Raw genomic sequence first — 72089 nt, forward strand, 5'->3', positions numbered from 1 at the left:
AGGCTGTGATTTTTCTTTGGCTTGCCAGTTGTATGTGTTTAAAATATCATCTCTTTTATTCACCTTTGCCTTGCCTGTTTGGTGCCTTTCCTAATCCTCTTATTTCTGAAAAAGTAATTGGCATGGGCAATACTTTGAGGCACAGGAAGAAGCTTTGAGCTGTTTGTTCTCTTACTAAAACAAATGACACAGTGGAAAAACAACATCAAGACACGAAAGGGAAGGAGAGGAGGAGGATAAGAAGGAGGTGGCAGGCAAGGGCAAAGGGAAGCAGGGGAGGCTGAACGCCTGACGCTTGCCAGCTCCCTTGCTCCGGCCTTACCCTCCTGAAGCAGGGACCTGGGGACTTGCTCTGCTCCAGTTTTCTTCCATTTGCTGGCCTCTTGGCTCAGGATGTTTTGTCTTCTCTGTATTTCAAAGCTTTGTGGTAAATAATCAATTCAAACCAGCACCAAGTCTCTCCTTCTGTAATTCTGAAAACCCATTAAATTATATTGTTGGGGGAAAACAATAATTGTGCTAATCATGCTCTGTGCATGTGCATCTTAATTTCCCCAGAGATCTGAATATGAATTTTTACTAACATGTTAATTTTGTGTGTTAATCAGTAGCTGTAGGCCGAATGAATGGATTGACTATGTAAAACTGTTTGATATTGAAACAACTCCTTTTGACCCACTCAAATTGGCTCCATTCCCCTAAAGACGGTTAAAGTTAATTAAGCACTCAATAGGTTTATGGTGTTTAAATTAAAATATATCATTCCTCATTGTGTAGTCATCAAGCGAGGCCGTCTCCTTTCCCTTCCCCCGCGCCACCCCCCCCCGCCTGGTTAATGGCCTCACCACAGCGCCCCGCTCCGCGCCCCTCAGCGGAACGCGCAGCACGCCGCCAGGGGGCGCCGTAGTGCCGCGGTCGCTGCGCAGGGGCGGGGTCAGAGCTGCCGCGCCCCCGAAGGTGTAACACCCCTCCCCACCTTCCAACTGCACCCCTCCTTTTGCATTCAATTCCTCTCTGCAATTAAACCTCTGTGATGAAATGCTAGAGCCCTGGGATATATGTTTACTGAGACACAACTGAAATTATGCATGAAAAATATATAAAATAACACTTAACTCTTCCTTTTTAAAAGGTGCCTTGAAAGCTGTAACAATTGATGTGCTGGCTTTCCCTCTGGGCCCTTTGAAAGGGCTGGTGGTGGCTGGGGGTTGCGATTGCTGCTTTTCAGAAGCCATGACAGTTACGTTAAGATCTCTGAAAATAATTGTATAATAGGTAGAGTGCAAAAAAATGAGATAATGGTAATTCTCCAAGGAATACATGCTTTAAATTAAAAAGCCACAGTGCTGCTGATGTGAGCATTATAGTAATGCGTTTATGACACAATTCTCAAAGCTCTTTCTTCTTCCTTAAACTATTTACCTCACCCTTGCAAGTGAGGGATATGAGGTGCCCTGCCAAGGCCAGTACAGTGCACTTGGATTCCCTGTTTACTCAGAAAACAAAGAAAACAAAAATCCACAGTGCCTTTGGCAGGTTTAATTAGAAGCTAGGTGCTTGTAGCTAATTAGAACTGTTTTCATTAATACAAAAAAAAAAAAAAGGGGGGGGGTGTCGGTGTTAAAAAAAAACCCTGAAAAAAAAGCCAAACAAATCAAATTAAAAAAATAAAAAAGCAAACTCTAACCTCAAAACCTCCACAGCACCAAAGCAAACCCAAACAAACAAAAAACCCCAACAAACAAAGCATACACATCCTCAACATTTCAGCTGTAGTAACATGCTTGTATGCAAGAGCTTAGAGGCAGAGGCAGAATGTTATAGTTGTAGATACTTGACATTCTCTGAAACAGTCAAGCTTTTATAGTACACTTTTCATGAATAATCTGCCCTTTCTATGTGGGAGAAAAGACCATTTTGATTTTGGGAAGGCTTTATATGGCTGTGCCCTTGGTGTCTGAAGCCCTGGGCATCTGCAGCAGCAGCTGCATCTCAGGTGGGAATGAAGCAAGACTGCTCAGCCCTTCCTGCCCAGTTCACCACTGATGACAGCTCATCTTTTATACTTTGGTAAAGCTCAGGCTGCAAACCTTCTCCATGCCTGGCTTAACTGTTAGTGCTTCATGTTTAAGCAACAGAATTACACGTTGCTCTAACTGCCCTGTCATTGTTACAGAGAGGCTTGTCAAAAGCCACCCCATTTGTCAGATGCCCTTTGTAAACATAGAGGCTAAAAATGATTGTCTTCATGCTGTTCCTCCTTACCTAGAAAACATTTCTGCATTCTTCAAAAACTAGAAATGCTGTATGAAGGTAGAGGACTGATCTATCCTCTATCTAGGAGGCTAGAGAAATTATCAGCCGCTTAAATTCCCAAAGTAGCATGCCATCATAAAAGAAATTAATTGCCCTGAAGGGGAAGGAAGCATTGTCACTTGTGTCGGTCAAGTATAATCCTTGCTTTCAAAATACATATTGGCTGTGTAAGAACCCACATGTGTCTATATTTCATAAATGGTAAACATGGCAATGAAACCCTATAACATGCCTTTGTAACAATTCAGATTGATTTATCAGTCTGAGAGCCTCATGTTCTTCTCTTTACTTTTCCAAAACGACTAACATTGTACCTTTTGTGCATGTTGGTGTATGTGCACGAAACTCCTTAATCTTGGATGGCTTGCGTGTATATAATTTCATAAGATGAGCAGAGTGACATACTCTTGTCTGTCCCTAATTCTCTGCTCTGTGCAGAACTGTGGAGGGGAGCATTAAGAGAATGTCAAAGCCTGCTTTTGCGAGGCCACAGCTGACAAGTACCATCTTTGTTGCAGCATATTTCTACCATTCTGCAGTAAACTGATTCCTAATGTTTTTTAAATGTACTTCATGTTTCCCCACCCGTGCAAGCTAGGTCTGTTGAATCACTGCTGGGCAAATGAGCCAGAGGCAGAGCTATTGCAACTGCATCTTCCATGGTGAAAGCCAAGAGATGACTTCTTGCCTTCTGTACCCTTTTACAGAGAGCAGTCTGCTCCATTAAATGCTGGTGACAGGAGAGGAGGAGGTCTGTGAAATGTTACCTCCTGTTGCAAGTCTTTAGTTCACATTTACAGCTGTCACCACAAAAGGCAAATTACATTTTTACATGGTAAGCTTCCACAGTAGTGCTCAGAGGGCTGATAGGTGTGCTTTACAATTCTGGATGAGGTTAGACTGACTCTGCAGGAAGAACCTAGTGTAGTGGACAAACAAAGTGTTTTATTTCTTAGATATCTTCAGATATGATTGTATGTACAGTGGGGATTTTATCCAGCAGGGTAGCTGTGCAACTGATGCAAGTACCTGATAAACAGGGGTAAATATTACTGCAAAATGTGTCTTTCTTTTTTTTACCTTACTGTTGTACTGCTTGAAATCAGAACTAGAGCACCGGCACAGATGACAGTACACAGATGCTTTATTTCTCAAGGAGTTGGTGTTCTGCAGCTCTGCCCACCATAACCTAGCCATGAGGTCAAAAATCTTGCAGCATTTTTCTTTTCTTTCCTTCGTTTCTCTTCGATAGCACCAGCCCCATTACAGTTGTCCTGTGAGCCTATATTCAGTGTCAAGTTTTTCATGCAGCAAGAGTTCACCCAGATAGGAAATCAACTTTGCAGCAGCAAAATCTGCTTATCAAGTTAAATAAATGAAACTAGGGATTTCACTAATCTCTTGAGAGCAGCTTTGTAATGTAAATGAGTTTGATTGCCACTGATAGTTGTTTGCCAGAAGAGCTTGAGCATTTTGGAGATGGCATGTGAATACTCTTTGGAAGGTTCATTGGCTGCAGAATCATGCCTTTGCTGTTTTTCCCATGCTGAAGGACAGCCTTCTCGAGGATACCTGCATGTGCATGGAGACATGAGCAGCTGAGTGGGCTCTGACTGGCAGAAGTCAACATGGCTCAGCAGGGACACGAGTTGTTACCTGTTGTTTCTTGCCTGCAGCTAGTCCCCATGTGAGAACCTGACACATAACTGTTGGTTAGATGGTTTCAAAGAGAAACAATTGACTTAATAGCCTGATGAGCACTCTGGCCAGTGGGAATAGGAGAAAGCTATGTTTTTTCTTTTTCTTGTGTTTTGTTGTTTGGGTTTTTTTAATTATTATTAAATTATCTTGCATCATAGTATTTAAAAGGAAATGGACTATTCTGATTTTATTGAGTATAAGCATTTTTTTTCTCTCCTTCTTTAACTTTGTGTCTAACTTAATTAAAAGGCAGTGCAATGAAGAGTTGGAGTATCACATGCAGACTTAGCTCAGGCATAGTGTAGAAACCTCATTTGCAGAGCTTGCTCTAGAGTTGACTTGGATTTACTCAGCTAATCTGCCTCTTCCTAGTGTACATCCCTGTTAATAAGGCATATATATATTAAGTATGCGTGATACGCTGGTAGGGTCTTGTCTGCTTCAGAAATCAAACACGTAGAAATTGTGATAGCTCTATTTTTTTAATCATGTGTTAATTGCTACACAGAAAAAGAAGATTCCTTTTTTTTTTTTTTTTTTTCCCAACACATCATGCAAGATGTTTTCAGAGGGGTGCCAAGCATGTTCTCATTTCTATTCAGTTCTTGTGTGAAGGTATTCTAAACGAAAGCAATCAACATCACAGATGATACAAAAGTAGCCCTGTATTTTCTGCCTACTACAAGTGCACATATGGCCTTGAAAACATGTCATGATGCTTGCATACAGGTCTTTAACTAGTACTATTTCACCCAAGAAATGTCTGCAAACTTGGTTTGATGCATGAAATACTTTCCAGATTTGGACCATTCTGGGACCCTACTCTGTGTTTTCACACATTTGTCAAGGAACAATAATATATTTGATGGATGCTGGGTGTTAACACGTGTTGAGGGAAACTTTCCTCTAGCCAGAACATTTTGAATTCTGTTGTCATTATTCTGTTCCTTCTGGATTGATGTTAATTTCCTGTGATGCTGCTGGGGCTATAACTCAACTTTCAGTTCCTATGTAGCAAGTGAAGAAAACAACCTTGCTTATTTTGAAGTTGTGCTGCCATATCATTCCAGATGACCATGAACAATCCAAGCAATTCACCACTTGTTAACTTTTATTTTCCATCTTATTAGAATATTTGTTTAAAATGTTGAGAAAGAGCAGATGATAATTGGCAACCCCCAAGGGAAAGAGGGCATCTGTAATTCAACAACAGGTGATTTTTATTGTTTTTTTCTTGTGTTCTTGCATTGTGTAACCTGTCTCGGAGAACTTTTTATCCCATGGGGTTTGAACATGTTTCTGTTGGCTTCCTCATATCCTCTGGCATACTCTGCTCTGATAAAACACAACTTGTAATTTAGAGGAAAATTATGTAAATGAAGATGTAAAGTTCTTACCAGGGCATTGTAAACTTCAGTTTTAAAGGTCAATTTAAAGAAAACATAATCTGCTTAATGTTGTACTTTTGGCATGATTTTAAGTGGCAGAATGGGCAAGGGCGGCATATGTATGATGATGATATTTAGCAGATAACAGCAGCTTGATCTATGTTGAGTAAAAGTGGACAATAAATTCCTCGAACACTATTAGTTTCTGCTTTAAATTTGAATCTCAGTATAAGCTAATTTAGCATGGTGTGAAAGTAAGCAGTTTAGTACCTATTATATTACTTTATATACTGTTTCACACAAAGTATAGTCTAGAAAGAGCTATGGCCAGCAAGGAGCATGTGATACCTCTAGTCCTGTGGTAAAATGTGTTCTCTTAGTGTGATATCAATGAGGACTTTTTTGCTAGGAGTTTCATATTGTTGCTGAGGATCAAGCACTTTTGATATCCATGTAGAGGAGCAAAATGTGGTGTTGGTGCTGTGGCTGTCTCTTCCTTTTGCATCTCTACTTGTGGTACCCAAGCACTAATCTGTGTTGATGTACATTTGTTGTAAGTGTAAATGTTTTAACTTTACCATTATTTTTTTTAAGGCTGAGAAATTTCCTTGCTAGCATATTAAGGATTTTTTTGGTAGCTGGGATCCCCCTTAAAAGCTGTGTGAAACTGTAATTTTTTGGATTGAATTGCCTTGAAAGGTTGTTTCTAACACTACTCTTTGCTGCCTGCCATCTGCTCTAAGGGCCGTTTCTTTTTTCAGCTATGAAACGCAGCCAATTTGGCTGCCATTCCTCAGGGTGTTGGGAGAAAGAGCTTCTCCTCAGCTGTTGCTGAGGGGAATTCCCTGCAACTCCTTAATGTCCCAGAAAGGGGTGAAAGCAGAATGAAGCCTGACAACGGACATTGCCAGGCAGAATTGTGCTCAGTGAACTCTGCCCAGTTTGGGTCAGAAAGTCTGTCAGTTCTGGGCTGAGCTATGCAGCTGAAGAAGTTGATCTTGAGTGTGAGAGAGACACTTGGAGCTTTCTGTGTACTTCCCTTCCCCAGTTCTGGCAGAGCAGTTTGTGCGATACAGGGAAACCAGGACCCAAATTCTCAGTTTAGATTTGTATGCCTGGATCTATCTCTGGTCTTACCATTCTATGTGAATTCTTTCCGATCCACACCAAAAGTGACAGCAAGACCTTGTAAATGAAGTATTTTTCTTCTGACTTGCACTTTTCACTTAATCTGCTGTTCCTTTTTATTGCTGCATCTCAGTTGGAGGGTGTCTAGTCAGATATTCCCCCTGCTCTTTAATGGACTACATCATCGTACAGAAACTTGGAGGTGATAGCTTTCTGAACTGTCCCAAGTCTGTGTCTGTATCACTCACCCACACCTCCCCTCTTCTTAATTTACCACCTTTGAAAGGAAGACATACTTGTTTGAGTGCCAGGATATCTTTCCATGCTGCTGCTATTATCTCATCTTCAGTCACTGCTTGCATTCTTAAATGATGTCTAACTGGACAAGTTGTTTCCTAGTGTTTTATCTGGCTATCATTTCAACTCCAACATGGAAATTCAGTAAACAAACTTGATATCTGATGATCTAATAATCAGGGTCTGACTCAGAAGTGCTCTGCCCCCAGCCACTGTCTAGCCCGGAAGGAGGAAGGCAGGAACTGGTGCCAACACCATATATCCCAGATATATTCCCTTTGTATAATGTTATCATGATGGGAGCATGAAGGTCCTCTGCTTGAATACTAACAGATGCTAGCTGGAGTTCTGCTGACAGTACCTAATGTTATTTTACAAATACAAAAACTTTTGGTTTTTACCTGTGTCATAGTTGAACCCCAGCTGGCAACTAAGCACCACACAGCAGCTTGTGTTGGGATGGGGGAGACAATCAGAAGAGTGAAAGTGAGAAAATTTGTGGATTGAGATAAAGTCAGTTTAAGTGAAGAAAAAGCCATGCACAGTAACAAACCAAAACAAGGAATTCATTCCCCACTTCCCATGGGCAGGCAGATGTTCAGCCATCTCCACGAGAGCAGGGCTCCATCATGTTTAACTGTTACTTGGGAAGATAAATACCACCACTCCAAACATCCTCCCTCATCTTCCTTCTTCCCCAGCTCTATATGCTTAGCATGATGCTATATGGTCTGAGACATCCCTTGGGTAAGTATGAATACACGAGTCCAAAAGCAAATCATTATAGTGGTCCTGACTGACAAATAATAACGACATATCTGAAGAAATACATAGAATGTTTTATTAACACTAATCTCAGAAATTGATATGGGTATATATAAAATACATCATAATCATTAAAAAATATGTAATTATAATACAAAATTAAGTTCTAATGAAATCTCCTGAAAATAAACCAAAAGGAGTGGTGTTGCCAGGAAACAAGAAAAATGTTGTTTTATAAAAACCAGAATGTGCAACTGACCTTAATTCTATAACTTTACATGTAACAAAGTTAAAATTAGTTTCCATTGCACTGAAAAAAAAATAAGAGGAAGGGAGGAAAGCAGCAAAGTTTCCTAAAGTGGGTTTAGATTACTAGAGTAGTAAACCCAGTGTTTATTGCTCTGTGTTTGTATCACAAGGTGGAAGTAACATGCTTGTCATATGCTGTTTGTTTTGTAGTTTAGATTATTGCCCTTTTTCCCCCTTTGTTGGTTTTTGCATTAAATTAAGAAATAGTTTTATTGTGGAGATATTCTTGATGCTGATGCTCTGTTTCTTTCTGTGTATGTACATTAACTGCTGTAACAGGTCTGACAGGGTTGTTTGAATGCCACTGCAGTGATTAATACAAATGCTGCTGGGAGATTATTATAGCAAAGGCAGCACCAGCTCATAGAGACAAGTGCAGTAATACCATACGGAAATTCCCGAGCTTTCAGCTCAGACCAGCTACCAGCGCTCCTCAAGCAAATTGTATCACATCTTGCTGCTCTTATCTTCTTTACTTAAAGAAAATAATAGTTTGTCAGTATAGTGTAAGACAGCTGCAGATGATAACCTCTATAAGCCTTTAAATGGAAGAGACTATTATTGTTGAACAGTTTTCTTACTATTGTGCACATCTACATTAAGTATTATTTGCTGAAAAAATTCCACATGACTTGAGAAGTTACACTTATTGTCTGTTGCAAGAATTAGACTAGTATTGTTTTAGCATTAGGCTGACATTAATAACCTGGAGTGTGGCTTGTAGATGGGAGCTACTGCAGACAGCGTGTAAATATGGAGTAGTGGAAATAGAGCAATCCCACTATGATCAGGCAATAACCAGTGAGAACTGGAGAACACTAGATCCTGAATAGTACATCCAATATTCTGCCCATATGACAAACACTAAATCAAATATATTCTGGTCAGCTGCAGAGCAGCACAAATATCCTTTCCCAGTTCCTTTTCCCTTGGCCCCCAGAATTATTTTGTACTACTACCAAGTTGTCTATTGTGAATCTGAACAAACACATAGTTACTCTTTTGCAAAGATGTGCAGTTTCTAATTAAATTATTTTAACCATTTCATTTCAATCATCCTACATAAATGTCAAAGATTAGAAAGGAATCTGTTCCTGTAGTCCTTTGCTGTCTCTACAGAATTATTCTTAGCAGTATAAATAATGTTTGTTCTTCTGTTATTGCATCTCCAGATAATGAGCAGTTTTATTATAGTTGAAGCATTATCCCAGCATGTATATGAAAGAAGCATATGACAATGAAAGTAATTTTTCATTATTTTTCTTAATATCTTTAGACCATCTATGCATCTGATAAATATTGATACTCAGCTTTGTATAGAAATATATTCCTCTTTTCTAAATTACCCTCCACTGCAGTTTCTCTATGACTCTTTTTTTTTTTTTTTTACCTGTCAGAAAACTATTTTTAAGGTCATCTCAGTATTTTGCATGGACACTTTTTCTTCCTTGTATTTATTAGGAATGTGTGGTATGGACAAAGGAAGCATTATTTAGTTTAGGTAATTGTAAGTTTTACTTTAGATCCATTACAGATTACAGGATTTTTTTTTTTCTTGTAATACATATCTTTGTTACTGCTAAATTATAATTATACTTCTAGAAGCACTACTTAATGGTCTTGTTTTCAAGTAGACTGTATCAGAAAAAGGAATATCATGAGATATTTGAAAGTATTCAGGTTCTGACAAGATCTGTCACTTTTTGAGTATCCTCCCTCCCTCCGCCCCTTCCCCCCCCCCCCAGCATACAATGTTTATTACAACTAACTATAGAAAAATCTTCATTGTATTTACATATTTATGATGTAGCTACCAAAAGGGAGGGAAATTTAAAAATCTCTATTTGATGATAATGCTTTCTGCAAAGAGAAACTGTGACAGCAAGTTTGGCTGATCTGAGAGAGTGACTGCATCAAAATGTTTTGTGCAAGTAATAATGTCTGCATCATTTTCAGGGTTAAGAAATGGAGAAGGAAAGATCTGAGTACCAAACGGATGGGTTGGGGTCTCCTGTTTGACCTTATTTTTTTTTACACTGGCTCCTGTTTTGTAACAAATTTTTAAAGGTGGGACCAGTTCTCCTGATGTTGGCATTGCTTTCTTTTGCTATTACATGTATATTGGTGATTATTAGGTGGACGACGCACATGAAATACACTCTCCCCATATTAATTTCAGTCATTTCTAAAAATAGTGACTATAGTGGAAAAGCATCATGGAAGATAAGGGGATGATATGCAGAAAGGAAATATCAAGCAGGAAGAGAAAGACGAGCTATATTCTGTCCACAAAATCTTCTCTCTATGTAGCACTTACCAGTAATTATGAGGAGACAGACATTGCCCTCTAAAATCTTTATAGCTAAAATCCAGCTGTTTGTTGATGCATCTTAATCCTTTTTGCTTTATAGGTTTCTGCAGTGACAGTATTTTAATTTAATGGATGTTTAGTGAATTTATTTTCAGAATTGTGAATCTCCCTGTCACAGATCTTATTAATGCAGATTAAGCATGAGGAACGTTGTCTTAGTGACCAGGAAAGGGCACACTGCCATCTGTTTCTTGCTTGTCCCTTGTTCCATGCAAAGAAGGAGTCACTAGTGATCTGGGAGATAGAGCACACATGCGGATGCATCTGGGTTTTTTCTAATTTAAGCAAGTTAAGATGTGTGTCTTCATCAATGACAATTTAAACTGTAAGGAAGATGTGCACATTTTATCTATTGGTGATATTTTTTCAGTATTTTCTTTTCAATACCATTAATCTTTGGATAGTTCTCAAGTATTTTTGTTATCTGTTCTTCTCAAGTGAATATTAAACATGGTCTTGCACAACTCTTGGTGTGTTAAATGTAGTAAAGGTAAATACTGCCAGTTAGGCAGTATTGTTATTTGCAGGCATGCTCTGTATCAAAGGATTGCATTATGATGAGTCTTTTTTCACTTTATCATCTCTTTTCCTCTGCCAAAGTAGGCTAAACTAACACCACTGATCACTTAATGAGGATTTGAACCTCTGTTTTATTGCCAGTGATGTCAGAATTCACTTGAAGGAATTAATACGAACCCTTTTATATTAGTGGAAAAAAGTGCAATGAAAGCTACCTGGTTTTATGGTCATCTTGGTTTTGAGAAAAATCTGTTATGCCTCATAACTTCTTATTTTATTATATAGGACCCATGAGTTTGATGCATTTGGCAAGTGTAAGAATGAATGCAGAAATGTTTCAACAGATGTCACAATTGTGCGTAGATTTGTATTTCTGGTGTTTCCTAATACTTTGTGCTCTTAACAGGACCCTTGTCCTGCCAGGAGAAAAAATAAGCTCTGTGTGTGTGCCTCAGTGTTCACCAACATGGTGCAAATCAGCTTTGATCTTACATAGTGCACTTCATACCTGCAGCACACCACGAGCTCTGTAGCAGCTGTAGGCACACACAGCAGTCCAAAGCCTGGATTTAAAATTCCCAACAGCTGAAACAGAACTTATTACATTTGCCAGTATATTTCAAGGCCCTTTAACTACTGTAAAGAAACTCCTTTTGTTGCTGTTTTCAAACAGAACATGACATCTGCTAAAGAGGTAACTATGTAAGAAAAATGAGGAAGGAGATTATTAGGCAGAAGTTTAGTGGTATGGCAATTGTAAGTCAAAGAAAGTAATCATGGTAAAACATGGTAGAATAAGTTAGCATGTATATGGATGATATTGAGTCCTGTATGAGTTATAGAAAGCATTTAACAAATCAGTAATTTCCCTGTTTACCAAAGCATATACTTCTAGCTTGCTTCAGTGTTGCATTAAAATGATGGAAGTGTGGTAAGAGTTGTCATTTACTTAGTTAAGAGAATTAGTTTTAGCAGAATTATACTGTATCAGAAATTTGGAGATGTTGAAGTCACGTTTTGTGTGTCATGAAATTGGGGGTTTTTAGTTTGTGGGGTTTTTTTGTCTTTTTTTGTTTGTTTGTTTGTTTGCTTTTCTTTTTTTACAAGGACAAAAACTTCATTGTTTGTGTGTGTGTGTTACTTTCATTTTGTTGTTGTGTTTTTTTTCCCAAAGTACTTAACTGTAAGCTGGTGGTTCTAAGCAATTGTATTTTGTCTACAAATTAATGTTACATCAAATTATTCCTTATGCCTAGAAAAGAGACTTCTGGATGCTTTTCAAAATGTGTTCATCTTCCCATTTGTAGTTAGAGGTGAAAATGGCTTTGAAAGTGCACACTTCTTAAAGGTGTATTTTTATATGCGCTTTTACTTTTGGTTGTAGGGCTGGCTGGCTTTTACCTGTACAGATTAATGGAAAAATACATGGTCAATATCCATACAGAATTTTGAGTGCAAAAAACTCATAAACTTCAAAATTTCAAATAGGGACATAGATACTGGTGAATAATTTGACACTGAAATGGTACTGTTGCACTAATGTCATATCGCTTTCCTCTTGTTGTGTGCATAAAATTTCCTTGAATAGCAGGGTATGCTCTTGATGCCTTACTGCAGCACTGTGCCTTTTATCATGTATTAACATAGCCTTTGCCTCATCCAGTTGTCTGCACTTTTGGTTCTTTCAGGCCAATGTCTCTGACGCCAGAGCAAACGCTTCAGTACTGAAATTAGTTGTAATGATCAATATTTCTCTCTTCCCTCAATAGTTCTTAAAGAACTTTGAAAACCAGGAATAACTCCCAAAGGCAATTGAAGTTCCCAATGACTGGAAAAAGGGAAATATAACCCCCATTTTCAAGAACAGGAAAATGGAAGACCCGGGGAATTACAGACCAGTCAGTCTCACCTCTGTGCCTGGCAAAATCTTGGAGCGCATTCTCCTGGAAGGCATGCTAAGGCACATAAAAAAAACCAAGGTGCTTGGTGACAGCCAGCATGGCTTCACTAAGGGGAAATCCTGCCTGACCAATTTCGTGGCCTTCTATGATGGGGCTACAGAACTGATGGACAAGGGTAAAGCAGTTGATGTCATCTACCTGGACTTGTGCAAAGCGTTTGACACTGTCCCACACAACATCCTTGTCTCTAAATTGGAGAGATATCAATTTGATGGATGGACCACTCGGTGGATAAAGAACTGGCTGGATGGCTGCACACAAAGAGTTGTAGTCAATGGCTCAATGTCCGGCTGGAGACCAGTAACGAGTGGTGTCCCTCAGGGATCGGTGTTGGGACCGGTCTTGTTTAACATCTTCACCGCTGACATGGACAGTGGGATTGAGTGCGCCCTCAGCAAGTTTGCCGATGACACCAAGCTGTGTGGTCCGGTTGATACGCTGGAGGGAAGGGATGCCATCCAGAGGGACCTTGACATGCTTGTAAGGTGGGCTGATGCCAACCTTATGAAGTTCAACCATGACAAGTGCAAGGTCCTACACCTGGGTCGGAGCACAGCTACAGGTTGGGCAGGGAAGAGATTCAGAGCGGCCCTGCAGAGAAGGACTTGGGAGTGCTGGTTGATGAGAAAATCAACATGAGCTGGCAGTGTGCGCTCGCAGCCCAGAAAGCCAGTTATATCCTGGGCTGCATCAAAAGTAGCGCAACCAGCAGGTCGAAGGAGGTGATCCTGCCCCTCTACTCTGCTCTTGTGAGACCTCACCTGGAGTGTGGTGTGCAGTTCTGGTGTCCTCAGCATAAAAAGGACATGGAACTGCTGGAACAAGTCCAGAGGAGGGCCAGGAGGATGATCAGGGGACTGGAGCACCTCCCGTATGAAGACAGGCTGAGGAAGTTGGGGCTGTTCAGCCTGGAGAAGAGAAGGCTGCGTGGAGACCTCATAGCAGCCTTCCAGTACCTGAAGGGGGCCTATAGGGATGCTGGGGATGGACTCTTCCTTAGGGACTGTAGTGACAGGACAAGAAATAACGGGTTAAAACTTAAACAGGGGAAGTTTAAATTGGATATAAGGAGGAAATTCTTTCCTGTGAGGGTGGTGAGTCACTGGAATGGGTTGCCCAGGGAAGTTGTGAGTGCTCCATCCCTGGCGGTGTTCAAGGCCAGATTGGATGAAGCCTTGTGTTGGATGGTTTAGTGTGAGGTGTCCCTGTCCATGGCAGGGGGGTTGGAACTAGATGATCGTGAGGTCCTTTCCAACCCGAACTATTCTATGATTCTATGAAACTTGTAATTTCTTCTTGCTCAGCATGAAGTTCTATAATCCTCCAGCACATTACATGGTTGTCCTGTGGCATTAGGGTATTAGTACTAATGGAAAGACATAGTTATTACAAACAATTCCAAATTTCATGGTGTGTATCTTAATAGCAGAAAGGGATTTTCTCATGATTAAAAAGAAAAATGGGTGTCAAAATAAGGAAGAAATGCTTGTTACATAGGATGATCCCCTGGAGGCTTAATTACTGAAAATACAAATAGGAGGTAAATGTTCAAGATGTTTACAGGTTAAACATTCCATAAGTATCTTTTAAATAAGAGTATCTGCAGCCTTGGAGCAGCTAATTGCTCAAGAATCACAGCCATTTATCCTTCCTCATTTTCCCCTGGGACAGACACAACAGGATAATTCTTACCCTGATGTGTCACAGTAGGGACTCAGTATAATTTGCTGATATGATATCAAAAATAGCATTAAGGTAATTATATTTTGCGCTTGTAATGTTTCACGGGCAATAATATAACTGAAAATTGCACGGTTTTTTTGGTTGTAGTAACCTGGCTGCTCCCCATAAGAACTGCTTCTCTTTTCCTTTTAAGGAACAGCAGAGAAGTTACTTGACAGTTTGGGGGCTGGTTTAGTGTCCTCATTGCAGAAGTGTACTCAATAATCAGACGTAAGGAACAAACTGGAGTTAAATATTACACTGTTTGACTTGTAGGGTGTCCACTAAACTAGGCTGATCCATTGTATGATTTGTCTTCAGTACTGTTCTACAGCAGCTTAAATTGAACTCTTTGGTCCTCTCATTTTCTGGAAGCAAAATGAGTAGGTTCTTTCTTGTTGTTTGGGTATATTTCTATTGATAAAGTTAAATCTTGTGTTGAAAAATTCTAACAGTTGCTTGAACCGTAAATTATACAGCCTTATAAGGAAGCTCATTATTTACAACTCTTAGGATGACCTGATGGTACTGCTGTTCTTACAGTCCAGGGTAATGAGAGTTCAATGAAGTGACAACGCCAAGAAAACCAGGCATTAGTTTGTTGGGAACTGGCATCAAAATTTGGTGTTAAATTGAGCTCCTCCAGTTTACACCAGGTGATAGAATGACCCGAGTGTTCCTCAGTACCAGGGACAAAGGAAGTGGATTTAATTATCTTTTAGACTCAGCATGACCAGAGAACTTGTAAAGCTTTGTAGTAACTTGGTGGTGTATCTTACAAATCATTGATCTGGGAAATGCCCAGAAAGTCCTGAGAAGCACTTTATTTACATGTGATATCTGATTTAGATGGTATCTGATCATCTTTTTAGGTATTTTACAATAGATTTACCACTTTGGTCTTGCAGAAAGGATGATTGCTTATTAAATCTGTGTCCAAACAAGCAAAGAGACTGCAGAGATAGCAAATATGTGGGATCAGACCTTAAATATGAAAAGGCACATTCGAGTATAATTTTTATTTTGCCATTGAACAGTAGTAGGGACCCTTTTTGCAGACAGACAAATACTTGCCATTACTTTATGCTCAAAGGCAACATTGAAAGTGACCTGGAACAGGCAGGAATTGACTTTTTTCTACTAATATGATATGAAAGTTTTATCGTATTAGGAATTTTCTGTCATGGTGGATTAGTATCAGGTCATATTAATGTTCATTTTTACTAACTTACAATGAAATGTGTTAACGTGACTACACGTTGCTATCACCCAAGAAAAAAGCAAAATGATTTTATATTAATGTGATACCATAGAAAGATTTTAATACCTTTGTCCCATGACAAGTAGGAAGTGCTTAAAAAAAATTAAACATACAGTGGCTGGGGAAAAGAATGTTGTGATTTTTAAATTTATTTTTTTTGCTCTCCCCAGTGATGAACCCCCTTCCTCTGCCTTCCCAACCCCCCAGCACTATGTTCATAAGGCTTAAGAGTCCCTGGCTTTTTGAAGTGATGAATTTTGAAGCAATTTGGGCCTGATTTAGTAATTATGATTGCTCTTGCATTTGTAGGTAAAAGTCATTGGGAGCTGCAAATAGTGAGTACCTATGCAAAACAGCCCAAGGTGTTCCAGGCTGATTATCCCTTGGCTTTCAGCAAAGCAAGTGCTGACTTCTCAAAATGGTGACCTAGAAGCCAAATAAAAAAATAATTTAAAAAAATTAAATAAAAGAGGGGAAGAAAAGCCATCATATTGTGTCTATGTTCCATTATGCACAGAATGCTGTTGCCAGAAATAATTAATAGACACAAAGGGTGGCAGTTAGTCATTTGGCTGTATGAGTGTACCTGCAAGGTTTCTTTCATCTGGAGCCAAAATCTGATCAAAATGCCTAATATCAGAAAAGTTCAATCTTATCTGAATTATGACCAGAAAAAAATGGTTTTAATCCTGGCTCCAAGCTTAATAAAGGACAAAGTAGGTGAGTTTGGCTCCTAGATTTGAATTCAAGTAGTCTCTAATTCTGGAAGTTTGTACTGTGGCTTTCAGTTTTAACTTCTGACACAGCTAACATTCCTAAAATCTTTGGTTTGAAATAAAAGGGGGTAAAACCCTTCAAAAACTCCAGAGAGGTGATAAATTAAAATGTATTTATTTTCTGAAGTGCAGGATTTCCTCATTGCATGAGATCCATGACTAAGACTGTGTTTCATGCTAGAGGGTGATGAAACATGGTTACATGAGGTTAGAGGACATGTGTACTCTTTGGTATAGACCCTTGGTAAGCAAAAGGAGGAGAAACCCCTACCCCTTTTTTCAGTGCGAAGGTAAAACCTGTATTGTTCAGCTGCTATTCTAAGTAATGGAAATGCCCTTGGGGCTGGTCTGGAATCAGTTGTCCTTTTGCTGTTTGTCATACTTGTCCTGTACGTGTTGTGCAGTGATGATTCTAGGAGGACTGTGGAGCTGCAGGGCAGGGCTGGAGGTGTTGTGTGAGTTCTTGTGTTTTAACACCTACACATGAGAGAGGCCTTTGTGCTCCAAAGGATAGGAAGGGCAGGCAGGCACATTGGGCTGTCAGCCAGTGTCACAGGACTGGGCATTCTCTCCGTGGATTGAACCTCAGCACTGCTGTCAAAGTGGGGCGCAAGTTTCCCCCTGATCCAAGTTGTTCTAAATGCTTTTATGAGTAGGTCATGGCATAATCATGCCGACCGGCACTCAGAGATATGGACTCACTCCACCCAGGGAATTTGGAACCTGAAGTGCTCTGCATCATTCAAAATGCTGACTTATGATACTAATGCAAGCATGTCTCCTAATCCTTGGCTCAGCCTAGGGGTGATAGCCAGCCGGTAATGGATACCGGGGAGGAGGTGTGGAAACCCAAACTGAGCTTGGTCTGCCTGAGAAAGGTAAAAGAACATTGAATTGCAGAAAAACTCTGAAGTTTTAATAATTAAGCACATATTAGCAATGTGTTTATAGTCATTTAAAAACTGTCTGTTTTGACACCCTAGCCTCTTCATCCTAGTGCCGTCTCCATGAGATTCAGAAGCTTCTCATCAGAATGGCCTTGATTAAAATGGCAGCACCACTATCTGTAGATTTGGGCTTTCCGTCACTAATACCATGTTATCTCTCTCTTCAGACTTTCAGACTGATTTTTTATGTTTGCAAATATGTGATTTATAGGAAAATTCATTGCACAACCTGTCCAGAGTCATAAAATTCACTTAGGTTGAATAACCTGATGTTCACCTGGAAATAACCAAATCAGTGATATTATCTTACTGAATTTTCAGCTGCTTTGAAGTATAGAGCTTATCTTTTCTTTTTGTCTTTTTTTTTTTTTTTTTTCCTCTCAAGTATAGTGGTTAGTGGGGGGGAGACAATTTTAATTCATAAGAGGTAATTAGCCAAGTCTGAAAGGTGTGCACTAATTACAGAATGCTGTATATCTTGTGTAGCTGATTTCAGCACAGGTTTCTGAATGGTAGCTATGATTTTTTCTAAACACTGTTCAATAATTTGAAATGTTATTAGGGGATTAACTTTCCATACGAAAAGCTAAACTAATACTTATTATACAGATTATAACAGCAAGTGGCCTAAGAAGCTGTTGAAGCCATTATTTTTTCAGGCTGTAGTCAATGCCAAAGTTGGAGGGGCGTGCAGGATAACCAGCCTGACTAGGGGAATATGCAGAGCTCCATCCTCTGCTGTTCCTCACCCTTCCCACCTATGCCAACAGGAGTCAAGCTGATGGGCTCCGTTTATAAACATGACTCTTCGTATAAGAGTCAGAGGAGAAGAGGTGTAGGGTTTGATGTGTGTTATATTGTTTTGCTACATTTGCAACTACGTTCCATCTTATTGAATTTTTAGCTGTTTTGGAATGTGGTTGGCAGAAGATAAACTTTGGGAAAAGGCTAGGTGGTTTTACTATTTTGAGAAAACAATAGTACACCTTTAAATATTTATTTCAGTTTGATTGATACTGGATAAAGTTATTTTTTGCAGACACTACTTTAAAACCCATTAAATGGCTTGTTTTGATTTACTCTTTATGGCAGTGTTAGCTGTTGTTTATTTTCTCTCCTTCCTCCCCAGCTTTTCTGTTCCTATAGGGTCATATATTCTCTCTTTATGTGACCCCTGATATTTATTCAACACATGGGAAATCAAACTGGATTCCTCCAAGCATGAGGCTTCTAAAGCATATGAGGCTGCCTCCAAGCTAAAAGCACGAGGCTGCAACTTGAGCTAAGGGCTTGTAGTGACAGTAAAAACCTACCATCCCCTGTGAAAGAGGTAACAGCCAACACAGACCTAATTTTAAATGAAGGCCATACCAGCTATGAACAGGGAGAGTGGATGTGGGAGTATGTGTACCAGTTGTTATGGAGAAGGAAGCTCTTAGATTTCTCTGCTGAATAAGTTGGTACTTAAGTGGGAGGATCAGAGTGGGGGCTACAAAATGCACATTAATTGGTGGATGGAAACTCGCTTTGTTTAGTTTGAGCTTCTAGGAGAAATGTAACCCTGTTTTGGAAAAGAAAGGACTAAAGGATAAAGCTTGCTCATCTTTTTTTATTCTGTACCCTGGATTATTGTTAGATTTCCAATACCACCTTCACACACACCACCCTTCACCCTTCTGGAAAAGTCAAATAACCCTGACATCCTTGTTAAAAGAAAATCTTATGAAAAATGTACAAATTAAATCATATTATTTACACTGAGTTGTATTTTTTGTCTTGGAAAGTGCTTGGTCAGTCCAAGTGTAATTTTGGTTAGAAATTTAAAGCTGTTTTCCTTATGGCATTTTTTCTCTACTTTATTGCCTTCATTTTGTGTTCTTTGATGGATCAGCAGATTTCTTCCTCAGAGGACTTGCATCTTGTTTTTAGCAAGTGTCCATATTATTCTATGAAAAATAAATGATCTGTTCCCCCCACCCAACTTATTCATCATTTTCCTTGCGTTTCAGTGCTATTTCTGTTTGTAAAGTTCTTAGCCTAACGCAGAGTTTGCACTGATATATGATGAAATAGCTTATTGAATGCATTTTACACAAACTTCTCAAATACATTTGCTGTCTTAAAATTTTAATGCACATAGTTCCCAATATGAAACTTTGGGAAATGATTCTGAACATCTCAACATCAGGCTCCCGTTGCCTCCCTTTGTCTATCCTAGAGGTAGGATACTTAGAGAATTTTTCCTCTAGCCACCTCTGAAACCTTTACTTGAAACACTAGTGTGCTTGTTTAAAGTGTTACCCTTGCTTGTTTTTTGGGGTTTTTTGAATTATTTTTAAGCTTTCCCTATATACATTTTCAGTTTCCCCAGCTTTCCCTTGACTAATGGCATTATGATGGTTTCTTGTCTTTAGGGGTGATCCTGAATTGCATGAACTTGTAAAGTGTTAGTGAAGACTTCTCTCTATTTCTGATCTTGCTTTTTTTCTCTCTCTTGGATATCTGATGTCTAGTCTGTGAGCCTCCTTTAGGCTCACTTATAAGTAGCTGTGTATCCTTTTGCAAGAGAAGAAAGAGGCGTAAGTCGCTCCCTTACTCCCTTGAATGGGCTGTTCAGGTAGGAGAGCAAATTCAAAGCAGTTGCTACTACCATTGAGCTGGTAGTGAAAATGTGTTCTACAAGAAAGAAGCTGGCTTAAGTCACGTTACCAGTGGATCAAGCAGTAAATTATTTTGACTAGTTATATCAGGATATGGCAATGCAGTGCTTGCATCTTTAGTTTTGTTGTCTAATCAGAATTAGAAAGCTGAGACTAAAATCGGCATGAAGTCTTTTAGAATAGAGCTCTGGCTTACATGTAAAGCCTTGGGGAGCCTTGCAGAAAAGATTAAGAAAGATCTATAGAACACCTAGTGTACTGGTAATTTTAGGTTGTTCATTTCAAAAGGTTACTTTGATTTAGACAAATTATATGAAAAACAATGATATAATAGGACTTTTAATTCAGTAGAGTTCAGTTACCATGAAAATCTTCACCTTTCATTTTTTGCATTATGGCAGAATAAGGATTCAGGTAGGTCTGTGAAAGCCACTTTGCCTCATAACCAGCTGCAAACCAGTTATGGTGAAAGGCTGGCATGATCTGTGCCAACCACAAGTAACATGCTGGGAGCACTCTGGAGCTGAGATGGGGAAGGACAGTGTGTGTGCAACGAGTTACAGCCCCATTCTCCATCAAAGCTCCAGAAGGACCTTAACCAGGAAATGCATACAGCTCCCAGTCATTATGCAGCCACAGCTAGAATCTGTGAAAGGGGCTGTTTCCTTCACTCATGCTGAATGAAGACACAGTGCAATAACTGCACAAACCAAGGAAAGGAATTGCCCATTAAATATCTGCTAGTGCAGAGGTGAGGTTGGTCATGTACTGATGGCACTTCACTCAGTGATCACCTCAACTCTTTATTCAGTTTGCCTGAATGGGAGTCAGAGTACTTGCCCTTGGTGAGTGCTGTCAGTGAATGATTTGCATTGATGCAAGAAAGCAATAAAGCTGGAAAAAAGACTTAAACCTGGCTATAGGAGTATTCAGGTGTGTTGCACCAGATACAGTTTTTATCTTAGAATAGTTGCAAATTAATTCTTTAAATATTTTAATTTGATGTATTTCAGTCTCATTCTGGAAAGTGAATTCTTAATTCTTTGGCTTTGTCCTGATATTTAAAAAAAAAAAAAAATTAAAGAAGGAAACTGAAAGAACTCAAACCAGGAAAAAATCCTCTCATACTGAGAGATTTTGAACTATATGATTCACTTTTGTGTTTCATTTGGTTTAGCCTTTTTCTTTTAATATTTAATCAAATCTTTCACTTCTCATATTCTATGGATGGGTTCAAAAGACATTTTGTTTATCTTACATATTGTTCCATATATCAGTCTCAAGCCATGCTGGCTTCTCTTGTCATTTTGACACTGATTTACTGGAATGAACTTATATTTTAAACTCCGTTACCATTCTTTAAATGCCTTCCATTCCACATTAACATTTTTCAACAATAGTTAGTTCTAATTAGTTTTTTCCAGCCTGTTTGCACATCTAGCACAATGCCTTCTGAATATAAACTTACTGAAGACTATTGGGCATTATAAGATGTGATCAGACATCTTATAATGAGCAAGTGACTTTGCTGCTGGTAGCTCATCTATATTCTGTGTGCGTTTGTATTCAACTATGTATGTAGCAAATAATAATTTAAAACTAATAATTTTAAAATCTTCATTTGAAATTAATAATTTGAAATCTTAAGAAAAAAGGTTTAATTCTATTAGAAAATCTGCTCCAGAAACTCTGATTTTTCTTTTCAGTGACCTATAATAAGGCTTTTGAGTGAGTAGGTCATGGATTTCTATAAGGATGCTCCAAAAGAACCTTTGTATTCTGTCATGGTTTAACCCTAGCCGACAACGAAGGAACACAGAGATGCTTGTTCACTCTCCCCTGGTGGAATAAGGGAGAGAACTGGAAAAGTAAAGTGCAAAAACTCATGAGCTGGGACAAAGGAAGTTTAATAGGTAAAGCAAAAGCCATGCACACAAGCAAAGCAAAACAAGGAATTCATTCCCCGCTTCCCATTGGCAGGCAGATGTTCAGCCATCTCCAGGAGAACAGGGCTTCATCACACATAATGGTTACTCTGGAAGACAAACACCATCGCTCCCAACATTTCCCCTCCCTTCCTCCTTCCCTCAGCTCTACATGCTAAGCATGACATCATATGGCTCATGACATCCCCTGGATCAGTTGGGGTCAGCTGTCCTGCTTGTGTCCCCTCCTTGTGTGGATGCTTCTTGTGCACCCCCAGCCTGCTCGCTGGTGGGGTGGGTGAGAGGCAGAAAAGGCCTTGGCTCTGTGTAAGCACTGCTCAGCAGGAACTGAAACATCCTTGTGTGATCAACACTGTTCCCAGCACAAATCCAAAACACAGCCCCATAATAGATACTGTGGAAAAAATTAATGTATACCAGTCAATATCAGCACGCATTCCTATTGACATGTTTTGATGGCATTCTTACTGCCCTTTGATAGGTGTGTACGTATCGTGTGTACAATCATCTTGAATAGGTTTTAAATTCTTCTAGAAACAATGAAAATCTACAGTACCAGGGTATCTTTCTAGGCCTCAGTGAAAGAAATGTGCATATATGTTAACATTTTAATTCTAGTTTAATCCAAACAGCAGAATAATTTGCTTCCTCATCTCTTTCATGTGCTACTGCACACACATCCATTGCATGTCTTCTACAGCAGCAAAAAAAAATGTACAGGGATGCTTGTTGGGATTTTTTCTATCTAGGAAGATTGTTTACAGATGAATTTATTTTAAACAGTGCCTTTGGATGTAAATGAGCATAGGTACTTTGAAAAAGAGAGAGAAAATATACTTTTTGAGCCATACCAATTAATACTAGCTGAGTGTTAATGCATTTGCAGTATGCTGTTCTGATCTGTGTGATGGTTTTCTCTCTCCCTTTTATGCTACTTTTTTATGATTTGGTGGTCTTGAGGTATGAATTTTAGTCAAAGTTACAAGGTATAAAACAACCAGTTTTTGGTACTGTAACTCTTAGAAATTATGAGACACAGTTTCACTGTCCTAAACACTGTACCACTGCTGAACCAAAAGATATTGCTGAGGAATTTACAGCATAAGAAAAGGGAAAGCACATAGGTGGAGGCAACACTCTGAAAACTCAATTGGTCTATTAGAGACTTTCTTTTTCTCTTCTCTGTTTTGTCTTGCTGATAGTCACTTGGAGTCTTATGGAGTGTCAGCTCTGCTTTGCAGTAGTGCTTTCAGCTGAGCATGTGCAGGGGCAATTCTGTTGTCAGGGAAAAAATATTGTAGTATTAAAGTTATGAGTAATGAGTGACTACCCAGTTAAAAGGTTTAGCTGTGCACATAGACAGGAGAAGTCTTGTATAAAACGGAATCTGCAAGACTTCAAAGACTGCATTCCAGGAAAGGGGTTTGGGTGGATATCTAAGGGAAGTGTAACTGCACTTGATTAAAGCAAAGTAGTACACCTTGTCTCAGTAGGTATTTACAGTAAACTTTGCACTACTGTTCTTCATCTTTCTCAAACTTTCAAGGAGAGCAGAGCACAGAAAGTGAAACAGACTTCATCTGTGCAAATGCAAGTTTTCCAGGTGTGTTTGGAAGCAGTCAGATCAGTAAAATTCCTTTGCAGTACTATTGCAGCCTATGTATCCCCATCTTTGTGCCTGCTCATTCTACCTTAAGCCTCGATGCCAACTTCGTAGCACTTAGGTGACCTAACTCCATTGTTTGTCTTGTTTTGTATCCACTAGAAGCTTAGTGAGATATGAGGATAATACATGAATGAGCATATCCTTGAAAGAAGAGGATTTCTGGATAAAAGAGCTGTGCAATCTCAGCAAGAAAACTGTCTTGCTCAATTTCTCTGTTATTCCATGGTATCAAAGAAATGCTTGATACTATTGTCAAATTACCTCTCTTCCCAAATAACCTGCAGAACCTGCAATTTAGGCAAAGCACTCGCATTAAAGAATCAAGGAAGGCACCACACAGTGCTCCTTAAGTGGCTACATGAATTCTGTCCATTCCTGTCCACATCCTGCAGCACCATCCATGTGCCTTGTTATGGCTTCATTGTGCTCCTTCATGGCTTTAAGAAATACAGAGCTGCCTCTGCTGAGTGGAACTGAGCAGGCAGGTCTGTGAATCACCCATGAATAGGGAAGGAATGAGTGTGGTTCTGGTGATTTGGGGCTGGTTGTTTTTATCTGAGATTGTTTCGAGTTTTATCAGGAGCAGGGTGGGTTTGGGCAGAACTGAAGAGGGCACAGGAAATCTAAGGCTTTGCTTGCCCTCCCTGAGCCTGTGTAGTGGTTAGGCTGTGGCTTGCCCCTTGACTAAACTGCAAAGGTGCAAGGCTTTGCTCACAACATGGATTAAATGTGTTTTCAATTTCTTTTAAAAATGTGTCTTTGGAGATGGCGTAACACTGTCTCCAAGGCACATCTGAAATCCAGCATTCAAATAAGTGTAAAACATTTGATTTGCTGCTGTTCTAATCAGTGCTTGTTGACAGTGTAGCATACAGGTAGGGAAAATATAAAAATATGGTGTAATAAAGTGGAATGCAGAAGTATCTTCAGTTCTATTCTGAGAATGCAGCAAAAATAGCCCTATGTCAAATACTATTTGAATATCCTTTCTTAATGTGTCTTATACACTTATTCTTTGTGAGCCCACTGATATCTTGCTTATGGCACAGAAATCTAAAAATATCTATTTTAAATATATTTTTTTCCCTCTAGGTGTACTGAATTAGTTTCTTCATTTTATTTTCAACTCCTTATAGTTTTTGCAATGACTGATTGATGTCATTTATAGCATTACATCGTATAAGAGAATCTGATAGTTCTGACTTAATAGCTCACTATACTGTTTACTAAATCCCTTATCTCTGTAGGAGAATAAATCCTACACAGTTTCAGTTCTTGCTGTTACCATCTTGCCAGATTGAGAGAAGGTGGTTGTGATAAAATCTAGCACTGGCATATCTGGTCCGATAGCAATACAAGACAAGAAGCAGCAGTAAGAAAGCCTTATAAAAAGCTTCTCTGTAAACCCTGATAGACTCTGCAGTGGTGAAAGCAGTACTGTGTGAGGCTGAATTTTATTTGTCACTTATCATTATGCCGTAATTGTAAAGCAAGTAGACAAATAGGAGGAAAAGGCATTAGATGTCCTGCATATATGAAAATTAAGCAGCACTTTTAGCTAGATTAGTTGATCTGTACATCATAGTAGAACTGTCTTGCTATATTGTCTACAACCTTTAGCCACATCTTGGATTGCAGGCTTGAGTTACGTACTAACAATAACCACACTGTTTCCTTGACTTATTTTGACGGTTTATGTCCAGTTACTTTCAGTGATATGCAAAGCTGACATTTCTCTTTAGTGAACCTGAAACTCTTCTGCTTGTATTGCCCAGATATTTTTAACATAAGAGCCAGTAACGAAAAGCAGAAAAAAGAGGGCTTCATTCTCACTGAACCCAGGGAGTGGGTCGCATAGCAAACAGGAGGGGTGAAAGGAGCTGTAGTATAAAGGAGTATATTTGGCCTAAGATAAGTATATTGGGTCTAAGATAGGTATATTTATGGTCAGAGACATATTTTAATGAATTTCTCATACTATAAATTTCACACCAGTGTTTTTTACCTTAGTGGTTATGGCAATATTATCTTTCTTTATGGTAAAGTATATCTGATTGAGTCAATTTATACTGACAGCTTTCCTAAGTTAACTTCTCCGTGAATTCCCAATTCATTTATTATTTTTCTCCCCCTGCTTCCCACATTTGAGCTACCTTTGTTCTGTGTCTGAAGGATAGGAAGCTGATAGTTATTTTATATTTATATTTCAAGGCTACTTAATGTTTAATGAGGCTGAATATGTTGTAAAAAGCTTCAGAACACTCAGACTGGTTAATATTTCATGCTGATCTACAGAGACAACTATATTGATCTTTTAAGCATCTGCTAAACAAGACAAGGAATAAATTAGATTTTGGTCAGTTTGATCTGGCTGGCGAGTTAAATAGCTTTTAAAACATTATCACCTTTTAAAATGTTTTGTTTCCAGTTGAATAAAGGGAATTTCAAAGGCAGTATTTCATCATGTTGTTTCTCATTGCTCTTCATCTTGCCTGCTTTATTTCAACTGTGTCTGTGTACGTTATAAAGGGATGCAGAAATATAAACAGAGGATATTTGCGCTGCTGCTTCGTGCACCCATAATTATATCTTCTGAACTCAGACCTGAGGGAGCCCTTCTTGTCTCTTCCTTTTGCACCTAGGTTTCCACGAATAAGCTAATCTTTATATACATCACAGTTACAAGTCTAGAAAATTCTCTGAATAAGCTACAAAGCTGCACCACAAAATACAGTCTGATTTACAGTAAAACCTACTTTATACCCTAGTTATCCCAGAAGACCCAACTTAACAACTTGTATGCAAGTTTGCTTCCCTTTTACAAGCTTTGCGGAAGCAAATTTGGAAAACTGATTTCCTTGCAAAATGAGGGAAAATATCAAAATACCCATTCAGATGTCCACATAACTCTTCTGTAAACCTAATGCTAGTTCATAGCAAGACTTTTGAAAGGTCCTTCTTATACTGAAACAATTACATAACCTTTTTGTGATGATTCAAAGTTTCCAAATTTTGCACCCAGCACATGGAGCAATTGTAGAGTTGATATAAGAGAGAAATTGTTATTAAGAAGCTGAGAAGGCAGCCTTGGAATAAAGTCATGTGATTTGAGTATTAGCTCAAGGTACCCTAGAACTTTAGTGGTCATGCAACTACACTGAAGACAGAGTCATGCAGGAAACATTTGCTAGTTTAACTAGACTCAAGTATAAATTACTGCCTTTATTGTCTCTAGGAAAACAGTACTCTGTATTTCTGCCCACCAGAAGTATACAAATACTTTTCTGGTACAGAGTTCACTTTTAAATGTTTTGCTAGTAAATTAGAATATTCTAACTCAGTATAACCCTAAATCTGTCTGTTTCAGGTTAGACATATTTTTCTTTTATTAATATAGCTGGGAATAATGGAATAATACTCCTTTTGATCACTTGCATTTAGTTTCTTTGTTGAACTATACTTTGCTGCATCCAGTTTAGAGCAGACGTAATAGTTTTGAAAACTTCCTTTCTTCAGCATAAAGCATTTAAAAGTTATCAGTGACTTGGGGAGGTTTGGGGGTTCCTAGAAATGTTGTGTCAACTAATGGAATTTAAAACTTAAGGACAAAGAAAGAATAGGAGGTTCAGGCAAAGGAATTAATGCAAAAATCATTTAAGTGAAGAGCAGGAATAAAGAAGAGAAGCTTTTGGTTTTGTTAGATTCTTAGGATACCTCTCCACTCTCTTCATTTCTGCTGCCTGTGGGATTCACTTGTAAATTCACCTCCTAAAAAAAAAAAAAACCAAAAACCCCTCCCTGTGGTTTTAAGATGTTTCATCTAAATCTTACCAACTAAAGGATTCAGGAATTCTTTTTTACTTCATTTGATGCATTCCCAACTAGCATTCCTTTCTTCTCTGTGTCCCAGCAACCCAGGCCCTGTGAGATGCAGTGAAAGCCATGTCAGCAGAACTTCAGTTTAGCTAAAAACAAAGTTGGGGGAGAGGCATTGGGAGTAATTTGGGAGGGATGTATCTACCCTCCCAATCTAGCCAATACTATTTGTGGTATGTCTGCATTATCTTACTGTTGATCTAACGGTAAAAGCCCCCCACCCCTTTTCTTTTTTTTTCCTTCCTGAATATTAAACTTACTGGCTTTTATAGATACAGAAGATATGTCCTGAAGAGTCCTGAGGAAGTCATGTTCTTGGCAGTTCAGTAATTGAAAATCAGAATGATTTTATTTTTTGTCTTCCTAGGTACTGTGGCCTTGATACCAACTTGTTAACTTGAATGGTAGTGGCGGGATTCATTGTGAACAACACAACATTCACTGTCAAGCATCCAGTAACTTCCTCAGAATGCAACAACAGCCTCAGTTGGGAGAATATAGTGCATGCTGGAGCAGCCTATTGAGTAGCCTTTTTTTTTTTTTTTTTTGCACTTTATTTTTACCTAAATCTCAGCAGTCTGCTAAGTACAAATGCAGCATCTTCAGTGACAACAGTTTCCTGGGCAGTGCTGTACTGAAACTGTTCTGAGAATGTGGCATTATCAGCTCATCTTTCTGTGATACCATCCCACCATCCTCAAAAGCACCAAAGAGCCTTACTGGGGATTAAGGTATGTCTTCAAAAGACATATTAATTTTTCATTAGGTTTTTGTACCCCCACCGGTCCAGTAGACTTTCATTTTAAAGTTTGTCAGGCTATTCCTATGTAAAGAAAACATTTCCCACTTCACTGTGAAAATGCCTTGATAAGTATCTAAAATCTTGTTGATATGATGAAACATTGTCATTTCTAAGGTATGTGTCTCCCATAATTATTATTCAGTATCATGTCATGACTTGTTCTATATAGATGTTCTGGAATTTCAGGTATGTCAGGGTTTAGGACCATGAATGCGAGACCAACTACAAAACACTTAGGCAAATACTAAACATCAAATGCTAGCCGACCAGATCATATTTGGGCACTTTGCGATTATGAAATAAATTCTTCCACAATGACAAACATGCAGTATATGAAACTGAACTCCAGAACTCTGTTGCCCTTACCAGAGCCAACCCTTGTGCTGAAAATGAATACCCTTTAATTATCAGTAGAAATAATAATGTACATGTATGGTAATAGTATTCTTGCCAGAGGCTGTTGTGGTTTAGCCCCAGCTGTCAATGAAGCAACACAAGAGCTGCTTGTTCACTCTTCCCTGGTAGGATGGGGGAGAAAAACAGAAGAGTAAAAGAAAGAAAACTCATGAGCTGAGATAAAGACAGTTTAATAGGTAAAGCAAAAGCCACACACAGAAGCAAAGCAGAACAAGGAATTCATTCCTCGCTTCCCATGGGCAGACAGGTGTTCAGTCATCTCCAGGAGAGCAGGGCCCTATCACATGTAACTTGGTTACTTGGGAAGACAAACGCCATTGCTTCCCATGTCCCCACCTTCCCCCAGCTCTGTATGCTGAGCATGACACCGTATGGTCTGGGACATCCCCTGGGTCAGCTGTCCTGCCTGTGTCCCCTTCCCAGCACCTTGTGCACCCCCAGCCTGCTCGCTGGTGGGGTGGGTGAGAGGCAGAAAAGGCCTTGGCTCTGTGTAAGCACTGCTCAGCAGAACTGAAACATCCTTGTATGATCAACACTGTTCCCAGCACAAATCCAAAACACAGCCCTGCACCAGCTACTATGACAGAAATTAACTCCACCCCAGCCAAAACCAGCACATTGGCATAGTGAAGAGACACCCCTATCTGTCAGAGATATTTTACCTTATCCTGTGGAGAGGAGAGAATGCAGGTACGAAATTGCCTGTTGTGTCACATATGCCATGTATGTCCCCTGCACACTATTTCACACTATGGGAAAGCTAGTAACTTTTTCTTCTGAGGCTGCTTTGAAATTCATCATATTTGGAATAATCTGTACAGCACTTGAGTTTGAGCGACATCAGTCTTACTGGTGCCTGAAAGTTACGTGGAAAATCATGCTAAGTTCTACCTTTCTAATTAGTAAATATAGTTAATATGCTTCTTGCTGGACGTATTAAATGGAATATAGCATACACAAAATTGGAGTGATGAACAGAAGGGTACAGCTTATTAGTGGTGGATGTTTCCAAGTATTTGGCTCTAAACCAAGTCAGGTTTTGCAAGATCTTTGGCTTTGAAATGTTTTCTGTGGCTCCTCCTCTCACCCTGTAAAACCAGCTCCATTTGCTGATGGCAACTTGCTGTCTAGGAGTGATGCAACCATCTTTCAATAAAATGGCAAAGTTTATTTGAACAGACCAGTAAAACATTAGACACTGTCTTCCATGAACTAGACTTATGCCCTAACTGTCTTTTATGAGTATGAATCAGTCTAAATTCGTAAAAACTGGTATTCAGTCATTGTAAGGAGATTAGGATCTGATGGTAGTAAGGTCATTTCTAACCTCAGACCCACCATCCTATTGTCCTGCTTGCCTTTGGGTGGCCAAGGCCTTAGTCTCTCTACACAGGGACTAGTTCTGCCATTAACTTCACTGAGATAAGGATCAACTTCTGCATTGCAAATAATAAAGCAATATACAACTATTGTACGATACTTGTGTAAGTATAATTAGATCAGGATGAGTTGTGTTCTCCTTTCCTCAGGGAGTTATGTGAAGCACCTGGATTGGAACAGGAGACAGACTTAACCTGATTGAATCATTAAATGGAAATATAAGAATGAACACGAGCCACTTAGTTCATTTCATAAATTCTAATAATTAAAACTGCATGTGCAATAATAATGGCTATTCCAGATATACAAGTAAGAAAACTGCACCTTTGATATGTTGTGGCATAGGCATAATGAAAACATTGAGTTAATGGAGGATCTATGTAATAAAAGATACCATACAGAACCTGCAGTTGGAAATATATAAACACGCTTCCCAACAGAATTTCACTACGTCACAATTCATTAAGAAAATAGGCAATAACTGAAAAGATAGGCACAAAATGGATTTTCATGTTGCTGGGATGAAGTATGGCTCCCAGCAATTAATGGGTTTAGTCACATTAAGCAGATAAATAATGCTATCTGACATTACAGTATTTCACATTACACTAAAATTTTGTAACATTTGCTCATAATATGACTTGAAATATGTTACCTAGGAAAAAAATATCATCTCTGGAACAGTCAAACCCCATTAGAAACCTTAAGCTTGAAAAATCACAATGTTAACAGTCATATCCCCTAGCAAAGGTTTGCTTTCCTTAAATAGTGTTAAATTTAAACCCAGAAGCTCTAGTCTCTTTTGGAGTTACTCTTCCTTAGTGCATTGAGCTTGAAAGGAAAATTTAATGCACAGAATGTACTGTGCATTACTGAATGCTGGTAAGAGAAACACTATGAAGAGCTGTAGAAAGGAGGGTAGCATTTAGAGTGAAATCACATCAGTGATATGGATGTTCTCTAAAAATATGTTTCTATATTGTGCTTTTAAAAAAAGCTCCTAATCTTATGATGACCCCACTAACCATTATTAATAATTTAATTATTTTAAAACTCATTTTAATTGTCATGTTTGCCTTTTTCATAGCTGGATATAGTCAGAGTACCACTATTCTTGTGCAGAAAAGGATTTTACTGTAAAATACTACAGGTTTAAGTTTACAGTTCCTGCTTTCATGAATAATTCTTCTGATTTCAGCTTTCTTATTCACGTAAATATAGTTTAATACTGGAAAATGCCAAATATGTTCCAAACATTAGTAAAAATTGAGAACAAATACAGGAACATGATTTCTCTCACACAATGCTAATTCTATTCCAAATTGAGTGACATGGAAGAAAATGTGATTACTTGTCAAAGCTCAGATGCAATTTTGTGTTGGGACAGTATATGCAGTGGATTTGGAAGTGTCATGTTTAGCTGAAGGCAACACTTAGCATCTCAGCACCCACCTCCTACTGAATTTCAGCAAGAGTTAGCAAACAACCTTCCCTTGGGCTTCAGTGAAAATCCTTCGCTTAGTATCCAGTCTGAGCTGCAGTTGTATTTGCAGGAAACAAGCTTTATTTTGAGGTTTTCTAAGGTATTGTTTCCTGGAACAGTAGAAGATCTGAGTCCAAAGAGAGTACTGCAGTTTTGTTACTAAAATATGAAAATGTATAAAATTTCTGTATGAAAGAAATACTTTTAAAAGAAAAACCAAGACAATGAACACCTCTCAGAATTGTTAGGATTACTGAATACAATCAACACTTCAAAATCCAAGTCATAAACAAACCAGATAATCTTTTACTTGTACCAAGATACAATTTTATTGCTTCTCGGATAACACTGCATTTAGGCATGTAACTTGAGGGTACTGGAAAAGCAAAAACAGTTCACTTACGACATTTTTCCTACTCTGTGTTAACGGAAAAGGTAGGGCCTTTTTGGAGACATTGCTGGCAATATCATAAGAAGTGCACACCAAAGGCTTAGTAATTGTGCTAACAAGAACATGTAATCTCTGCCAGACCGTAGTATCTAATTATCTTCAATTGGAAGATGTAAAATCTTTCACCACAGCTCATATATAACCTTACAAAAATGACACTGTTTATGGAGGTCACAGTTCCGCATTGTCTCATGATGATTTTCAAAAACTTGCTAAATTGCTAAAGTGTATCACAACCCGGGGGTCTCAAAGCTCCTCTCTGGATGGTTGTGTGATAACCAGTGTGTGATTCTGTACACCAGACTTGGAAGGAACCTCTAAGTGAACACTGTTGTGGAACCCTCATCTCCCAGTATTAGTGTTCCGAACAAATTATACTGATAGCAATAGCAACTATGTATATTCAACTTATTTCTAACTTTTTCTTAATGAGGTGAAGAAGAAACAGTACTGCTGTCCAGCAGCTCTTGCAGATGACCACCTAGTGTTGCAGAAGCTGCCAATGACCCAGAGCTTGGGAACTACTGGCTCTAAAGGCTTGGTGTGTGCTTTCACATCAACTCTCTGCGCTAGTCTGTGTTAGTGTTATTGCACCTTAATAGTATCAAAAAGAAGTACTTGTTTTATTGTGCTTGTTTCAAAACCAGTACATTTAAAACCAACCAAACTTATCTAAGTTGGTTATATAAAAATATGTATGTAACCGCTCACATTATACAGTAAAAAACAAAGCACCTGTGTGGAAAGCTTACTCCTTTCTTTGGGAGGAAAGCTATCTTCATGTAGTTGCTTCAGTAACACATACTCATACGTATATAAATACATAACCAGAAGTTTAGCCACATAAATCTGTCCTCTTATGCGGCAGAGGAGACAGAAGGCCCAGAGGGGTGATATGTCTCATTCTTTCCCCATCACAGAACTGCTGCCATTCACACTGTGTGAACAAGAGTATGGCTTGGGTAAAGCACGAAAAGCATGAGATAAATTATGCTCCACGTAGCATAATTCCTCCCGGGAAACAGCAGACCAACAACCCACAAACAATTGTATGTTATTCTGTAGTCAGAAGCAGCAGCTGTCACTCTAAGCTCTACAACCCTCGCTGAGGAATGCCGGCACAGGTTGCTGGGTTGCATGTGCTGCCTCTGCACTTTGATCGGGGTTAGAGAAAAGGGCCCGTTGTACACATTGCACTTGTGAAGCTATGAACCAGAGGGCTGCTTGGATACCTTCTGCAGCATCTCTGACCCAAAAGCAGGAGAGAAAAACTGCGGGGAAAAAGGCTGCGGATCATGCAGGTCAAAGTATAGCTCTGAATTGTTACATGTTACCAAAAAATGACAACTAAACAATTTAGTCTGTTTAAACACTGTGTTTCTTTCTAATCCTAGCTGCATTTCACTATAGTAAAAGTGGGTATTTGAAGAAAATATTTCACGATTAAAGATCCTTGCAATTATGTTTTTAGAAGTGCCTCCTCTTACAGGTCAGAGTCTAATATAAAGAGAAGTTACCTTTTTATTTTTTATCCCAAATTAAATTGCAGTAATTAGATACTGTATTTAACCATGTGAAAAGAGTAAAAAGCTATTTCTACACAGTTTCTGAGGTAATAAGCTGTCATGTTAAAAATATATTAATGTAAGTAATTTGGTTTTGAGTGTGTCCTTTGCCCATCTTTCCCCGTAAGAGTGGATGGACATGCTGATTTCAGTAAAGCGGATAAAAGGTCTGTGGCATACTGGTTGGTACACTGCATCATAGTTCATCATGGTTTCGTGTGAGGTCCTCCCCGTAATTAGTGGCTTGACTTCCAACGAACATGTTCCAGTTGTCTAGAACCTCCTCTTTTGTTAGTTTTTGATCCTGGTGGGAGGAAAATAAAATCTCTGTGAGGACATTTTCAAAGCTAAGTAAAAAACACACCAGCACAGACTTAGCAAGAGCCCTGGGAAATACTGCTTCAAAGCATCAGACTGCAGGTTCAGGAACTGTGATGAGTGAAATTTGAACAGCAGTGGAAGAAAGAAGTCCCACTGGCTTCACTTGGGTCTAACTGCTAATTGCAATTCTTTGTTATTAACTTGCCACCGAACAGTATAATGGTTTTCTGGTATACAGTTTTGTTCTGAGCTTTGGGTTTGCCTTCCTGACACTAAAAACAAAAATCCTTTTGTGTACTTTGCTGAAGATGGGTGCTTATATTAGCAATTTACACGCTCTCTGTGTAAAAGTGTTTTGGCTTTTCAGGTGGAGGAAGTGAATGTATTGAGCCAGTCTTTAAGCCAAAGATCTATGTTTGATTATAGAAATTATTTGGGAGCTGGTTTTGCTACCTCCTATATAAAGTATCTTTTAGTTTTCTCTTGCAGTCTAGAAAAAATGACCACTCTTAGGAGTTTTTTTTTTTACTGTGTTAAAACTTCAAAGTTTAAGATGATAAATAATTTATCTAATCCAATGGACTCCCAGAACTGATAAACTGTATTTTACTACTTTGAGATTCTAACCCTACCAACTGAAAGTGGCATTGATATATTAATGCACTAGCAACTTTAGCCTCTAAAAATGCATTTAAAGTGTATCAGTAAGAGAATTTATTAATAAATTCCTGCAAGCTGGTATGGTAAAAAAAACAAAAACACCACAACACAAAAAAACCCACAAACAAACAAAAACCAAAACCAGAACAACTTATATAACTTTTTTTAAAGTATACTAGAACTCTAAGTACCTTGTCCACATCCGATTCATAGACCAGGTGCCTGGCTTCAGCCAGTGCATGATCATAGTCTTGTGGGAGAATCCAGTGCTGAATTTCCTCTTTGTCCATCTTTCCATCCTTGTTGATGTCACGAAAATCTGCAAACTGTTCACGCTCTGTAATCACCCAGTCAGGCTCTGGTCCACCCTCTTCATTTGCAAACATATCAGCTGGAGAGCAAATAAAAGGTCTTGCTCAAGTAATATTTAATTTGCAAATTATTCACAAACTAAAGACGTTTACACAGTGCTCCTCAGAATACTAAACTTTTTCACTCTTTGCACAATGTTTTTTTGTACAGAAAATGATATGTGGGTCTAAATAGATTAGCTGTGTTTATCTTCTCTCGGGCAGGTTTCTTCACTGCTTTTGTCCTGTTTTTAGAGAGATCTTTGTAAGAGAAATTAATTTTGAGTAGATGAGTCCTTTCTAAAAACATGCTGCAGCATACCCCAGTAGAAGGTATTCTACTGAAAAAGACCTGGAGAAGTCACAAATCAGTGGTGCGTTCTGTGTCGGGGATTGGTACCTTCAGATGGTGGTGTACCATCTCTGACATAGGATGCAGAGATTACACGAGCTGCTCTGATCAGTCCTATGCTGTATCTTGTGCTCAGCCTCTGAGGCATTCAGCTGTGGCAACAGTGAGTTCTGTGGCTGAGTGCTGGATTGAGGTGTACAGGGAGCTCCTGGAGCTAGGGAAACCAGAGTTAAAGCACAAGGCCCCACCAGGCAGCTCTCACTAGGGAGGCTGATGAAGCTTGCGCATCATCATGACCAGTCATGGGAGATTTCAACTGACCTAGGGTTACGAGCAGGGTGTGCAAACAGGTGTTGAGAGGGCACCACACTTGGTGCAGAAGGGCACATGAAAAGGGCCATGCACCCTGCTTGTGTATGTCCACAATCCAGGGAAGTGCTCTAGGTGTCTGGCATCGTGGTGTTAAAACTAGAGTTTACTCAGAGACGGCCCCCTGAGGTGTCCGATGCTCCACCCAGGTGAAGAGATTTACCAAAGAAGAGATTTAGTTTTCTCTTTGTTTTTTAACCCCAACTTCATAAAAAAAGATTACATCTGAAAAGGGGAAGTAGGAGTATTTAAAGCATCGAATTCCTCAGCTCATGATGAAAACTTCAGACAACACATTCACTTTTTTAATTTTTTTAAGTGAAAATTATATTGTTTATTTGAAGCAACTGACATGTCCTGTCAATTTGATTTTTATCATCCTTGCCAGTGTGGGGTGATCGTGACTAGAACATTCTATGTTCCTATCTATACAAGACATGAAAAAACAGCATTCACATGGTAACAAATGTTGACAATTACCTTATAATTATATGTAGGTAATGTCACTGAATGAACTGAAATTACTGAGGAAATTATGCTGCTCTGTTATTTCAGTCATAAATGAATAGCATTCACATTCTGAGGCTAAATATAATTTACAAGGAATAGAACACCCTGCCATTAATTAACGTGTGTATATTGTTCCTGATTATATGGGAAGTGATCTTTATAGCACCATCAGAAACAGAAAGACTCACCTTGAGTTTGCACTCATGCTTTCCTGGTGCTACTTTCTTCACTTAAAACCTACCAAAATGAGTGCAGTAGGAGAAGATAGCTTTTGGTATCAGCATAATGATTCAAAAAGGCTAAAACGTATTCTGTACTGCTGATATCTAGTCCTGCTTCTGTTCTGCCTTCATACATCCAAGTGCAAGACAGCAGTTAACTGCCTCGTGTGACTGAGGTTTGTGCAAATTAACTGTGACTGATCTGCTGTTGATGTTTCCCATTTTGTGCTCTTTCTGCCACTGAAGTAATGCACAGCTAACTTTCACACACTTCACAACGTCTCTAAGAATCTTAAATCTTGGTGCTGGTTTTGCACAGTTCATTTTGAATGCATCTTCTATTCCTCTAAGAAACATAATGGCATCACTGCTAGAGAAGGATTGGGTTTTACTTACTATTACACTAGGAAAATAACTAGTAGAAAAAAGGTCAATTTTGTGTTTTACAATGTGTGCTTCCAAGCTATTTTGCATAGTCAGGTACCATTCAAACTGGGAAGAGATTAACTCACTCTCTGATCCTCCTGCATTTCTAAACAATCCCTTCAAAAAGCTGTTAATATGGTCATGTGTACAGAGAATATTCCTGTCATGAAAAATACTGTATTCCAGAGCCTCTTAGCCAAATTACACAATAGTAAGAGAAGAATTTTATACTGTAATGTGCGAGAAGCCTTTTGCTGGTGATGTGGCTATCTCCCTAATATAAAGTTAAAACTTTCTGGGTTGGATGGCTGGTTTAAAACAACTGAACTGGAGCACAGAAATGTTCATCTTTGTGTCATACTGCTGTAAATTGGAGAGAAGATGGACAAACAGACTGGAGATTATATAAGAAACAAATCTTAACACTTACCAATGTACTCATCTTGATCCACAAAACCATCCTCATTTTTGTCTATGTCTTCTAAGGTTTCCTGGAAAACAGTTTTGCATCAACGTAATTAAGAGAATTTAGAATTCTGGCTACTTGCCTCTTTGATCATTTAATGTTTTGAGGCCTTGACCTGCCCTAGGACAGAGGCAAAGGTACTCTTTCTGACTGCAGTGTGACTGTTGTTTATGCAATGAATATACAAATACTCATTCATGCTGAAAAAAATTCCTGCATGAATGAACTGGACACTATGCTTAAGTTTAAGTTAAATGCAGATACAAGCATCAAACACTTAGCTGCCACATTTCAGTAAAGCCTTCCTTTTATTCTGGTTTAAGTTGGTGCTGTTTCTTGAATCCATTTAGGAGCTATTTAAGGGCATTTAGCAAGTCCTACTGAGAGATCTAAATCAAGTGAATTTGAGGAAAGGCATCCCTTTCTGTTCCCCACTTAGCTGTTATGCGTGTGTCCCTTTCTGAACCCTGTATGGGAAGGTTAGATAGAGAAAGACTTCATAGCTCATCCAAAAAATAAAAGCAAAAATAATGGTATTGGTTTTGTTCTACTTACTAAGACAACAATGTTTTTCATATGCTCAAACTCTTCTGGGTGAAGGAAAGCCGTGAATTCTTCACGAGTTGCAGCTAAGTCTCCATCCAGATCTGCAGTTTTGAACCGTCTTTCATCTCTGGGCAGCATTTTCTTAAAGCTGTGCTGATCGGTTGCATCTTGGAATTCTTCTGGATTTTCTGCAAATTCATCAAGCCAATCTCAAAAGTATGTTCCTTTTAAAACATATTACCACAGTGAAACACCACAATTTGCTCTTAAAGTCTAGAAATACAAAGGTTTATTGTCAGAATAGCTGCCATGTTAAAATGGAACATCTCCTGTGATGTTTTAAATTCAGGAGTTGAGTACTTGCTTTGATTTTCAAAGGTGATTTAGTAGAATAGGTAAATCCTTGACTAAGCCTTCTGCTGCAATCCAGGATAATGGATTTTGCAGTATTGTATGTTGCCCTTCATAGATTTAGGTTTTTTTTCCTTTCTAATCTGCTTTTATAAGTACTGCTTAGGCAGTATTTGGGGTAGATTTCATTCACACAAGCTTTATTCTTCTTAAGAGTTGGTATGATCTAAACAACTTTTCAGTTTCAAAAAGCAAGCAAACTGAAGACAAGTGGTTTCACAAGGTGGAAGACTTTATAGTTTTTTAAAATAGGATCATTAAACTGACTTCAAATATGGAAAGTACTCATAACAATTTCACAATTCACATGTTGGAAGACAAATGCAGTTGAAAAAGACTAGGTCAGGAATTACAACTGGAATTTTAAGTGTGCATAAACACAAGACCACAATGTAGTAGCTGTTCTCCAAATTTTGGGGATTATAGAGAACAAAGACAAACGGCTGACAAGGGCTCCCAGGCATACTGCTACAAGGATCGCACATTAAATATTTCCTTTCACGAATGTAGTAAGTTCCTCTTTAAGGTAGTCTTCGGAATTACTACTGCTACTGGAAGCTTATTCCAGAAACTGCCTCTATGGTAAATAGATATTTTCTTCTATTTCCAGTAAGTATAAATGGTCAATGAATACTGATTTGTTGTTCTGTCAGCACTACCCTTTAGTGATCTCTTCTCCTCCTTCATTAATTTACAAAAAGCAAAGGGAATGTATGTGGGGCAAACAAAAGATTCAGGTATATTTTTAACGTGCTTCTTTTGCCTGATTTGTTAAGGATTTTCATTTGCAGTCTTAAGCACATTAATCTGCAAGAACTATGTTAATCGATAACTTTGCTATAGCTTAGACCCAGACTAAATTTTTAGCATCTAGACTCTTTAAGAAACACTGAATTAACAAATACTGATTAACTACACAATGTATTATTTAAAATTACCATCTTTAATATTAAAAAGTAATATATTTCTAATTGGAGGAGGCTTTAATTCAGCTTTGTCAGTACATTTAATAATCCCTCTACAAAACCTGCCAGGTACTGGTGACTCGTGGAAATGGCTGCAACAACTAGGAAGTACTTTTGACCTCTGTCTATAACATTTAATGCAATGTTCAAGAGTCCTAAATGTGACACCAAACTCCTGTTGACTGTAAGGCATGAAATCGTGCTTTATAACCTCAACAGTCTTCGAGCATATAATCTGAAAACATTATTTTACCTAGATAATAACCGTATGTGGCTTGTCTGTATTCTTCCCAGGCAATTTTATCATCCTTATTGAGATCGTAGTCTTTCCAAACTTTAGCCACATTTTCATAGATATATCGTTTCTGTACTCGTTTAATCCAGTTCTTTAATTCCTCTGTTGTGAGAAAGCCATCTTTGTTGTCATCTATCCTATCCACAATCTTCCTGTAAAAAAAGACCAGCATCCTTAATTGTTGACAGAACAACAAACTGCAGGTCAGCCCTATTTTAGAAATCTTTAGCTGGCCCAAATTTTCCACAAAAAAAAAAAGAAAGGAGTGCCCCAAACTTATAAAGTTGTCCTATCAGCTCAGACTTTCTTGTATTTCACAGATTATCTTAAGGGACATACCTCTGTTCTTTATTCAACACTGCTACGAATAACTGAAACGGAACTTGCATGATCAAAGTTAGTGAACAAAGTACCCCACATAACACCTGGATTTAGGGTGTGCCTACTAACTTAAGGGTATCTGTTCTTAACTGTCAGTATGGACTGGTTATTTTGAGCTCAGAGTAGGAGACAACAACTTAATCTCTGGAGAAAGCCTGTATTGGAGCTTGCTGGAGGCAACTAGGGCAAAAATCTAGGATTTTGAGGACACCTGCAGTTTCTCCTGTGGCTTGACAGCAGACTGACACTAGAGTGGAATGAGTTATATGACTGTATAATGAGCCACTGCCCTGTGTAAAGCTGCTAGCCTCAAGTCCTGTTGAAATCAGTACTGGTGTACTCCCAAGGAAAATTCTGCAAAGTTTCTGAAAAAAGTCTGCACAAAGCTGCAGGTAAAACAGACAAAGAAAAGCTATGTTAACAGTCAACATTCTCCTTTAACATTTAGGTTCTCTGCAATAAATCTCTCAAGGGCTGCTTGTAACTGCTAAATACCACCAGTTTGGGTTTGAGCATGTAAAACTGGCTTCTCTCCCAGCTACAGTGGTAGATTAGGTAATAAAAACTTTGTCCAAAACAGGAATACAGCTTTAATCCCACAACTTGTAGATAAACTTGTCATAGTGTTACTATATTCTGGGCACTGGCCTGTGGGAAGCTATGTACGTTGCTCTTGGATCTGGGGCAGATTGCTAGCAATTCAACAGAAGCAGGAGCTGACTTCTCTGAATCCTGACTTGAGATTCACATGTGAGCTCCCTAAACCTCCAGGCAGACACAGGACACAGGGAGACGTTCTGCACTTTTAAGAATTTATTACAATTCAGTGCCTTGGTTCTCCACAAAGAAATCAACCCTGGCCAATCAGAACTGCTCAGCTAGTGAAGAGATGTCTTTCCAAAGCCTTATATGCCAATGGCAAGAAGAACCAATTAACAACAGTAGTTTCTGCTGAATTTCCAGCAATCTCGTGTGAGTCTGACAGAATCAGACTGAATTGATAACTATGCTATTTCTGAGCTAAAAGGGGAAAAGGGGGCTGCTGAATTTGCTTTCTGAAGTAGTAAAGTATGAATCAACTGACTGGGAAACCTATTTTGTGTAAGTCTCACGGGGAATTGACTGCCAAGGGTCACTTTCACTGAACAATGGACTGTATTTGTCAATATATTTGCCCCACAATGAGTTTGATTTAATTGGTTTTACTGATATTTCTATTGCTAAATGTATTACTTATAATAAATGATTCTGTTAGTAGCTCTTTGGTATTTTTAAGCTTAAAGAAGTCAGGACTGTTTACCAAAAAATGTCTCATATATCTTCCTTTTCACCCATTTTTATAGGTCTGTGTGAAGTATTTCACTCTGCTTTCCAGTTGAAGATGGGGACCAAAAATTAGTCCTGCCTACAAGTATATCCATAATATGGATAATATTGCTGAGGTGAGCAGCTCGAGAGAGGACGTCTTTGACACCGGAGCGGGGGGAAGCTCAGCATCCAGAAGCCTCAACTCAGAGCGGCGGGAGCCACCGAGGGAGCCCCAAGTCCTCGACAGGACCTGCCCAGGAGCCCGCAGCTCCGCGGACGCGAGCAGGGACTCACAGGGGTCGGAGCCAGGAGGAGGGGCACCAGCCCTGACTGGGTAAAAACCTGCCCCAGGGAGCGCGGGCGAACAGAGCGGGCAAATAGGGCGGGATCGAGGCAGTTTGCGCGGCGGTTTGGGCGGGCAGGCGAGCGGCACGGTGAGCACCCGCCGTATGACCAGGGCCAGGCCTGGAAGCCCGGCTCTGGCTGCCCCGGCGGTGGCCAGCGTAGGCACCCAGACAGAGCCAATGAGAGCGGAGGCTGCAGCACACAGCTCGGAGCGTAGAGAGTGCCTGCACTGGTCTCGTGAGGCGAGGGTGCACCCGGTGCTCCCAGGTGCAGGTCCTCCTGCAGCAGGAACTGAGCTGCGGGATGCTGTCAACAGGCTGAAAGATGTCAGGGAAGCTGAGAGGAAGCAGCACTGCTTGCTCAAGGCCGGAACTGTGCAGGGGCCTCAAGCTTCCAGTGTAGCTCATGGAGGAAACAAAGAGGTCGATAACCCAGGAAGCTGGGAAACAGCAACAACAACAACAAAGGAGGAAGAGGACAATTAAAAGCAAGGGGCTTCCTCCTAATTCTGTTGTCCCCACACAGAACCGCTTTGCTGTGCTGCAGGGGGCTGATGAGGAAACACATGAACAACCGGCTGGTGCACTGCTGAAGATCTCTACTGGCGCTATCAGGAAAAAGCAGCAGGTCACAGTAATAAGGGACTCTACTTTGACAGGCACAGAGGCACCCATCTGTCGGCCTGACCCGGTCTCAAGGGAGGTGTGTTGCCTACCAGGGGCATGGATCAGGGATGTTGCAGGGAGGCTGCCTGCTCTAGTAAGTCCCACTGACTACAACCCATTTCTAGTTGTCCATGTGGGTGCTAGTGATATAGACAGCAGTAACCTGGAGAATATAAAGGACTACAGAGCCCTGGAGGAGGTGGTTAGGGGCTCTGGAGCTCAGACAGTCTTTTCATCAATTCTCCATGATAGAGGGGAGGAACCTAAAAAGGCTAGGAGGATTGGCCAGGTTAATAAATGGTTAGAATGGTGGTGCCATAGTCAGGGGTTTGGGTGTCTTGAACACGGGACTCAAGTTAGTAGGCCAGGTCTACTGGGGGCTGGTGGAGCTGGTCTGACAAGGGGAAAAGCAGTTTTGGTAGGAGGCTTGCCAGGCTGGTCAAGGATGCTTTAAACTAGATGTGTTGAGGGAGGTGGGTATTGTTCCATCCTAACACTCCCAGTCAGTTGCCAGCACCTATAATAAATGCTCGGAGCAATGTAGAGATATTCCAGCCGCTCCAGCCGATGAGCCGGTTTCATTTGGAGCTTGGCTCACATGCCTCTATACAAACACCCATAGCATGGGGAACAAACAAGAGGAGTTACAGGTGTGTGCACGTCTATGGGGATATGATACACTAGCCATCACAGAAACATGGTGGGATGGCTCCTATGGCTGGAGTGTTGGAATGGAAGGTTACAGGCTCTTTAGAAAAGACAGGCCTGGCAGACGGGGAGGGGGAGTTGCTATTTATGTTAGGCTGGAGAGTATGGAACTCTGTCTGGGGACAGGTGAACAGTCAACAGAGAGTCTGTGGGTCAGGGTTAAAGGGAGAACAGCGATGGGAGACATTACTGTGGGGATCTGTTACAGACCGCCTGATCAAGAGAAATCTGTGGATGAAGCGCTCTACAGAAAGATAGGAAAAGCCCCATGCTCGCAGGCCCTTGTCCTCATGGGGGACTTCAACCACCCTGATATCTGCTGGAGAGATGGTACGGCCCGGCACAAGCAATCCAGGAGGTTCCTCGATTGTGTGGAAGACAACTTCCTTCTGCAAGTAATAGAGGAGCCGACAAGGAGAGGTGCCATGCTTGACCTTGTGCTCACCAACACGGAAGGGCTGGTTGGAAATGTGATGCTCCACAGCAGCCTTGGTTGCAGCGATCATGAGATGGTCGAGTTCGAGATCCTCAGGACAGTGAGAAGAGTGTGCAGCAAGCTCACTGGCCTGGACTTCAAGAGAGCAGGCTCTGGCCTCTTCAGGAACCTGCTTAGTAAGGTTCCATGGGATATAGCCCTAGAGGGCAGGGAGGCCCAAGACTGTTGGTTGATATTCAAGGATCACCTGCTACAAGCTCAGGAATGTTGTGTCCCAGCTAGAAGGAAGTGCAGCAGGAGGGCCAGGAGACCTGCTTGGATGGATAAGGAGCTGCTGAGGAAAATCTGAAGGAAAAAAGAGGCTTATAAAAGGTGGAAGCAAGGACAGGGGGCCTGGGAAGAATACAGGGATGTTGTCCGGGAAGCTAGGGACCAGGTTAGGAAAGCTAAGGCCCAGTTAGAATTAAACTTGGCTAGGGATGTGAAAGATAACAGGAAGGGATTCTGTAGGTACATAGTGAATAAAAGACAGCCTAGGGACAATGGAGACCCCCTCCGGAAGCTATTGGGAGAACTGACTACCCTGGATGTGGAGAAGGCTGAGGTTCTGAATGACTTCTTTGCCCTGGTCTTCACAGGCAAATGCTCTGACTACACCACCCAAGTCCTGGAAGGCAGATGCACGGACTGTCAGAATGAAGACCTTGGGCCCACTGTAGGAGAGATCTGGTTTGAGACCATCTCAAGAACCTGAATGTACACAAGCCCATGGGACCTGATGAAATCCATCTGTGGCTCCTGAAGGAGCTGGCGAATGAAGTTGCTAAGCCACTGTCCATCATATTCAAAAAATCATGGCATTCAGGTGAAGTTCCAGACAACTGGAAAAAGGATAATACAATCCCCATTTTTAAGAACTGGGATAATAGTGATACTGCACTAACAGCTTATGGTGGAACTAGACAGACATCAAATAAGTACCACTCCCTATGGAAGGGAAGGTAATCTTAGTGAAAGCATGCAGATGTTTTAAACAATTTTCTTGTTAGTAACTATATAAAGGATTTTTCTTTAACTACTGTTAAACTTGATTCTAACTAGTGATCTGATTGTCTTTAGATGCACAGAAGGGAGAAGCAGTAAAATAAGGCGACTGTTGCATGGACCCTACTCTTGGTGTGAAGTGCAGCATGGAAGCACAAGCAATATTGTAAGTCATGGAAAAGCTATGGAAGTGTCGTGGTTTAAACAAAAGTCATCCATAAATCACACAGTTGCTCTCTCACTCCCCCCTTCTTGCCCTCCCCCTACTCCCGGAGGGACGGATAGAAGAACTGAAAAGAATGCAACTCCCACGGGTTGAGATAAGAACAGTTTAGTAACTAAGGTATAACACAAATCACTACTGCTACCACCAATAATAATGATAAAGGAAATAACAAGAGGAAAGAATACAACACCTCAACACCAGCTGACCAATAACTCGCCCCACTCCCCCCAGCCGAGCACCGACTGATACCTCGTCCAACCCTGCAGTGAACTAGCCCTTCCAGGTAACTCCCCGTTACATCCTGGGCATGATGTGCTGTGGTATGGAATACCTCTTTGGTCAGTTTGGGTCAGGTGTCCTGTCTGTGCTTCCTCCCAGCTTCCCCTCCTCCCTGGCAGAGCATGAGGCTCAGAAGGTCCTTGGTCAGACCAAACATTTGAGCAGCAACTAAAAACATCGGTGTTATCAGCACTGTTCCCAGGCCAAAAAATGAAAACATAGCACTGCACTAGCTACTAAGAAGGAGAAAAATGACTGCTACTGCTGAACCCAGGACAGGAAGATAGCTTCAAGTGGACTTGTAAATGGAGCTATAAAAGAGGAATAGTTTAAACTTGATTCACACTAATACGGTCAAGGCAAGTGACCAGAAGTAAGGATCTGTAGCAGCAAAGCCCTCCAGCAGTGGGTGAGGTCTGTCCGACACTGAGCACAGCACCACATACAGCAGCTCTCTCCACAAAGCTTAGCTGTAAGACCAGAAAAGGCATGAGAGAAAAATGTGGTAGTGATGAATTGTTGTTTGCTTGTTTGTAAAATCAGCAGGTGTGAAAGAAGTTTAACTGAAGAGATACCACTGACTGTACAGTAATGAGACCTGGACAGGCTAGAGAGCTGGGTGGAGAGGAACTTAAGCTGAACAAAGGAAAGTGTAGGGTCCTGCACCTAGGGAGGAATAACCCGATGCAGCAGTACAGGTTGGGGGTTGGCCAGCTGCTCTGTGGAGAAGGACCTGGGAGTCCTGGTGGAAACTTAACCATGACCCAGACATGTACCCCTGTGGACAAGAAAGCTAATAGTGTCCCGGGGTTTATTAAGAAGAATGTGCCTAGCAGACTGAGGGAGGTTATCCACCCACTCTGCTCTTGTGAGGCTGCATCTGGAGTACTGTGTCTGGTTCTGGGCTCACCAGTTCAAGAAAGACAAGGAACTGCTGGAGAGGGTCCAGTGGAGCACTATGCAGATGATGAGACTGCAGCATCTCAATGAGGAAAGGCTGAGGGCTGGGCCTATTTAGCCTGGAGATGACTGAGAGAGAATCTTACCAATGCATGCAAATATCTTAAGGGTGGGTGCCAAAAGGATGGGGCCAGACTCTTTTTGGTGGTGCCCAGTAACAGGATAAGGGACAGTGGGCAGAAACTCAAATTCAGAAACTTCCATGTCAATATGAGGAAAAACTTCCTTACTTTACAGGTGGCACTGGAACAGGCTGCCCAGAGAGGTTGTGGAAAGTCCTCTGGAGATATTCCAACCCGCCTGGACACATTTTTGTGTAACGGGCTCTAGGTGACCCTGCTTTAGCAAGGGTGTTGACTAGAGGATCTCCAGAGGTCCCTTTCACCCATTCTGCGCTACAAGGACCCACTCCACGAGCCCCTCCTGACGGCAAGGGGCCAGTCTCGGCCGGGGCCGGGGGACACCCCCTACCCTCCCGCCGGTCTCCTTTCGCCGAGGGGACAGCGGTTCCTTCCCCGCTGCCCCGCCGGGCCCTCCCCCTACTGCCACGTTTCCGCAGGCCGTCGCGCTGCCGCGGCTCTTACCCCAGCCTCTCCCGGCTCTCCTCAGGGCTGAGCTGGTCGAAGCTCCGCGCCTCCTCCTTGCCCAGGAAGGCCTCGTGGTCGTACTGGAAGCCCGGCCGGTCTTCATGCTGCCGCGCCCGCTCCTGCCGCGCTGTCGGTTTGCCCAGGCCTCCTGGCAGCAGCGGCAGCAGCGCCAGCGCTAAACACCACCGTGCCCCGCCGGCCCCCATGCCCCGCCGCGTCATCACCAACCCTCGCCCCTCCGCTGCCCGGCGCCCGCCGAGCCCGACTCCGCCCCACTCCGCGGCTCCCCAGCCCCGCTCCTCCCCTGGCTGGTCCGCGGCGCCGATGCGATTCGGCTGCGGCCGCCCGCAGTGGGGCCCGGCTGGGCCCAGCCCAGCGCTGCCCGGCTCGGCCCGTCGCCACGTCTGCAGAGCGGCGGGAGCCGCCCAACGGCCGCCGAGGGGTCCCAGCGGCTCGTCCGGTTACGGCAGAGGACCCCTCCGGCACAACGAGATGGGGGTCTTAGAGGCCGTTTCTGTTCGTTTCTCAGCGTAGCGTTCTGAGCTTATACTGCTAAGAACCGTGTCAGCGCAACCAGCTGATCTTTCATTCCTGTTCCTCTGCTGTTCCGTGTAGTTTGTTCGTCCAGAGTATAACAGAATGGTTTGAGTTGGAAGGGACCTTAAGGATCATCTGCTTCCAGCCACCTGCCAGGTTCATGGTTTCTGCTGTCATCCGAAATTGGTTAGAAAAGGACTAAAGTATGATTAATTTTTTGTTTTCAAGGCAAGTAACAATAAGGATAGAAGTAAAAAAAAAAAAAAAAAAAAAAAACCCCACCCAAAACAAAAAAAAAACAAAAAAACAAAAAACCAACAACCCAAAACAAACAAACAAACAAACCAAAAACAACATCTCTGTGGCTCTGTCTAGCGTTACAGAAAACTGATACCCAAAATGCAGAAAAAAAAATTGAGGGTTGACAGCACTCTCGTAGAGGATATGTGTTGTAACAGGGTCACTACTACTCTAAGGGAAGTGAACTCAAGATCCCGAGGGGTGGAGGAAAAAGCCAAAATTATTTAGCAGAGAAAAAGATACAGTTTTTTCCTTAAATCATAATTTATTTTCTTCAGCTTGAGCAAATTATTTCTAGACAGAGGTAATTGATGTTTGCACCTAGTATGTGAGTGGCATAAAAATAGATGCTGATCATACCAGCTGTGTCTTGAGTTTACAAAGCTAGTGAGAGGCTATGCAATTTTTATTTATTTATTTATTAGACATATACCTGTAAAACAAAGTTTTCATTAACATATTCAGGAATCTCATATGATTCAGATACAGCTCTTTTCTGTCACGCAGTCTTCTAACGCTCCTCTCAGTGGTTCTTACCTCTATATTAGACAGTTTCTAATGTTATTCCAGAGGCACAAGGTGCTGAATTTTTACCTTCTTTATTCACCTGGTGGTGGAGTGTGCTGCTAGTTAAGAGATAAGCCATTTGTGTGGGTAACGGGTATATTTTACTGCCCGTTGTGTTGTAATCAGTGTTGTAGTCAATCATCAGCTTGATGTTTGATCTTAATAACAGAGGAATATAAAGTTATTTGTGTGATGTGTGAAATGAATCTGCATGTTCTGTTGTCAGAACAAGTTGGAGTTGTATCTATGAGAAAAGCTGCAGTGATGGCAATGCAGAATGAGTGAAGTGTGTACATGGTCATTCACTTGGAAGGCTCTGGACATGGGCAGGCAGATGTCTGGGAGCCTCCAGACATTGTACCATAGATGCGGATTCTGGCAGTTAGAGCTGCCCTGTGTTTGGGCTCAAGTGTGAGTGAGTCCTGAAATGTGATCTTATGAAAGATGGAAATCTTAATGTTCTGAACCCTCCAGACTTGGTTCGGGACAACTGGTAATAACAATAAAAGTTTGATTGATTCAATATAATTTTTTGTGGAAAAAGAAAGGTACTGCAGTTACTCATCCTTAGAGGCCTGAGGTCTCAGATTTTGATGCTGAGAATAGACTGTGTTCAGCCAAAGCACTTGTTGGTCTGGTCAGTCTTAGTGTTGCCAGATATTTGTATCACTCAGTTTAATGTTTACAGATTATTCCTTTGGGCTGTTGTGGCTTCATTAAATACCTTGAACTCTTAGTCCTTTGTGGAACGTTATGCCTTTTACTCCTTTTACTCAATTCACAAAATAGTAGAAGTTTTCTCTTAAATCCTTTGTCCACAATACTCGTTTCTTAAAATAGTGACTAATTTTCTCTGAAATATTAGTATTTTCTATTTTAGCAGTATTGCTATGAACATCTCTGCTGAGAGAAATCTCTGCTACTGAATGATTAGTATTAATTAGGTTTAGAGTTTAAGGTGCTACTTTTGTAATCCATACTTCTTCCAGTAACGTGCCTGAGTTTTATACACACAAGATTTCTTTGAAACATTGCAAAATGCCAGGTCTGCAGCATCAACAATGTTTTTTAGCAATACATTTAAGCAGCAGCAGGCATGCTGGGTAGTTTATAAGCTTTTAATGAAACACTGGCAGATATTAGGGGTTTATGGGCTGGAAAACAGTGGAAATCAAAGAGCTTTGCTTACTGTTTATAGCATTTTTCCCCTGAATCTAGCAATATTTATCTCACTTTTTCCATCTTGCGTTTTGCTCTTCACATATTTACTTTGCCTTTTGCTGATGGATTTACAGTCAACAAACTATTTTGTATGAAATATACTTACAGCTACAATATGCCTGTCGTAATGTTGGTCCAGTTACCTGGATAGAGCCTGAGATCATAGAATCATAGAATAGTTTGGGTTTAAAAGGACCTTAAGATCATTTAGTTCCACACCCTCATGCTAGACTGTTACCCAAGGTTCTGTCCAACCTGGCCTTGAACACTGCCAGGGATGGAGCATTTACTGCTTCTTTGGGCAGCCTGTTCCAGTGCCTCAGCCCCTGACAGTGAAGAACTTCTTCGTTATATCTAACCTGAAGTTCCCCTGTCTTAGTTTGAACCCATTACACCTTGTCCTATCACTACAGTCCGTGATGAAGAATCCCTGTAACTTGTTTCATATCCTACTTTGTCTTCAGTTTGCATTTATTCTACTGAGGGTGCATTTATATCTTGCATCTTTAGTCAGTATTTCTGGACATCATTCATTGTGCCTTTCCTGTGGCTGTGTAAATGATCCCTAAGGGATGCCATGTTTTATGACTGCCTGCTGCCTCAGACCTGTCTTCTCATGCTTTCAGTAGCAAAACTGTTCTCAAACATTACCATCTCTACCTATTTTTTGAGTCCTATCTGCTCAAATGGTCAAAATACTTGACGGCATCATACTGTAGCTTTCTAAGGTAGGATCTTTGTGTACTCTTACTTATATTTGAAGTCCCTATTAAAACTAGAATGAGATTCAGACCCAGAGACTGAGTCAAAGCTTGGTTTGAAAGGATATGGTGAAAGTAAGAGTGATGTAGCATCTAGCAGTTCTTGGAGTGCCAACATATACTTGGTTAAATAGTCAGCCTGCAAAACTCCTTGAAATCTTTTGCCTTGTCTAAAGGCATCTTACAGCATCCCTAACCACCACACAAAGACACACATATCCTCGTGTTGATACTTCTGTCCTTTGCAAAATCCGTATGTTTATTTTCTGCTTACATGCAGTACCTTATGGAGCTTGGCTGCATTTACAGAGATCCCTGTGTAAATACATAAAGCACTAATATACTCACTGGGTTTCTCATCAGCAGATCATGTACATTCCAGGGTCTTATGTAGCTGTGATTGATAGTCCTCTGAGGGAGCTTGGAGGAATGAGAGAGTGGATTTAGGTCAGCAGTTCAGACTCTCATAGTGGCACTTCGTTATCAGGGTATGATAGTTTTCTGGGGCTGGATGCTGAAACACAAGTGAGCTTAACTTATGTTAAAAGCTTAACTTAGTGGTGAGGATAGGAAGGTACCATCATTCTTAGTGTGGCGGGGACTGCCTGGTTTCCCAGGGAGAACTGTGGAAGCCTAGGTCTAGAACTAGAGCATATTTCAGCACTGACAAAAATGTATTGTGCAGCTCAGGGAGAATGGTGATCTTGGATAATTCTGTTATTGTTAAAGATACATAGTAGAGATAAATGTCTGTGAGAAGCATATGACTTCCAAGTAAACAGAAGAATTTGTTTTTCAGAGCAGCTACAAGAGGAAAATATAACCATTTCCCTCCTCAATTTTACTATACTTTCTAAATCCAGAGTAACTAAATTACAGTATTCCTCTGTACACAGAACATATGATTAGTTTGGATGGATATGAGACTAATTTATGTCACTTCAAATTAAATTATAAAAGCCTATGTTGTAGTTTCCAGATTTATATTTTACATTCCAGTTAGTTGAATATACTTTATTCAGATCATGGCAACTGCAATATTTTTTAAAACCTTGTCTTTTCCTTAGGGCACAGAACACCTTCATCAAAGTTGCTAGAAAATTTCCCTTGACAACAATAGACTGCAGCTCAAGCTGTTTGTATACAGTGCTGCTGTATTGTACTGAAAATGTAATCGTAGCAGAATTTCTGAATGAGCTTTTTATGTCTAAGATATTTTGGATGATCTAGCATGAGATACCCTGTATTTGTACTTCCATACAGGTTTTGCCAGTTGTTAATTGCTCTCTTCAGCTTGGGTGTATAAATGCAGAGTCTTAGCTCCTGTGAGAAAATCAAAGAGATCAGAGCACAGTGAGATCCCAGCCTGCAAATAACAGCAGAAACGTTGCAGGAGGGGGAACTAAGGAACTTTCAGAGACCTGCTCACGCTCTCCCCTCTTTTCCCCGCCTCTCCGGATGGGTAAGGGAGGAGAATAGAAAGAATGTAAGAGATAGGTTGAGATAAGAACAGCCCAGTAACTAAAGTATAATACTACTACTAATGAAAATAATGATAAGGGAAATAACAAAGGGAGAGAGTACAACTGCTCACCACCTGCCAACCGATACCCAGCCTGACCTGAGCAGCAATCTGGGCCTTCTGGGTAACTCTCCCCAGTTTCTATATTGGGCATGATGTGCTGTAGTATGGAATACCTCTTTGGCTAGTTTGGGTCACATGTCCTGTCTCTGCTTCCTCCCGACTTCCCACTCCCCTCCTCACTGGCAGAGCATGAGATTGAAAAAGTCCTTCATCGGAGTAAGCAGTACTTAGCAGCAAATTGGTGTGTTATCAGCGCTCTTCTCAGACTAAAGCCAAACCACAGCACTGCACCAGCTACTAGGAAGGAAAACAATAACAGTTACAGCTGAAACCAAGGGAGTGTGATATACCACTTCCCTTGCTTTGTACCTTTCTCATCTAACTGCACTGTAAACTCTTTGAGGAGGGATTTTTCTACTATTTCTACTGATTAGTTTCTGTTTACTACCACTGGTACTGTTTCTACTGATTCTTCTGCTGAGCCTGTGCAGTGTCTGGCTCACTTGGGCAGGCTGAGTTGGCCCTTAAAATGTTAAGTGTAGTTAACAAGAATTTTAGATCACTCGGAAGCAGTCCTGAAGGTTTTCTCCTATCAGGAATCTTTGTGATTAGTGGGTTTTTCGAACGTTTACATTTTCAAGTGTATAAAAAGATCCTTTGCTTCTGACAGTGTGAATCCATGCCCTGTATGTGCAATTTGCCCTGGTAATTACTTATGTATGGTGATAACCATAGCAACATCCCAGGTAGATAATGTCATGCAAATTACTGCAGCTCCAGGGGTGGAAGATGTTAATACAAGTATGTACTCGCACCCCTGGTCTTCAACATTTTTCAGTGACTCTCCCTTCTCCTCCCCCATACACGTTGTTTTTAAATCTCCTTTCCTCACTATGATCAGGAAGGAAAAGAAAACCTCTTGTTATGTTTCTCAATTGGTATTCACACAGAGGGAGGGGGAGCATGGTCCTTCAATGTTTCTGTCCTGAATAATTTTGTATGCACAGTGGAAATTCCACAGTGTATGTAGGGCATAAAAGTCTAGAGACTTGGATACACTGCAGGGCTGTGTTATGCTTAAACCCAAGTTCTTGCATTTGTAAACATGGAGTGTGAGTGTGTGGGGGTGAAATTGTAGCCACAGACGTTTGGACTGAGGTGTAAACCTCCTCAAATCATTTACAGAGGATGTGGGGGAGCAGCTTTGTTTTTCAAAGCAGACAAACTGTAACTGAATACTTATCAGGTCCCATGCATTGGTGCTGAAATGAAGAAATAGGGGAGAAGGAGCTGGTAATAGTTACCGTTTGCTTGGTTATCACCAAAAGAATAAAAAATCGATATGAATGCTGATCTGCATATACACTAGTCCTTGTTTAACCTTAGAACTTTGAGGTAGAGTCTTTTGTTAAAGATAAAAAAAGCAAGCAAGAAAACTGTTGAAGTAAAGGTTTTGTTCTTGTGGTGAAGAATGAAATTGTTACTGAATTCTTTTTGATTTGTGGTCAGATAGTGGGAATGTAGGTGTTAGTCCTGAAATCAGTGCTGGAATTACTGATTACTGAAGGCTGTATTGCCCCAGCCATTAAATGAGGAGATACACTCATAAAAAGAGAGTGGAGGTTTGTGGAGAGTCAGAGGAAGACTATGCAGCCAGCCAGAGGCACATATGTAATCATATCGCAGTTTGTAAGGAGGGTGTTCCCAAAGCAAGTTGAGCTACGCATTAGGCCAGTACTGAACTGTCTTCATCATAAAAACATGGACTTTCTCAAACAGAACCATGATGGAGAGTGGAAACAAAATGATTAAAGTCACTGAGCAACTTTTTTTATGCTAGAGGTAGTAGATGTGGAGAGTGTTAATTAATTGGAGATTAAAATACTGCCAATCCTTATCCCTTGATATCTGTAGAGGGGTCTTTGCTACTCTTACAGGTCTGACCACATATCTCAGACTGTAAGGTTTAATCTTCTTCCTTCTAATTTCTCTGTGCATTAGCAATTCAATACTTTGCTCAACAGTAGTACAGACAGCATTGTTCAGCTGTGTCAGCCTGCTATTGATGGCAGTGGAATTTGAAAGGTACCAATGTCCAGGTTATCCAGGTTGTGGCTGAACATTGCAACAGTGCTTGGAGCTACAGACATCCCTGATTTATGCTTGAGGTTATTCAGAAACATCTGCTAGGATCCCTAAGACGAACAACCTGCACTAGAAAGAAAGAAATAAAGTTAGGCTTTTTGTCGTGTGACAGAAACTACTGAGCCTAATTGTCTGCAGGAGTTTTTGCCTGTCTGCCTATTCTGCATATAATGGACACTTCATCATTTCAATATTCAGCATGTGATTGTCTGAGGATGGTCTCTCCTTAGCTCCATTAACAGATTGAAGGGAATAGTAGATGCCTTGCAATCACAGCGATAGCCAGGCTGGGGTCCTAGCAAGTTAAATACACACTCTCTTCAAAATGACACTCATAACAGCAGCACTGCAAGACCTTCATTGGCCAGTGCCTTTGACGGACCATTATCTCAGCCAGACAAAACACTTGACTGTGATTATCCAGTCCTTTGATTTCCATAGCTAGGATGTTTTCTTCAGGGCTGAACTGATCTCTTTCTATGTAAATTCAGGGGACAGTGGGGATCATCATTGGCATATTTGTTTGTTTCCCTCTGGTCTTGTTAGAGCATATGTCTTGGTGGGTTTGATTTAATATTTTTATTCACAGAGTGAGGTATTATTAAAACTGGATTAAAAATGAAAAGGCTGCAAGTAATCTAGGAATGTCTGAGAAATGGTGTTAGTTGTTAATGAAACTCATAGCCCAGTAGCACAAGCATTCAATTGGAGATCTTAAAAGTTCATCACAGAAGCTGCTGACATTGCAAAGCTTCCCTCAGAGCTGCAGTATCATTTCAAACAGGGAAAAGGGTGTGCATGAGAAAAGACGTGCTATAGGTAGGGTTAATGTTGGATTTAATGATTCTGGTTGCCTGCTGTAGCAAGGGTATTGCCTTCCTCCCTGCGCTGCATAATCTCCACATATTAATTTGCTTCTAGCTAACAAGACTAAGGGATCCTGCCTTCAGTGCTGAAAACTCACTACGTTAGCCAGCTGTGCAGTTAGTGTTTGACAAGTGGGTTTATTTTATCAGAAAGCAGAGGAAATAATAACATCAAATCCATGTGTCAAAAAAGCATGTGTGTTTAATAAATAATATCTGATGTGCATGATTGTATTTACTGTCTCTTCTCCTCACTTTTTCCGCCTCACCAGTTGCTCACCTTTGCTAGTTCATGACATGATGTTCAAGAAAACATTGCTTTATCACACACAGCAGACATCAACAGAAAGAAATTGGCTTGTCATTAGTGAAAACTGTAAACCCAACCTACAATAAGCCCTGGTTTCGGCCACAGCCTCTGCCTCCTGGGTGCAGAAGTGAAACGACATCCACAGCTCTCATCTGTGGATCGTTTTTAACCTAGGGTTAAAATCTCCATGTGCCAAGGTTAAGTGTGGATATGGCTTGTTGTGGGCCTCAGAAATTCATAAAGGCCGTAGCTGCAGAGCAGCCTTTAATATAGGTGTCCAGAAGAATGGGGGAACACAGCTTTCTTTCCAAGCTCTTTCTTTGGGTATCATTAACTGGCAAGCTTCTAGTTAAGACTGATCGTTTTGTGTCTGTTTATGCCAGGACAAAGATGTCAGAAGAAGCCCTGGTGACAGTTTGCTCCTTGAAACACCTGGGGATTCCTCAGTTACACCTGCAGATTTCTGAAAGGGTGGCATGTTTCTGAGCAGTGACGGCTGTGTGATACACATTCCAGTGGCTGCCTCTGGGTTCTTCCTATCTCTCAGCCTTCAGACCTGCTGGTGATTGTCCTGCTTGGATTAAAGTCTCGTTTTAACAAATACTGGGGTTTAACAAAATCACTTGCAGTTCTAAAGCCAGCTATAGCAGAGGTGCTGCAGGCTCACACCTCTGGAGTTTGGAGCATAAGTGAAAGAAATTAGAAAGGCTCATCCCTCAGTAGACGATTTGGCTTAGAACCTGAAGGGGGAAAATGTCTTTATGCTTCGACATTTTCTACTGATAACATATAGCATAATTACCCACTGAAATTAAGCTCCTGTAGAACAGAGGTATAGCAGCTGCAAAGAGGTCTGCCCAATAACCACTGAAATCAGCTGGAGGCATTTTTACTACCTTTAGTGAGTTTAGTTTGTCAATAGTGCAAAACAATGTTGCTGCAGCTTTTAGGAGAGGAAGAGCAGCATGCTGTAAGCTATACGAATTCCTTTCGCTCTTTTTGGATCACTAATTTCTATTTATCACACAAACACCATAAACTGCACACAACCTTAAATGCAGACATAATGCACACTACTAGGATAATAGAGGAACTGTGCTCTTTTAACCAGATAGATGAACTAGAAATAGGCATATTGAATGAGTTCTCCTCAGTGGAATGTTCACATTCCTTGTTTTTCCAGATCTTTAAATTCTAACTTGTCTGTCAAGAATACAAAAAGTGTAACTACACTAAAATGTGCTCAAAAGGGACAACACGTCAACTGAATTTCATCAGACAATGACATATGAATGTCCAAAGATTTGGTCGAAAGACTTTCATACAGGGCATTGCACTCTGTACCTTTCCTTAGTTTTGTTGTAGGTTGGCTATTTGGAATTTGCAAACTGTTCAACCAGAATACATAACAATTTCAGTTTTGAATGTGTATAGATAGCACTCTTGTAAGAAGGGTTAGCTGCTTAAATACATTAAGGGAAATCTAGATTCCCAATTATTGTCCTGTTTTGTCGCAGTCAAGGATGCAGCACACCAGTTCCTCACTGATCTCAATTTTAGTGAACTAGATATGCAAAGCCAAAACATCTGTAGAAAAATTAACTAGTACCAGGACTGTGAAGCGAATAGGAGGTTATTTAAACAAACTGAGTTACGAACTAAAAGTAGCTATAGTACGCAGTTGTAAATGTCAGTGAACCAGGCAAGCTAATTCTTTGCCTGTGAAGTAATGTTGGAATGCATATTACATGTGGATTATGTTTAAATATAAATATGGGATTACTTTTTAGGTTGTGAAACAGAATTGCATAGGAAACAAACATTACACCTAGGGTCTTCTATGAGTGAAAACTGTCGTGTCAAATATGGTTAGCTTAGTAGGGTTGATGTGCTTTTTTCAAGGCTCCTAGAATTTTTCTGCCAAGCATAAATAATTATTTAACAACTAATAGGGCAGGGCCAGAAATATAATAGCTTTTATGTTGAAATTAACATCAAGTGATCTGTAGACATCTGCTAAGCAAGCCAAATGTGGTCTGTGTGCTGTATGTTTTGCCTCACTGCCTCAAAATAACAAGCAGTGCTTATATTTGGAGGAGCAGTTTTCCTTGGTGGAGTGGAAAAAAAAATGCTCTGATAGAAAATCAGAGAAAATCAGGTAGAAAATCCTAACTTGCACTGTTAGGATCAGTTGTGTGATGAGCATTAAATAGCCCTACAAATTTAAATAATGCTCCATGTTGAGATTTCTCGTTACTTGATGTGTGCTTACTGTGGTTCAGAGGGAAATGAAAGACCTTTATAATTTGAAAGAAAACAAAGTATTCTATCCTGTTGCAGCCTTCTGGGGCCCATAAGTGTGAGAGCCTGGGCTCAGTGATTTTTTAAATTTTTTTTCCCCAAAATGACCAGAAGGGTCAGGGAAACATAAGAAAAACCACAGCATCAAGGAAGCCTGAAAAATATTCAAATAGCAAATACACTTTCCAAGCAGATATTCGCTGTTGCCTTGCAGAGATCTGCATTCTGTGCATAAGTGTTTGGGTTATGTAGATGCCAGAACAGAAACTGTACCTCTTTTGCTTGGGAGCACCACTGTTGGCATGGTTTGTTTGCTTTCCTGGCTATTGCAGTGCATCTGCTTTCAGGACAAACCATTCAATCTTTGGCATCTTCTCCAGGGGTCTTGGCCTTTCCTCTGTTTTAAAAGTATTAGAAAGAGGTTGAATTGCTGAGTGGGGGACGTAATCTTTGTGAGGTCAAGTCTAAAGATGTTAGTTAGCTGAAAGGACTGCACTGGCAATTTACCTTGTACTGTAGGAATGAATGAGAGACTGATATTCATTGTGCTTATGTATGCTCAAGTTCTTTATCCATTTTGAGATCTATTAACACAATAAGATTAAGCCAACTTGACTTTCTTGAATGAACAAAGCAGTAAATGGCAGAGCCTCAACAACAGACCCCATAAATGTACTACCAGCAGCCGCATGACTAACACTGGATGTGATACCCTGTGGGGTTTGGCAGTGACACAGAAGATGCTGCTCCGAACAAGCTGGTTTCCCTTTCATACAGGAGTCTTGGCACTGACCTCCAGTAAGCTGGCTCAGGCTTTTATAGGGGTAGTAAAGGCTGGGCTCTGTGCTGGACTCAGTCTCTGCCCCAGGCTTTCCTGAATATAGGAGTGCAGCCTGAGGCTGCTGTGGGTCAAACTGCCAGGAGTCCCTGGGAATTTGTCTGCCAGCTGGGTTAGCCAGAACACACAGTGCTCCAGCCAAAGTCAACTTCCCCCTGTGAGGACAACCACAGCAAGGAAATATCAGACACTGCCTGGACGAGTTCACAAACCACAGCTCACCCTTCCCAGCAGGGATTTCCTAAGTGGCAGCAATCTCTGCCCTGTGCTGGCAACTCTGGAGCACAGAGTTAGAGGAATAGAACAAAGCATTGGGGGGGGGGGGGGGGGGGGGGGGTGGCAGAGGGAAGATGTGGCATTGGCAAATCCAGACTTCTTCACAAGAGATCAGGTTTTGACTGTGGTATTTTTCTCTGCTACTTCAAAGTACAAATGCTGAGAAGGAAGAAATCCCATTTATAAAGGGGCCTTCTTGGATTTCTGTATTGGAGCAGTATACAAGGGAGACAGGATGTCCTGTGGCATTAATGCTATGTATTTTTGTCCATGGGTGAGGCTGCTTGTAGTTCAGCACAGATAGAGAGAGCAATATCCAAGGCAGATGAAGAGAGAGGACTACCTGTTGTTTGGATATTTAAGCTTTGACTTCTGAAGGGACTAAGCATGGAACTTTATTCTAGGTGGTGTAGTTGGGCTTCCTTGCAGGTATTTGTCTGATGTGGGTGAGGAAGTTTCCCTGTGCCATATGGTTTTGGCTGTCTGTGGGAAATGTGAATTGCCAGTTCCATATTGCAGCATGTAAGAACTCCTGGGCTGTGTTGAGGGTGTGTAGCAGCCTATTCAGCTTTACTCAGCTGATTAGGTTACTGCTTTAGTACAAAATGCATGGCAAAGCGGTCATTTCTATGCATGTTCTACAGACGTACATTATTGCATTTTAGCACTTGACATTGAGAGTAATTTATAGACAGCCACTGCTTTGTCTTCCATGAAAAACAAACCCTCTACAAGCAGATGCAAAAAAGTCTGCTAAAGATTTCATGTTACTAATGTTCATGGCACTTGTTGTAGTGCTGCCTGTTAATTACCACATTGAAAAGTGTGTCCTGTGAGGGGCAGGAGTCTGCTTGGAATGATGCTTCTTGAAAAAAAATGTTGACACTAATTCAGTGTTGCTGCATCTCAAAAGGTTTGTGGGCCTGACTCTCTCTCAAGCAGAGTGCAAATCAGGACTAAGCCTGCCGAAGAAAGTAAAATTGGCCTGGTGTAAAAATGGCTTTGGGGAAGAATCAGACCCTCTGATTTCAAAGGCTCCTCTCAGACCCAGTGCAAGTCAGTGAGAAAACAGGCCATGTGCTGGAGGGGGCACATTTGCTAAACTTGTGAGGCAGGAACTGACCAAAAAATGTGTATGAAACCTGAAGCTCTGTCTTTAGCACTTATCATTGTTCAGACAGCAGCTTCTTCCTCATCTCCCTGTGGAGTGCCTGTATTGTAGCCAGACACTTTACTGGGAGTGCAAAAATTGCTTTCTTTTTTCTGTTTTCCCTCTGAAGGTGACTCCAACTGTTTCTTCCTTTGACTACCCTCATCTGTAATGGACTACTTCCATCTGGCCATTAGTCTTGGAGGGCAGATGCAGGGACTGTGAGAATGAAGACCTTGGGCCCACTGTAGGAGAGGATCTGGTTCAAGATCATCTTGAGAACCTGAACATACACAAGTCCATGGGACCTGATGAAATCCATCCGCAGGTCATGCAGGAGCTGGCAAATGAAGTTGCTAAGCCACTGTCCATCATATTTGAAAAATCGTGGCAGTCAGGTGAAGTTCCTGACAACTGGAAAAAGGGAAATATAACCCCTATTTTCAAGAAGGGGAAAATGGAAGACCCGGGGAATTACAGACCAGTCAGTCTCACCTCTGTGCCTGGCAAAATCTTGGAGCACATTCTCCTGGAAGGCATGCTAAGGCACATGAAAAACAACAAGGTGCTTGGTGACAGCCAGCATGGCTTCACTAAGGGGAAATCCTGCCGGACCAATCTGGTGGCCTTCTATGATGGGGCTACGGAACTGATGAACAGGGGTAGAGCAGTTGATGTCATCTACCTAGTGCAAAGTGTTTGACACTGTCCCACACAACATCCTTCTTTCTAAATTGGAGAGATATCAATTTGATAGGTGGACCACTCAGTGGATAAAGAACAGGCTGGACGGCCGCACACAAAGAGTTGTGATCAATGGCTCAGTGTCTGACTGGAGACCAGGAACAAGTGGTGTCCCTCAGAGATCCATGTTGGGACCAGTCTTGTTTAACATCTTCATCGCTGACATGGACAGTGAGATTGAGTGCGCCCTCAGCAAGTTTGACGATGACACCAAGCTGTGTGGTCTGGTTGATATGCTGGAGGGAAGGGATGCCATCCAGAGGGACCTTGACACACTTGTGAGATGGGCTGATGCCAACCTTATGAAGTTCAACCATGACAAGTGCAAGGTCCTACACCTGGGTCGGAGCAATCCCAGGCACAGCTACAGGTTGGGCAGGGAAGAGTTTCAGAGCAGCCCTGTGGAGAAGGACTTGGTGGTGTTGGTCGATGAGAAAATGAACATGAGCTGGCTTCAGTGTGTGCTTGCAGCCCAGAAGGCCAACCGTATCCTGGGCTGCATCAAAAGGAGTGTGACCAGCAGGGCAAAGGAGGTGATCCTGCCCCTCTAGTCTGCTCTCGTGAGACCTCACTTGGAGTGTGGTGTGCAGTTCTGGTGTCCTCAGCATAAAAAGGACATGGAACTGCTGGAACAAGTCCAGAGGAGGGCCAGGAGGATGATCAGGGGACTGGAGCACCTCCCGTATGAAGACAGGCTGAGAAAGTTGGGGCTGTTCAGCCTGGAGAAGAGAAGGCTGCGTGGAGACCTCATAGCAGCCTTCCAGTACCTGAAGGGGGCCTATAGGGATGCTGGGGATGGACTCTTCCTTAGGGACTGTAGTGATAGGACAAGGGATAACGGGTTAAAACTTAAGCAGGTGAAGTTTAGATTGGATATAAGAAGGAAATTCTTTACTGTAAGGGTGGTGAGGCACTGAAATGGGTTGCCCAGGGAAGCTGTGAATGCTCCATCCCTGGCAGTGTTCAAGGCCGGATTGGACAGAGCCTTGGGTGGGATGGTTTAGTGTGAGGTGTCCCTGCCCATGGCACTGGAGTTGGAACTGGATGATCTCAAGGTCCTTTCCAACCCTAACTATTCTATGATTCTATGATTCCATGCTGTATCTCTGAGCTCACTGGTCATCAGGGAGCTGTGCTTGGCAGTACACACAGGAGCATCACACAGGTGATGAAACGTGAGGAAAGGTAGGATTACTGAGTGAAAAAAGGTCAGGAGAGTCCTTAACTTTGGCACCAAGCCCTCTTACTCTTCCTGTTCCACACACCCCCATGCTGTCCTGCTGTGGCTGGCTGGCTGGGCCTGTAAGAGGTGCTGTGCACTTGCTAGGAAGCAGCTTTGTCTACCTCAGTGGTTTCTGAGACATGGCCAGCCCCACGCCTTGTTTAGCATCTTCTGGTTCTGTATGCTGCTCTTCAAAGAGTAGAATTATTATGTTCTCTAAAAAAATTACAGTTTGCGCTGTCTTTTATGTATCTGTCTCTCACTGTGATCAGGGACTTTCTTTTGATTTGGGGCTGTCTTTATCTCCATAGGTCTACCAGCAAAATGAAGGTGTGATTGTAGCATGTTGTCCTGTCTTAATTTAACCAGCAGAGGTAATAGTAGCAGTGAAGATGCAGCAGCACTGGCTAGCAACCAAGTTATAAAAGTCTCCAGAGACCTTTTGTGTGTATCTCAAGGTATGTTGACACTGCAGCAAGTGCTGCTTGCAGGGATACCCTGAGATAGCTGTTAACAATTTCATAATGCATCGTTACTTAGCAATGAGTGAAATAACTGCCACAGTGTTTATTTTGCTTCTTGGGTGAGTTTTGCAGCTTGTCCTGGGTACCACACTGCTCTGGATGGGATGCAACTGTTCTAGCTAACAGAAAACAGTGACAGTGGTTTGGATGAGTGGTATAAGTGTTCATCCAGCCACATCCTCAGCACATACAGAGTAAATGCTATGGGATTAAAGCTAGAAGAAGAGGCAAAGAGAATACTGGCTTTTACATAGAGCAGTTTTGTGGCTGGCGTGTCAGAGGAGGGATGGGGACAAAGTGATGCTTTCGCTCCAGTGCTGGACGTATAAGCCTGTGCCAGAAAAGTGATGGCCAGGACTGTTAAAACTTCCCCATGGTGCCTGATTCTGGAAGAAAGCAAGCACTGGAAGAGACTGTCATGCTGCAGAACAACCTGCCACTGACTTGAAAATGATAGAAATAGAGCAAGAAAACTGGGCTTCAAACCCCAACCAAAGATACATGCCACAGACTGATCCCTGAGTTTCTCATGTTTTACCCTGTGGCATAGCATTAGGCTGTCAGACTAATGAAGGTCCACAGAGCTGAACTGAATATCTGGGCTCTGTGAAGCCAGCCAGTACTTCCCCTCACTGACCTGTGCCTGTTTGATGGAGTCTCAAATTTGGATCTATCATCCTTGCAGGCAGTTTTGGGATGCTAAACCCAGCACCACCTGTGTGTGCCTATTTCCTGACCTGAAAAAGGTCTGTTTCCTGTTCAGTCCAGCAGAATTGGACCTTTGGATTGAAAAATAATCTGTCTTCCCGCTAACAAGATTTGGCCTCAGGACTTCTTGCATTCTACTTTGAACATGATTTCTATGTGCTGCTGACTTTGTTAGGATAATGGGAATGATCTGCACATGGAGTTGACCACACATTATACATAGCTAGCTTTGATCTGCAGTATGTGTTCTAAATGAGATGCACTGGAAATTTTTAGAAGTCATTCAGATGTGCTCCTCCACTGGTGTAGATTCACTTTTTACCTTTGCCACTGAAGATCCGATCCAGGCTTGGGACAAGTGTATAGCCTGTATCTTTCTGGATCAGTGTTTCAGTCACACACGGAAAAGCACCCTGGAGTTCTGATAAACCTTGCTGAGGCCAACAGGAACGATGAAATAAGTCATCTGAAAATCAGGCCCTTTGTGTTACTTTGTGAATCCGAGACTTCTGTTTTCTACAGGTAAGTTTGAAATGCCAGATACTCGCGTTTCTGACGGTCCCGGCAAGGCTGAAACGCCAGCGCAGGTTTCCCAAGCAAAGGTTGGTACTGCAGTAGCCCCACCTGCTGTTGATAGGAAGGAAGCGGCTTGGTCGTTTAATGCACTTCGATTATGGGAGACAAGCGAGTCCCTTCAGATTACACTCTCTCTTAGCACCCTATTTTACCCTTGCATTCTTCCTTTTACATCCGTATGCCTTTATGCTTGTCATATCTTACGTTGATTCCGAGGGGGTAGGAAGCATATTTTATCTCTATTTCTAAAACACTAAGTAAATTTACGCACAATCTAAGTGCTTGATAGTAATAACCTGGATCTTTTGCTTTCATCAGCATTTGATTTCAAGAGTTCTCTGTGAATCTGAATGAGAAAAAGTTACAAAGGCAAAGGTATAATTAGGGTTCCTGAGGTGGTTTTAATCTAATCTGAGGAGGGTGACTTTATAGTAGGGTTTTTGTTGGTTTGTTTGGTTTTTTTTTTTTCTTTTTAGAAATGAAAGCACCATAAACAAGTCTGCCTAGAATAAGAAAGAAAATAAATAAGAGGCTTTTTAATTGACCAATACTCATAAAAAGGATAGGGTGTTAAATGATGTACTAAGAGTCTTTTCCTTAAATTGAACTGCTGCTTTTTAGGAGTATGAAATGTGCTTTTGGAGCAGAAAAAGACTTACGTCTGAAGGGTTTCTTTTTTTATATCATTTATATATTTTAGGGACAAATTCTGCAAGGTGCTTCAGTTCATGCCTGTTTTCAATAACTATTCTGTTTCAATCAACATGAATGTTGCTGAATCAGGATCTAGACCATCAACTTTTCTTCCCTAGAATAAACTTACAGTTAAATCACTATCTCCCAGAGTATGTTATTTTAGAAGAACTTGGCCTGCAGTGTGACACATTTGCATTTGGGATTACAGAGGGACTCAATCCAGCAAAACTGGGTTCTGGAATGAGATTTGTTTATGAGGATTCTTTAGATTCAAACATTAGGAATGTGAACTTGAAAGTGCATGAAAGTATGGGGTGTCCCTGCTTGTAGGATAGGATATGTAAAGGTAGAAGTAGAGTGAAAAGGTGTTGTTATTTAGTTTGTGAGAGTGTGAGGGTCAGGATAGTTGATAGAATTTAATTTGTTACTAAACGAGTCAAACTAAAGTTCTGGTGTTATCAGAGATGAATAGAGCTTCTTCCAAGATACATACTCTGCAAAAAGTCAGCAAAATTGGCTTCGGATGACGTGAAACCTGGGTATTTGTGACATAGCATGTGCTTTACACCTGGGCTTATGGAATTCTTATTTAAAATCTGCTATTAAGCCTCAGTACGTCATTGCAATAGGCTGATACGATAGCTAATAGACAGCATTGAGCATCTGCTTATTTCTTGCATATTGAGAGCTGGATACATCAGTGAAACAAGATTTTTAAAGTGAGTAAAACAAAAAATGCTTTAGAACAGATTCTTAACAGGTAACAAAGATATTTATTTATTCATATATATAATACATTTTCTCTCAAAAGCTAGTTTAGGCCTTAATTTTTAAGAAGATGTTTGGATTTCTTGGATGGGTAAATGTGTTTGCTTGTGTCTGTGCTTAATCTGCTTTGTGCCTGTGTAACCCAGCAGGGAGAGCACAAAACTTTTTGATATTCTCAGAAGGGGTGAATGTACCTTGCTTTGAAGATGAGGGAGGCATGACAGTGGTTCATAACACCACGTGCAGGTTCTCCATAGAGGTTACACTTCACCCTGAAAGACCTTAAAATGTCACTCCTGCTACAAAGTGTAGTGATCTCAGAGGCTTAGTGCATGACATACAAAGTAAAGAGGAGAGAGGTCAGTGTTGCTGCTGCATTTGAAATATACCTTTTTTAGATTATATATATTATGTTTCACTGCAAGTTGCTAAGAAGCTGGAAGTTGCCTTATTTGTTTTCTTAGTGCAAGGCAGCTTTGTAGATAACTCTGATGCCAGAGTCATTGCAGTGATGTGTAACAAGTAAGAATGCATCCTGACTTTATCTTACAGGCAAGATAATCCTTCCCTTTCTAGGAGTATTAGTATTCATTTACCCTGGAATCCAGCAGCACCCAGGCTGAGACATCTGATAACAACATCTGTGTGGCAACTAAGTGTTACGGTGTCTGTGATATTCCTATGTGTGTGCAAAGTCGATTCAGATGCTGGAAAATTACAACAGGAATTAAAGTGTGTTTTTCCTGAGAAATTCAGTAGGCAAGCAGCTCATTTGTTGTTATACTTTGGTTTGAAAATAGTGGAGTAAAGGCTGATGAACAGGAATCTGGACCTATGAACGATAAAAGTATGACAGCCTTCGTGTAAAGTACTGTTACTGTTATTAGGTACAAGTCATAAATCAGGCATCTGAAGTGATTGATTAATCTTTTCTTAAAATGTTTGTTAATAACATGGTGACTCTTTGTATACATGGCAATTTAAAACTGTATGATCTTGTCTATGCATGGGCTCCAGTCAGTCTTCCCACTCAAGAATGGGGCAAAGAGAATATATAGAGAGCTATTTTATTGTTTACTCAGATTTTTATCAAAGTATGTTTGAAAGGCCTGAGTTAGCCAACTCTCTGAATATCCCCAGAGTACATGACTGAGGTAAGGTTTGCAAGGGAATGTTATTAGCTTATTAAATATACTGCTAGAGTTGGAAAAAAAAATCCCATAACATTCAGGGCATATAAAACATCCTTAGGGCATTTCAGAGGGATTGATGGCAGCATTTGCTATTTGAAAGCTCAGTGGATATGAACTTATGTCTGTTTGGCTCAATTACTGCGCTGTGAGCAGTGTAATTTAAATATTGTGTGTTTCCGGAAGGTTAACATTGCTGGTACACTTCATGCTGTTCACTGTAAAAATCAAACACTTTAAAAACAAGTGACAGTCTTCCATTTGCCACTATGCAGTCAGTGAAACTCTTCTGTTAAGATCAACATTTCTAAGGCTAAAATCAGTTAGAGTGGGGTATTTGAATTTGTTAGTCCCACATGAAACAAATGCAGAAATTACTCTGTAAACTGGTGGTAAGGGGTAGGCAGCACACCAACCAAGTTGTAGGCTAACTTTGCTTAATAGTACTTTCTGTAAGGGGAAAAGCTGTGATCTGAATGTAAAATTGCTCATGTTCACATATTTAGAAACACTTGTCAAAGATCTTGTATCACTGGGGCAGACACTTGCTGAGTAGTGGCACAAATTCATAAATTCTAGAGTTTTTCTCAGAGCTTGAGTGCTGGCATTTCAATGGTGGCAATATCCCACATTCCACCTAGGGCAGCCACAGGTTTATGAGCAACGAGTACTCCCTATGTTAGTGTCTTGAGATCAGAATCTGTTGACATGATTATAACAGCAATCCCTTCTCCAGGTATGCTTATACAAATTACTGAGAGGCAAGGTAAGGTGTGGACTTGATATAAATTTATCTTTACAGCAGCGTTAGCCCATTTTCAGTGAGGGAGAGCACAGGCAACAAAGACAACTGGTTGTGAAGCTGGTCATTATATAGAGAATTCACCTAAGCTGTTCTTGCAGTGTTTTGTTCTTAAAGTTGTACTTTATGATACAATATCAGCCTTCAGTTTTATCAGGATTTAAAGTAAAGCTTATTTTGTGCTATTTAATTTTAGGTATTATTACTGGTTTCATTGCACACTTTTTTGGAAGTCCAGCTGCGATATAGCAAACTTCACAGAATGGCTGTATATATTTGGGTTATCTTAGTGACTTCCAATCACTTCAATTAAGTGACCTATGACTTTTATGTTAGAGGATATTGCAAAAGATGCACCTGCCAGATTTATTTCTGTTTCTACATTGTTGGAAGAGGTTTGGAAGTTTGATCTAAGTATATTCCTGAAAATTGAGATGCTCTTCTGAATCTTTCCAATTTGCTGGAGGAATATTGTGGTGTTTGTTTTGCTCAGGACAGCTCAGGGTTTTAGAGGTCCTTTTGAGACTTAACAACCTCTGATTTTTGGATTCAAAATGTAAAGCCCAGGTTATGAGCACCTCTATGGGGATTTCTACTGAACTCAACAAAAGTCTTGTATGAAATGTGTGCTGTCACATACTGTGTTGTCTTCTGGGCAGACCAAAAATATCACACATCGACATTTCTCATGGAATAGCTCAATTTTTGACTCAGTATCATGTGAGCAGAAGCTGGATGTGACATAGAATGCAAGTGAATATCAAATCTGAGCAGGAAGAAATCTTTCTTTACCCATGTATGGAGTGGCCATTTGTCAGCATCTGGTAAGTACATGTCTATTTTAAGTAGAACAACATTTGAAATGTGCCGCTAGTATGTGATTTGAGTCCAAAATGTAGCTTGTAGTTGTGAGTCTGTCTTTAGCATATTATTATATGCTGCCCCAAAGCCTTTGGGTCACATATACTTATATCAGATTTAATTTTCTTTTAGTTGTAGTATTAATTCAGGAGTTGTTACAGTTTGCTTAAAAATATCGGTGATTTTTCTTTGCATTTTGCAAATCTCATAATTTTGAAATCCTAAATGAACTGTTAAAAGAACTATTTATTATAACCCTATTATATGGATATATTTTGACAATGAATGTGCATGATCTTGGTGGTGCATCAAAATGGAAAAAAAAAAAAAAAACAAAACAAACCAAAATGGTCTTTGACTTTAACAGAAATACTTGAAGATCAAAAGACAAAGATCAGGCACTGTCAAGATCAAAGTATATTTTGTGTTCCAAAGTCCTGATTCAGCAAAGCATGTAAAAAAGAATTTCAAACACAGTAAGCTTTGGTGGCAGGCACTGAACGTGGTTACATTTACTGCTGTGATTGTTGCTTCTCAAAAATCCCAACAAAACAAAACACTTGCCCACAAACAAGTCATCAAAAATACTGTAATCATTCTCCAGTTTCACATTCTCAGTCAGTATTTCTTACACAGTTTGCATTATTTGTTATTATTTGCTTTAATCTGAAGAACTTAAAGTTTTAAAAGTTCCTGCATTAACATACCAGCTTCTCTTGGTAAATGCACTTAGCTGGTGAGAAATAGCTCGTCCATGTCCCAGTAATCTTTTAGTTACATATGCTTTATGCAATAGACATACTCAGTGCTCTTCCTCCTTCTCCATCACCAAGAATCTTAGAATATATGTGCTGACACCAAATAAAGTGGTACTTCTTTATTTTCTTCATTGAAAATGCCTGGTAAGACACTCTGATTCCCTACATCTCTCTGTTTTTCAAGCAGACCAGTGTTACAAGAGAACTTTCAGCCAGACAAATGTTTTCTGGCAATAGCACTTTCTGTTTTCATAATACCCTTCTTCTAAGGGTCTAAAATGCTTTACAGCAGTAATAAATAAAGCCTTACAACTTTTTATGTGTTAGGTGACTATTATATCCATTTTATGAGTACCAGACTTCATGGAATAAGCTGCATTCAGCACACTATGAGCAGCCATTATGGTTTTCATCCTAGAATGATCATGTGAATGCTGTCTACGATTGAGTCTATAAAAGAGGTACCTACATGGCAAAGCATTAGGACTTTTAGGAGCAGTGTTTGTCTTTGGGCCTTGTTCAGGGAGCTTTAAAAAATAAGTTTGTGAAGAAAGCTGTGATGAGACACTAAGAAAAGTCTTGGAAAGAGTTCAAGATAAATCCCTAAGAAATGATGGAGTGGAGGTTCAGCAGTATGGAAATAAAGCTAGTGTGGGAGAGGGTCTGGGGAATCAGAGAAAAGGTTTTAGAGTAGAGGAGCCATGATCACATGTTTTTGCTGCAATTCAAAATGTATAGGCGAGTCTGGCCACCCTGTAATACTTCAGTTTAGATAAAAGGAAGTCGTGACTACTGTTAACAACACTCATTCCAAACCTAAAACCTAAATAACTATAGGCAGCTCTACTAACTCAGTTTTTAAATCAGCGGAAGAACTGAGCTACATCTCTGCATGGTTAAATGACAAACCAGATTTGGTTATATGTGTGTCTGAAATAGGTAGCTGACTGATGGCACCTCCCACGCCCATGCGGGTGTGCTAAACCTCTTAAACCTCTTGCTTGAGTGGTTGAAGTCTCTTCAGAGTCTGCATTGATAATGACCACTTAGTTTTGAGGAAACACTGAATCATGGAAGCAACTGTGACACCAAACATGTAAATTCTCAGTCTTGTGGCCTGGAGTTACAGCACAGGTGGTCTAACTTGGTGGCGAGCCATTAAGGCCTGGGAAGCTGGCTGGTGCATTCGGAGGGAAAGGTGGCCAGTTCATTTGGAAAGAACAACACAATTTGCAAAAGTCAGCATATGTACATATGTATATACCTCTCAAAGTGGGGAGATTCTCATGCAGAGTGCATAGGACAGGAATAGAAAAACTTAGTTTTAAAATGAAGCTCTGTCATTGTATGGAATACAATCATACTATCATGCAGGAACAGCCTCATTATTCTGTTGAGATGAAACAAGGAATACAGGCACCAAGGAATATCTTCTGTTCTGAAATATTCATAAGTTTTTTTGTTTTCTTTTTCCACTGACACAAACAGTGAAGAAGCAGCCTGGAGGAAATGTCCTTCTCTCCTGGAAAATGAGTTGGTAATTTATTCACATAAGGCCATGTAGTCATTTTGAATTAGCACATTGTGGAATCTACTAATAAAATGAAGTCAGTTTACATTTTAAACAACCTTTAATATTTGTAAAAGTAAATATCCCTTAATTTCTCAGCAATTTGGATGTAATGGAAATTGTCAGAAATTTTAATTTCTCCCCGTTTAGCTCACTCAGAATGGCTGTCAAACAGTCAAGTGATATGACGTAAAGTACCGCTAATCGTTTCAGCACAAGACAGTACTTCAAAGGTAAGGCAAAGGATGTGCAGACACTAATGAAATTTTATTATCAGAACATAGAATTAGAATTGTGACAAGAGACAATGGTGGCAGTGGCATGCAGCTAGAATGTTAAGCTTCTGAAATCTCCAAGCTGAGTGTTGCAGACAAAAATAGCTAGAGCTACAGACTACTTAATGGTCTTAAATGAATGGGTTCAATTAATCAAATGAAAAAAATATAGAGAATTACAAAAAAGGCTCATTCTATATTTTCAGGCTATTAACCTGCATGGCCATTATGTCCTGTTATAACGGTGTGGCTCGCAATGCATGTGTTGCTTCCCTGAGAGTATGTGTTTTTGTAATTCATGGGGGAACGTGAAGCTCTTAAGGTGGCAAGGCATGATGGCTTGTGTAACAATATGCTTGGGCAGATTCCACTGAAAGCAGGTCTTGTTCCATGTGATCTAGCCAATCCTGCCTGTAAAATAGGACTACATATTTCTGAATAGGTGAGCATGAGAGGTTTGCTTCAGAGCAGATAACTGGTCCCCAGCATATCCAAAGTTAAATGATGAATTTAACTGACCTATGGCATCCGTTGCTATTTTGGTGTTCACTAAAAGAGTATCTACTTTATAAAACCCCACAAGAATCTGCCAGATGCTAAAGAAGAAATAGCTTAGATGTTATGGGTTCACTTGAATTTAGTCCTCAAGTATTCATAAAGTAACTGTCGCTGTACCCAGTGCACTTTCCTAAGTCCCAGAACTGTGGAAGGTGTCCTGTTGCCTTCTGAGCCTCAGCAGCTGCAAGGGAAATGGAAAATGCCACCTGGAATTTATTAGGTTTACTTCTTTGCAAATTTCAGTTAAACTTGGGTAAGAGGGATAAAAGTTTGGAAAATTTTTCTGTGGAGAGGACCTGCCCTCTGCTATTAGGAACTTGGTCTCTTATTCTCAGATTAGTCCAATCAATCTACAATGGCATCAGAAAAGTATTTGAGAAGGGTTGGAGTCAAAAGGTACCAGTCTATTTTACAAGTGCACTTTAGGAACTTCTACAGAATGTCTGTTGCCTAGGAGACTTGTACAAGTATAAGGGCTTGATTAAAATCTCGCAACCAGCATGGATGTGATAGTAAGTAGCTCTTCTGCAACTTCCATAGGACAAAATTCAGCTGAAGTCTGCAGTGTCAGGCACTGGCTTTCCCTTTTTTGTCCATGGAGTAGCTATTGGATTTAGGGAATGAAACAGAAGTGTATTGAGCGTAGAACTTAAACTAGAAAATTATCACCAAACTCCTCCAGTGCACTGGAGTAGTGCATATTCCTTAGAGTGTAATTGCTAACGTCATTTAAAATGAGGATGGAAGATGCGTTGTTTTCTTCAAGAGATACTGATGTACTCTGATGAACTCTTAGCAACAAGGGAGCCTTTCCTCTGTGTAGTGAGAATGTCACAAAAGTCATGTAATTTATTAGCACTACCATGTAATTCCATGAACCTCGCAATAACACTGATTTCTAAATAGTTAAGGCCACAGTATATATCACTAAGATGATGCTTTGGCCTGGCAGGATAGTCCAGATTTTGAGTCCTTGTCAAGACTGTCTGTCTGATGCTTTCTCCTGAAAGCTGCAGCATTTTCATTCCAAGGAATGTGGCTTTATTCCCCCAGTCCCTTTTCCTATTCTCTGTCTATAGTGGCTGCATTTTGTCTTTCCTATTTTTTCCTAAGCTCTTCCATTTTCTCTCTCTCTCTTTCGCATTTTCTTTCTCTGTAGTTTTTACTCTTGCAGAGGCCATCTCCAGAGAGTCCAAAAATAGATAATTCATGTTCCCTTGTGCTATTTCCTGTGCCACACTGCCACTCCCCTGCCAGCACTGAGTGTAAACATGTAAGGATTCAAGCTATGCTGGTGCAGATACTTGCCAAGGGCAAAACTGTAACCCAGAATGCTTGATCATTAGCTGAAAGCAAACTGCACATCGTACATGCACATATGTTGTCTGTTTACAGTTTTGATTTCATTGCTAAGTTATGCAGGGCTACCAGTCAGGGAACAA

The 72089-nt window shown here is 40.6% G+C and overlaps 1 protein-coding gene across 1 annotated transcript; it reads right to left on the minus strand.

The window, feature by feature from the left end:
- Nucleotides 1–31995: 31995 nt before the first annotated feature.
- On the minus strand, nt 31996–46779 carry RCN1 (reticulocalbin 1). The gene is made up of 6 exons (XM_065683262.1): nt 46536–46779; nt 39558–39751; nt 37938–38116; nt 37347–37407; nt 34880–35079; nt 31996–34011 (listed from the first exon to the last, which is right to left on the minus strand). Exons 1-6 carry the CDS (start codon nt 46757–46759, stop codon nt 33904–33906), a joined length of 966 nt encoding a protein of 321 aa, XP_065539334.1. The 5' UTR covers nt 46760–46779; the 3' UTR covers nt 31996–33903.
- Nucleotides 46780–72089: the final 25310 nt, after the last annotated feature.

This window comes from Lathamus discolor, chromosome 6, assembly GCF_037157495.1.
Source record: "Lathamus discolor isolate bLatDis1 chromosome 6, bLatDis1.hap1, whole genome shotgun sequence".
Classification (NCBI taxonomy): Eukaryota; Metazoa; Chordata; class Aves; order Psittaciformes; family Psittacidae; genus Lathamus; species Lathamus discolor.

What these genes read in the sequence shown, in the direction of transcription:
- RCN1 (XM_065683262.1), bottom strand. Translation starts at nt 46,759, where the DNA reads ATGACGCGGCGGGGCATGGGGGCCGGCGGGGCACGGTGGTGTTTAGCG. An exon ending in GAGAGCCGGGAGAGGCTGGG is followed by an intron (nt 39,752 to 46,535) that starts GTAAGAGCCGCG and finishes CTTTTTTTACAG; the next exon opens with GAAGATTGTGGATAGGATAG. An exon ending in GGATCAAGATGAGTACATTG is followed by an intron (nt 35,080 to 37,346) that starts GTAAGTGTTAAG and finishes TTTGCTCTCCAG; the next exon opens with CTGATATGTTTGCAAATGAA.